This window comes from Oncorhynchus masou, chromosome 18, assembly GCF_036934945.1.
Source record: "Oncorhynchus masou masou isolate Uvic2021 chromosome 18, UVic_Omas_1.1, whole genome shotgun sequence".
Taxonomy (NCBI): domain Eukaryota; kingdom Metazoa; phylum Chordata; class Actinopteri; order Salmoniformes; family Salmonidae; genus Oncorhynchus; species Oncorhynchus masou.
The window spans coordinates 45,051,549-45,123,637 of NC_088229.1; the positions used below are offsets into that span (position 1 = coordinate 45,051,549).

Below are 72,089 nucleotides of genomic sequence, written 5' to 3' on the forward strand. Positions count from 1 at the left end.
CTCACTCGAGACATGCTATCGGAGTCTGTACAGCCACCTGGTTTCTTCACGCATCGCGCAGACAGAAACAAGCATCTCTCTGGTAAGAAGAAGGGTAGGGGTGTATGCCTTATGATTAACGAGACGTGGTGTGATCATAACAACATACAGGAACTCAAGTCCTTTTGTTCACCTGACTTAGAATTCCTCACAATCAAATGCCGATGCATTATCTACCAAGAGAATTCTCTTCGATCATTATCACAGTCGTATATATTCCCCCCCAAGCAGACACATCGACAGCCCTGAAAGAACTTCATTGAACTCTATGCAAACTGGAAACCACATATCCTGAGGCTACATTTATTGCCGGGGATTTTAACAAGGCTAATCTGAAAAAAAAGCTACCCAAATTCTATCAGCATATCGATTGTGCTACCAGGGCTGGCAAAACCCTAGACAACTGTTATTCTATCTTCCGCGGCGCATATAAGGCCCTCCCCCGCCATCCCTTCGGAAAAGCTGACCACGACTCCATTTTGTTGCTCCCAGCCTATAGACAAGAACTAAAACAGGAAGCACACGCACTCAGGTCTGTTCAACGCTGGTCCGACCAATCGGGTTCCACGCTTCAAGATTGCTTCGATCACGTGGACTGGGATATGTTCTGCATTGCTGCGAACAACAACATTGACGAATACGCTGATTCGGTGTGCTAGTTTTTTAACAAGTGCATCGGTGATGTTGTACCCACAGCGTCTATTAAAACTGTGCATTGATGGTAGCATTTGCGCAAAACTGAACACACAAACCACTGCTTTTAATCAGGGCAAGGTGACCGGAAGCATGACGGGATACAAACAGTGCAGCTATTCCCTCCGCAAGGCAATCAAACAAGCTAAGCGTCAGTACAGAGACAAAGTGGAGTCGCAGTTTAACGGCTCAGACACAAGAGGTACTGTATGTGGCAGGGTCTACAGTCAATCACGGACTACAAAAGAAAAACCAGTCCCGTTGAGGATCACGATGCCTTGCTCCCAGACAGCCTAAACAACGTTTTTGCTTGCTTTGAGGAAAATACAGTGTCACTGACACGGCCCGCTACTAAAACATGTGGGCTCTCCTTCACTGTCGCCAACGTGAGTAAAACATTTAAACGTGTTAACCCTGGCAAGGCTGCAGGCCCAGACGGCATCCCCGACCGCGTCCTCAGAGCATGCAGAGACCAGCTGGCTGGTGTGTTTACAGACATATTCAATCAATCCTTATCCCAGTCTGCTTTCCCCACATGCTTCAAGAGGGCCACCATTGTTCCTGTTCCCAAGAAAGCTAAGGTAACTAGCACTCAATTCCGTCATCATGAAGTGCTTTGTGAGACTAGTCAAGGACCATATCACCTCCACCCAACCTGACACCCTAGACCCACTCCAATTTGCTTACCGCCCCAATAGGTCCACAGACGACGCAATCACCATCACACTGCACACTGCCCAAACCCATCTGGACAAGAGGAATACCTATGTAAGAATGCTGTTCATTTATTACAGCTCAGCATTTAACACCATAGTACCCTCCAAACTCATCATTAAGCTCGAGACCCTGGGTCTCGACCCCGCCCTGTGCAACTGGATCCTGGACTTCCTGACAGGCCGCCCCCAGGTGGTGAGGGTAGATAACAACATTTCCACACCGCTGATCCTCAACACGGGGGTCACACAAGGGTGCGTTCTCAGCCCTCTCCTGTACTCCCTGTTCACCCACGACTGCGTGGCCATGCACGCCTCCAACTCAATCATCAAGTTTGCAGATGACACAACAGTGGTAGTGTTGATTATCAACAATGACGAGACGTCCTACAGGGAGGAGGAGAGGGCCCTCGGAGTGTGGTTTCAGGAAAATAACTTCACACTCAATGTCAACAAAACAAAGCAGACAATCGTGGACTTCAGGAAACAGCAGAGGGAGCAGCCCCCTATCTACACTGACGGGACAGTAGTGGAGAGGGTGGAGAGTTTTAAGTTCCTCGGCGTACACATCACAGACAAACTGAAATGGTCCACCTACACAGACAGCGTGGTGAAGAAGGCGCAGCAGAGCCTCTTCAACCTCAGGAGGCTGAAGAAATTTGTCTTGTCACCAAAAACACTCACAAACCTTTACAGATGCACAATCGAGAGCATCCTGTCGGGCTATATCACCGCCTGGTACAGCAGCTGCTCCGCCCATAACCGGAAGGCTCTCCAGAGGGTAGTGAGGTCTGCATAACGCATCACCGGGGGCAAACTACCTGCCCTCCAAGACACCTACACCACCCGATGTCACAGGAAGGCCAAAAAGATCATCAAGGACACCAACCACCCGAGCCACTGCCTGTTCACCCCGCTATCATCCAGAAGGCGAGGTCAGTATAGGTGCATCAAAGCAGGGACCAAGAGACTGAAAAACAGCTTCAATCGCAAGGCCATCAGACTGTTAAACAGCCATCACTAACATCGAGTGGCTGCTGCCAACATACTGACTCAACTCCAGCCACTTTAATAATGGAAAAATGTATGTAATCAATTTATCACTAGTCACTTTATATTATATAATGTTTACTTACCCTACATTACTCATCTCATATGTCCATACCGTACGCTATACCATCTATTGCATCTTGCCATCTTGATGTAATGTATCACTAGCAACTTTAAACAATGCCACTTCATATAATGTTTTCATACCCTACATTACTCATCTCATATGTATGCGCTGATCAAGGACATCAACCACCCAAGCCATTGCCTGTTCACCCCGTTATCATCCAGAAGGCAAGGTCAGTACAGGTGCATCAAAGCAAGAACCGAGAGACTGAAAAACAGCTTCTATCTCAAGGCCATCAGACAGTTAAACAGCCACCACTAACATTGAGTGGCTGCTGCCAACACACTGACTCAACTCCAGCCACTTTAATAATGGGAATTGATGGAAATTGATGTAAAATATATCACTAGCCACTTAAAACAATGCCACTTAATATAATGTTTACATACCCTACATTACTCATCTCATATGTATATGTATATACTGTACTCTATTATTATCTACTGCATCTTGCGTATGCCTTACGGCCATCACTCATTTATATATTTTTATGTATATATTCGTATTCTTCCTTTACACTTGTATGTATAAGGTAGTTGTTATGAAATGGTTAGATTACTTGTTAGATGTTACTGCCTGGTCGGAACTAGAAGCACAAGCATTTCGCTACACATGCATTAACACCTGCTAACCATGGGTATGTGACAAATAAATTTGATTTGATTTAACATTGTATATCTATCGGGAACACTGATTACACCCGAGAGGAAGAGCGGCCACTAGAGTATCTGGTCAATATAATAGATCACCTGTGATTACACCTAAAGGGTTATGCCTCATTACATGTTCATAACATCTTGTATATTTGTTTTCAAAAAGCATAAGAGTGGGAAAATTCCACTTGAATACCCAGCCAATTACCTGTGGGAAACTTGTCTATCATCTCTGAGCACAGACTTTTTTTTTTACCTTTATTTAACTAGGCAAGTCAGAACAAACTCTTATTTTCAATGACGGCCTAGGAACAGTGGGTTAAACTGCCTGTTCAGTGGCAGAACGACAGATTTGTACCTTGTCAGCTCGGGGGTTTGAACTTGCAACCTTGCGGTTACTAGTCCAATGCTCTAACCACTAGGCTACCCTGCTGCTTCTCCTACATGCTCCAGCTGAACTGAAGTCACATTCTAAGGAAATTAACTTGATATCAACATTTTCTGCAGGTAAATAAAACAACAAAATATTATTTATAAACAATCTATTAATATGGCTTTTGAAAACTATAATGTGTTTATGAGCATGATAGTTTTAGTTAATGGTAAATGCAGCTTGTTTTCCATTAGCCAATCGTCCTTCTCAACGAGTTCAAATCATGTGAATGCACACAACTTGTTTCTACCAGTTTACAAGTAGTATTTTCAGAGTTCCCCACTTGTTATGAACACAGAATTATAGCCAGCTGTTAAATAATATTTTATGCAAATAGTGGAACTGACTCCAGAGGAATAGGCCTAAATAAACTAAACTTCCAAAAATGTTCCTTCGTCCAATAGGGAAACATTAGTGAATAGAATTAAGGTAGTTCCTAAGTGATAGAGTGCTTTCTTTGTTATCAAACTGATCTTGTGTTCTTTGTATCATCCTGTGAACCATGTTCATTGCTGCTCAAAGCTATATTTTCAATTGTTTTCCCATTATAAATGTATAAACATAAATATTTATCACTTTCCCTTTTAATGACACTGATAATGTCTAATGGGCATACTTGTGACGTAGACCCAGTGGCAAGAGAGGTGACACTGAGAAGACACTGTCAGTCCTTTTGAGTTTTGAAACAGATTATTTACCCCACAAAGTCATGTTATTATTTGTCAGTTATCCTGCGAAAGCTTTTGTGCCCGAACCCACTAAGGTGTTTTAGATTTCAAGCCTATGGTCATGTTGCAACAGTGTGTAGGACGGAGATTCCGAGATGTGAGAAGTGTGTAGGTGGGCATGGGACAAAGGAATGTGTAGTATAGGTGAAAAAAATATATACAGTGGAGAGAACAAGTATTTGATACACTGCCGATTTTGCAGGTTTTCCAACTTACAAAGCATGTAGAGGTCTGTAATTTTTTATCATAGGTACACTTTAACTGTGAGAGACGGAATCTAAAACAAAAAAAGTAAGTAAGTAATTAATATGCATTTTATTGCATGACATAAGTATTTGATCACCTACCAAATCAAATCAAATTTTATTTGTCACATACACATGGTTAGCAGATGTTAATGCAAGTATAGCGAAATGCTTGTGCTTCTAGTTCCGACAATGCATTAATAACCAACAAGTAATCTAACTAACAATTCCAAAACTACTGTCGTATACACACAAGTGTAAGGGGATAAAGAATATGTACATAAAGATATATGAATGAGTGATGGTACAGAGCAGCATAGGCAAGATACAGTAGATGGTATCGAGTACAGTATATACATATGAGATGAGTATGTAAACAAAGTGGCATAGTTAAAGTGGCTAGTGATACATGTATTACATAAAGATGCGGAAGATGATATAGAGTACAGTATATACGTATACATATGAGATGAATAATGTAGGGTATGTAAACATTATATTTGGTAGTATTGTTTAAAGTGGCTAGTGATATATTTTACATATTTTCCCATCAATTCCCATTATTAAAGTGGCTGGAGTTGAGTCAGTGTGTTGGCAGCAGCCACTCAATGTTAGTGGTGGCTGTTTAACAGTCTGATGGCCTTGAGATAGAAGCTGTTTTTCAGTCTCTCGGTCCAAGCTTTGATGCACCTGTACTGACCTCGCCTTCTGGATGATAGCGGGGAGAACAGGCAGTGGCTCGGGTGGTTGTTGTCCTTGATGATCTTTATGGCCTTCCTGTAACATCGGATGGTGTAGGTGTCCTGGAGGGCAGGTAGTTTGTAAGCAGTAAGAATTCCGGTTCTCACAGACCTGTTAGTTTTTCTTTAAGAAGCCCTCCTGTTCTCCACTCATTACCTGTATTAACTGCATCTGTTTGAACTCGTTACCTGTATAAAAGACCTGGGGATCAGAAATTGAGTGGAGGTTGAGGTTGCCAATGTCAGAGTAGAACAGAAGGTGATGCATGCTGAGGCAGTGAGGAGTAGAGGATGATTGGAAGGAATCAGTGGCTAACTGCAAGCATTGCAAAGCAATCACTAGCCTGCTATTCAGTGGAATGGCTGTGAGGTCCCAAGTCTGGGTTTAAGGGTCTCTTTTCCAAGCTTAAAATGATAAACATTCAACATTGGCCATGCTGTCAATCCAACATGATTTCTGACACGCTCAAAACAACTGTTAACTTGGAACTGGTAAATCTGACTTCTGTGAGTTCAAGACAATTGGGAACACAGGGAAAAACAAGCTCTGACTAGGAAAATACATTTTGAAAGGTCATCCTAGTCGGAATTGTAAGTCGGGCCTCTTTCTAGAGCTACGACCTGAAGATCAATGATTTTACCTTGTTTTTTTCTGAATTCCCAGTTGTCTTGAAAGCACCATAAATCCAGAGAAGGACAGACTTTGATGACAAAGTTTGATGACAAAATTTGCCCACGAAGGACCACCGAGCCACCTTTCTGTTCAAGTGAGCACAGCACAACAACGTGAGTCCAAAAATGTATTGTATGCTGCTACATAAATTATGTAATGTGCCAGGGAGGTAGGTATACTGTAGCTAAGAAAGTAATACTATGTGTATTTTTTATTGTTGATTTATTTCACCTTTATTTAACCAGGTAGGCAAGTTCTCATTTACAATTGCGACCTGGCCAAGATAAAGCAAAGCAGTTCGACACACAACGACACAGTTACACATGGAGTAAAACAAACATACAGTCAATAATACAGTAGAAACAAGTCTATGTACAATGTTAGCAAATGAGGTGAGATAAGGGCGGTAAAGGCAAAAAAAACGCCATGGTGGCAAAGTAAATACAATATAGCAAGTAAAAACTGGAATGGTAGATTTGCAGTGGAAGAATGTCTCCTGTCTCAGCCTCCAGTATTTATGCTGCAGTAGTTTATGTGTTGGGGGGCTAGGGTCAGTTTGTTATATCTGGTGTACTTCTCCTGTCCTATTTGGTGTCCTGTGTGAATTTAAGTGTGCTCTCTCTAATTCTCTCATTCTCTCTTTCATTCTCTCTCTCGGAGGACCTGAGCCCTAGGACCATGACTCAGGACTACCTGACATGATGACTCCTTGCTGTCCCCAGTCCACCTGGCCGTTCTGCTGCTCCAGTTTCAACTGTTCTGCCTTATTATTATTATTGGACCATGCTGGTCATTTATGAACATTTGAACATCTTGGCCATGTTCTGTTATAATCTCCACCCGACACAGCCAGAAGAGGACTGGCCACCCCACATAGCCTGGTTCCTCTCTAGGTTTCTTCCTAGGTTTTGGCCTTTCTAGGGAGTTTTTCCTAGCCACCGTGCTTCTACACCTGCATTGCTTGCTGTTTGAGGTTTTAGGCTGGGTTTCTGTACAGCCCTTTGAGATATCAGCTGATGTACGAAGGGCTATATAAATACATTTGATTTGATTTGAAGATTGTGCAAAGTAGAAATAATAATAATGGGGTGCAAAGGAGCTAAATAAATACAGTAGGGAAAGAGGTAGTTGTTTGGGCTAAATAATAGATGGGCTATGTACAGGTGCAGTAATCTGTGAGCTGCTCTGACAGCTGTTGCTTAAAGCTAGTGAGGGAGATAAGTGTTTTCAGTTTGTCGTGTAGTAAGCTGTTAGTAGCCCATGTGCCTCACCCTAATAATTTGGTATATTTTTCCCTCTTAATTTCGCCTACAGTTCTGACAGTCCTGTACAGGGAGAACACTAAGACCGGCCCATGTTCTGAATTCTATCGCTGTACATTTAAAAAGTGCTGATCAAATAGTTATATTGACTATGTTCGTCCTAGTTCACTCATTAATGTCTTAATCGGAATTATGGATTGCCACTTATCCGCTTGTCGTCCCCATAGGCCATAGTTTTTACATCTCAATTGTAATTAGAAAACACATTTGTTTAATTGTTTAAGCAAGTCAGTCATATCAGCTATGTTTTTTTTAAAGGCAGTAAATGAGGCTGAATGAACTGTTTCACTGCCAGACAAGGGTCCGCTGAAAGCCGGGTGTAACGGTGGTAAGGTGATTCTGTTGTAAGGGACTGCTTTTAGGACATCTTTGTGTAGGCCCTAACAGTTTGTGGTGCATCATTTGCTACTTTTATAGTGCAAATAATGTATTGTTTATTGTGTTGTGTAGTGTCTTTGCTGGCATGCATACCCAATTTTTTCGGTTTGTTTGCCCCACCAAGATTCACATGCTAAAATCGCAACTGGTGTTTTACATTTTTATGGAATAGTGGTGTGTGGGGTTAGTTGGTGATGCCATTTTTTTCTTTTTGCCGTCCTTTTAATACAACATGTAACCATCACACACTTCCGCACAGTAGGTGGCGGCATGCACAAATAAATGTGGGAACGCCATTATACCAAAGAAGAAGACGAAACTCCGCCCGTCTTCTCTTTCAGTTCTTAAAAACTGAAACACCCCTATCAGTTGCCATTTTACTTTGGAAAAGGCTTGACTAGATTTGTACCTGTCAAAGCAATATTTGATGAGGAGGCGTGAGTGCAGTTCCCTTTAGTGTTTTGTAAAGAAAGTGTATCCTTGTTCAAATTTGATCGGAGTTATCGGCGCAAGGGAGCAGCGGTTTACACAAGAAGGTAACGTTGCACAAACTATTATATGGGGGGATATGATAGCAAGCCGTGATAGCATAGGTGTTTTAAAAGCTAACGTTAGCTGGCTTTAACGAACGTTACCAGCCGGTTTGTCAATACGGCATTATGTTCTCTTGTCCTCGAGTCAGGAATGTAATGCTTTTGGGGGGGGTCTGGCCTCAAACGTAACGGCTTTCTAGCTAGCTAACTTTAGCTACGTCGACTCGTGTTTCAAATGCCCTGCCTCTTCTCTGGCCAGCCGAACAATGCTACTAACCGGCTATCCACTTTGTTTGTAGCTAATGTTGATGACTTTCTTCCGCTGTTGGGAGTACTGACTAGCTAACTACTCAAATAATCGAATGAGCACAGGAGCATCTACTGATCTAACTAATGTGACTCAATTCAAGTATGTTTTCTCAATATATCGCAAAAAAATGTTTATAGGCTAGTGCGTAGTGGCAAGGCCGGCTCTACACTTTTTTTGATGCCCCTAATGTAACTAGCCGAGGTGGAACAAAACACAAGCATGATTTTTAACTTGTCTCCCATTTTTATGAAATGGTTGGTTGTGTAAAAATATTTTAGTGAAAGTGGTTAAATTGATAGGTATTGTGACACACACACACAACCTAAACACAATGTGCAGAATAATTCCAGGACACAATCTTCTGATTTTGGTAGCAGGTTAGAGTAGCACTTCTCTAAACCTTTTAATAGCCTTAGTCTCCTAACATGCTACGTCCATTTTCATAACTTGCTGCGAAAAAGTCACTTAGTACTTAGTACTTGGGTAGTTATCAACGTGGCGTAAAGTGTTTCCCGAATAATGCCTAGCTGGCGGGGGGATGGGACAACTCGTGTAGCCTAGGCAGTCTATAGTGGCCGCTAGATCTGCACTATTGTCTTGGCTTGAAGTGCATTCCCGGTAATACACGTGTGTCATGGGCGGCTCATACAGAAAGCATTCCCGTCCAGGCTGCAAAGGCCTGGCGTTTATGGGGAGCCGCTAGGGAGGACTGAATTTATGTACTGTCATAGTACTACAAATTCAGTGTATTTTCTCTTCAATAAAACACTATTTTCCACCAGAATTTTCAGACAATGTAGGAAGGTGCCTTAGACCACTGCACCTGAGTGCTTGAAGCATCACTACAGACACCCTGGTTTGAAACCAGGCTGTATCACAACCAGCCATGATTAGGAGTCCCATAGGGCGGCGCCCAGTGTTGTCCGGGTTTGGCCAGTGTAGGCCGTCATTATAAATAATAATTTGTTCTTAACTGGCTCCCCTAGGTAAATGAAAATCAGGCACAGGTGTGGGACAGCCTAAGTTGTCTAATGGTGATGGATTTTTTAAAATTAGGACCTGCAAATTAAAGGTGAACATCACCACAAGACACTGTTTCTTCCTGTCTCCCTACATAAGAGATGAGGGTGTTTCAGACATTATGCACTGTAGCTGTATTTTTGCTCTTTTGTGACAAGAGTAAAACCAATGATGCCATCTTTAATTGAGCTTGCGATCTGATCAAAAAAATTTATTGAGTCATGTTTTGTAGTAATTGTGGCCTTTGTGTTTCGCCGATGGCACGATCACGCAAGTTGATGTCATTCAGTAGAGCTATGGGACTTGTCTCAACAGGGTTCCTATCTGCCAGGACATTGCAGGATATCTAGGTTGATGCATTTTGTCGGGCTTTGTAAAGCCTTCACCACCAACATCCCTGGATGTTCACGGCTGAACTGCCGACGTTGTCTACCTGAGGGAGTTAACCGTCTGGTTCCTCCGTCGCGACGTTGCCTGTGCGCCCATCTGCGGCCTGCTAGCCATTAGCTGTCTTATCGGCTGCTATCTGAATAGATAATCCAACAATATTATTTATTTTTATTATTGTTATTTTTTTCTTCTTCTGGGCCTCTAGCTATATCTATAGTTTTTATTTTTGTTGTTGTGTGATTTGGATTGGTCCCCTCTACCACACGGAACCCCATTAATCTACTAACGGAGCGCAAGAGGTGGCTAATAACAGACGTCCATCCTATGCTAGCTTGCTATCGATGGCCTGGCTAGCTGTCTGGATCGCCGTGACCCCCAACCAACCTCTTCACTCTGGACCCTTTTGATCACTCGACTAAGCATGCCTCTCCTTAATGTCAATATGCCTTGTCCATTGCTGTTCTGGTCAGTCTTTATTGGCTTATTTCACTGTAGAGCCTCTAGTCCTGCTCACCATACCTTATCCAACCTATTAGTTCCACCACCCACACATGCAATGACATTTCCTGGTTTCAATGATGTTTCTAGAGAAAATATCTCTCTTCATCACTCAATACCTAGGTTTACCTCCACTGTATTCACATCCTACCATACCTTTGTCTGTACATTATACCTTGATGCTATTTTATCACCCCCAGAAACCTTCTTTTACTCTCTGTTCCAGACGTTCTAGACAACCAATTCTTATTGCTTTCAGCCGCACCCTTATTCTACTCCTCCTCTGTTCCTCTGGCGATGTAGAGGTGAATCCAGGCCCTACAGTGCCTTGCTCCACTCCATTCCCCAGGCGCTCTCTTTTGACGACTTCTGTAACCGTAATAGCCTTGGTTTCATGCATGTTAACATTAGAAGCCTCCTCCCTAAGTTTGTTCTATTCACTGCTTTAGCACACTCTGCCAACCCGGATGTTCTAGCTGTGTCTGAATCCTGGCTTAGGAAGACTACCAAAAATTCTGAAATGTTAATTCCAAACTACAACCTTTTCAGACAAGATAGAACTACCAAAGGGGGCGGTGTTGCAATCTACTGCAAAGATAGCTTGCAGAGTTCTGTCCTACTATCCAGGTCTGCACCCAAACAATTTGAACTTCTACTTTTAAAAATCCACCTCTCTAAAAACAAGTCTCTCACCGTTGCAGTCTGCTATAGACCACCCTCTGCCCCCAGTTGTGCTCTGGACACCATATGTGAACTGATTGCCCCCCATCTATCTTCAGAGCTCGTGCTGCTCCGCGACCTAAACTGGAACATGCTTAACACCCCAGCCATCCTACAATCTAAACTTGATGCCCCCAATCTCACACAAATTATCAATGAACCTACCAGGTACCTCCCCAAAGCCTTAAACATGGGCACCCTCATAGATATCATCCTAACCAACTTGCCCTCTAAATACACCTCTGCTGTCTTCAACCAAGATCTCAGCGATCACTGCCTCATTGCCTGCATCTGTAATGGGTCAGCGGTCAAACGACCCCCACTCATCACTGTAAAACGCTCCCTGAAACACTTCAGCGAGCAGGCCTTCCTAATCGACCTGGCCGGGGTAGAGGATGCCTGGATATGTTTTTTAGATGCCTTCCTAACCATCTTAAATAAACATGCCCCATTCAAGAAATTTAGAACCAGGAACAGATATAGCCATTGGTTCTCCCCAGACCTGACTGCCCTTAACCAACACATGCGTTCTGCATTAGCATCGAACAGCCCCCGTGATATGCAGCTGTTCGGGAAGCTAGAAACCATTATACATAGGCAGTTAGAAAAGCCAAGGCTAGCTCTTTCAAGCAGAAATTTGCTTCCTGCAACACTAACTCAAAAGTTCTGGGACACTGTAAAGTCCATGGAGAATAAGAACACCTCCTCCCAGCTGCCCACTGCACTGAAGATAGGAAACACTGTCACCACTGATAAATCCACCATAATTGAGAATGTCAATAAGCATTTTTCTACGGCTGGCCATGCTTTCCACCTGGCTACTCCTACCCCGGTCAACAGCACTGCACTCCCCACAGCAACTCGCCCAAGCCTTCCCCATTTCTCCTTCTCCCAAATCCTTTCAGCTGGTGTTCTGAAAGAGCTGCAAAATCTGGACCCCTACAAATCAGCCGGGCTAGACAATCTGGACCCTTTCTAAAATTATCTGCCGAAATTGTTGCCACCCCTATGACTAGCCTGTTCAATCTCTCTCTTTCGTGTCGTCTGAGATCCCCAAAGATTGGAAAGCAGCTGCGGTCATCCCCCTCTTCAAAGGGGGGGACACTTTTGACCCAAACTGCTACAGACTTATCTATCCTACCATGCCTTTCTAAGGTCTTCGAAAGCCAAGTCAACAAACAGATTACCGACCATTTCGAATCTCACCATACCTTCTCTGCTATGCAATCTGGTTTCAGAGCTGGTCATGGGTGCACCTCAGCCACACTCAAGGTCCTAAACGATATCTTAACCGCCATCGATAAGAAACATTACTGTGCAGCCGTGTTCATTGATCTGGCCAAGGCTTTCGACTCTGTCAATCACCACATCCTCATCGGCAGACTCGACAGCCTTGGTTTCTCAAATGATTGCCTCGCCTGGTTCACCAACTACTTCTCTGATAGAGTTCAGTGTGTCAAATCGGAGGGTCTGCTGTCCGGACCTCTGGCAGTCTCTATTGGGGTGCCACAGGGTTCAATTCTTGGACTGACTCTCTTCTCTGTATACATCAATGAGGTCGCTCTTGCTGCTGGTGAGTCTCTGATCCACCTCTACGCAGACAACACCATTCTGTATACTTCTGGCCCTTCTTTGGCCACTGTTAACAACCCTCCAGGCAAGCTTCAATGCCATACAACTCTCCTTCAGTGGCCTCCAATTGCTCTTAAATACAAGTACAACTAAATGCATGCTCTTCAACCGATCGCTACCTGCTCCTACCCGCCTGTCCAACATCACTACTCTGGACTGCTCTGATTTAGAATACGTGGACAACTACAAATACTTAGGTGTCTGGTTAGACTGTAAACTCTCCTTCCAGTCCCATGTCAAATATCTCCAATCCAAAGTTACATCTAGAATTGGCTTACTATTTCGAAACAAAGCATCCTTCTCTCATGCTGCCAAACATACCCTTGTAAAACTGACCATCCTACCAATCCTCGACTTTGGCGACGTCATTTACAAAATAGCCTCCAATACCCTACTCAACCAATTGGATGCAGTCTATCACAGTGCAATCCGTTTTGTCACCAAAGCCCCATATACTACCCACCATTGCGACCTGTATGCTCTCGTTGGCTGGCCCTCGCTTCAAACTCGTCGCCAAATCCACTGGCTCCATGTCATCTACAAGACCCTGCTAGGTAAAGTCCCCCCTCATCTCAGCTCGCTGGTCACCATAGCATCTCCCACCTGTAGCACACGCTCCAGCAGGTATATCTCTCTAGTCACCCCCAAAACCAATTATTTCTTTGGCCGCCTCTCCTTCCAGTTCTCTGCTGCCAATGACTGGAACGAACTACAAAAAGCACTAAAACTGGAAACACTTATCTCCCTCACTAGCTTTAAGCACCAACTGTCAGAGCAGCTCACAGATTACTGCACCTGTACATAGCCCACCTATATTTTAGCCCAAACTACCTCTTTCCCTACTGTATTTAATTTATTTATTTTGCTCCTTTGCACCCCATTATTTTTATTTCTACTTTGCACATTCTTCCATTGCAAATCTACCATTCCAGTGTTTTACTTGCTATATTGTATTTACTTTGCCACCATGGCCTTTTTTTGCCTTTACCTCACTTATCTCACCTCATTTGCTCACATCGTATATAGACTTGTTTATACTGTATTATTGACTCTATGTTTGTTTTGCTCCATGTGTAACTCTGTGTCGTTGTATGTGTTGAACTGCTTTGCTTTCTTGGCCAGGTCGCAATTGTAAATGAGAACTTGTTCTCAACTTGCCTACCTGGTTAAATAAAGTTGAGAGAAAATAAGTAAATAAAATGTTAACCTTTCTGGAGCCGGCATTCCACTAGCGACCCACCTCGACAACAGCTGGTGAAATTGCAGAGTGCCAAATTCAAAATAGAGAAATAGTCATAATATACATTCATAAAAAATACAAGTGTTATACATCGGCTTAAAGATGAGCTAGTTAATCCAGCCACTTTGTCAGATTTCAAAAGGGCTTTACGGCGAAAGCATACCATGCGATTAATTGAGGACCGCACCCCGCATAAAAAAGCATACAAACATTTTACAGCCAAGTATAGGAATTCCAAATGTCAGAAATGGCAATAAAATGAATTGCTTACCTTTGAAGGTCTTCATATGATTGCATTCACAAGAGTCCCAGCTCCACAATTCTTGTTCGATAAAGTCCCTCTTTTTATCCCGAAAACTCAGTTTTGTTGGCGCGTTTTGTTCGTAATCCACTGGCTCAAAAGCGGTCAAAACATGCAGATAAATGCATCCTAATAGTACCTGTAAAATTCGTCTCAACATGTCAAATGATGATTATAATTAATCCTCAAGTTATCAATTGAATCCTACAGATGAAGAACCATATGTGACAATTTTTCCATTTTAAGGTAATCAGTTATTTTTATATTATCAATTGTGTGTACCACATTAGGTGTTTTATAGTTGACAAATAATTCACCTACCCATATCTTCCAACAACTGATATGTTCTTGTTATTTAAAAAAATACTTTTTTTATTGCTGTTTTAGAATGTGGAAGAACAGTATCTCCAGTGATTTCAGTTTGTGGAAGAACAGTATATGTGACATTTTGCATGACTCTTGTAAGATGTCCTTTTTTAACACCTGATATGATGTTTTAAGTACTTTCAAGTACAGATGCCCTTCATGTAAATAACTTAAATGCAATATGTAGTTAATTTGTATGGAGGTTCATTTAAAGGTGGTCTATCAACTTTAGCACGGACTTTTCTCAAAAGTTAAGTCATGGAATCTTAGTCTCATTTAAAATGAAGTCCTCAATGTGAACATACCATAGAATAACTACAAAAATGGAAAACAATTAAATTAATTCAATCAAAACAAGCACAACTTGTAAATATGAAATGAATCAATGTGATGTGCCAATATGCAAGTCCCTATGGTCAATATTACGAAACGTTCAGAAAACCACTTCAATATGCAGCTTGCCACCTCAATGGACCCTCGGTGTGCAATCACCCTCATGCCAAACACACGTGTGCGGGATCTTTTCCAAGTTCCTGGATGCAAAAGTTAAAATTTGACAGCTGCCGCTGGTAGACATTGGAGTGGGTCAGATTAGGGGTGTACATCACCCCCTGTCGATCCACAGAAATGACATGGCTTTAGCCCACTGTGTCACTTTGAAGCTGTGTGTAGACCTTTTCGGCTTTTCGATGGTGCAACTCACTTTCAACTGCAATCTTCCTCTTCAGATGTTGCTGCTGACATCTTAGTGAAGAATGCGTCACATTTGCCACTGGTGTCACTCCTGGGTTGGCCGAAATTGATACTCTGCTGTTTGAAAATGACCCTATAAACCCATAATTTTGCAGATTATGTGGTATTCTTCTCTTTGTAGAGTCTGTACGTTCGCAACAAATTCAGATCAGGGCTGAGGTATTCTGTGTACATCCCCCTTCATCCGAGAGTAGTGTTTCTGGGTTCTTGGGAAAGATAGAATGTGCTCCTTGATGCCCTCTTTCACTGTAGCATGTATCCGATGTGGCCTGTAAGGAGACAACAAGGTGTTAAACTTGTATTCTCTCAATGGTCTAGGGACCTGCCTTAAAGTGCAACTGAGTCGCTATAACCGGGGTACAAATCCCGGTCACACCATTGTAGTTTGTGGCCGGGGGTCCTGTAGGGCAGCGGGAATTAGGCCAGTGCTGGCCGGTGGGAGTGGGAAGGTAATCGACACTCAGTCCTCAATGCTCACAGTTGGACAGCTTAGTTACCATTTTGTTTAAAAGTAATAAACATTTTTATATTTTTGTTTCAGAATTTGCTATTCATCCATTTGATACTCTATGTTAATGTTTAAAAGATTGTTTAGTGCACTGCTATAGTGAAAGCATCCAGGCTGGAATCCATAGCGCATGACCTATTGCTATGCTTCCATCTTCTAAAGGAGACCTAGACTCAGTAACCTGATCTGGAGACCCTGCAACCTCACCTGCCTCAGCTAACCTTTCCTGAATAACCTGACCAAAACAATTACATTTCAATTAGCAGGTTAATAAAAACTAGTACAGAGAATACAATATGTTTGTAATTGATATTCATATAGACATTAATTCATATTTTCACTTGCCTGAAGACTGCTGTTGGTTAGCTGGAACACAGACATGAAAGTGACCTTGCACACATTCAATCTCTAGCCTGCTTGCTGTACATGGTATTTGAAGGTTTGTTCGTTGTTTGTTCTCCTTTGTATCCTCAGGTTTACGTCTCTGTTTCACCTCATGCTGCAATAAAATTTGACAATGATGAATTTAGAATTTAATATACTGTAGCACATTCAGGATATTACTTGATCAGGACCTCCATCTTTCACACACTCCCAATCTATACACAGAATGAGTTTGTATTGCACCATTGTGTAACACAGCACTTTTGGAGTTAACGTTAATGTACGTATCATTACTGTCAAAGTTAAACTATGCAAGTGTTCAATATAGCTATTATAATAATAGGCGTTTTGTCTATTTCTAACCTGTTCTAAGCCGGAGAGAATCAACGCTTGTTGTTTCTCGTATGGGACAGCGTAGAAACTGTTGAACAGATGCAGCTTGCACTCATCAGTCAACTTTCCACAATCCTTTCTGCACGTCATGGAACACGCTCTTCCCTGCAGGATACAGTGTAACTAGCTAGTTACTGTAGCCATGTCGAATCGTCCGGTGGATGGAGAAAAAGTAGCTAGCTATGTTTCTTCTATAATCTAGCAATAACATTTGTAACGATAATGTATGAGTTAGTAGCCAACCAACATTAGCTTATCTTTTCTCTATAGTTACAAATTAGACAACCCAGAACATACATGTTAGTTACTGTACTCTATAGCTAGATAGCTTGATTGTTTGATATACGGTTCTTCCACATACCTCTTTTGGACAGCTTTTCCCATTTTCTTTCTTGACGCTTACGATTTGTATAGGGTTTTCCCACATCCCGTAAGAGGCAAAGGAAGATGTCTTTCCATTCTTTTAGTTTTGTTTTACGTTTCTTTCCCACATTTCTGCGATTTTCATCAGCAACAGAAAGGTTGTGCGCTTGTCCGTCCATTCTGAGTGGTGCACATATACGGTTATTCCACGGGAGCTTCTCTTTAAATTTGAAATGATTGTTAATTAGCGCGTGGAAAGCTTGATTCTACAGTCCAATGACAAAGGTCTCATTCTTTTTTCAGAACTAGACATTGTTTCAGGCTTAACTTCTTGAAACTCCCCATACCGGATCCGGGTTTATGACTAAAGCCTCAGGCTCATTAGCATAACGCAACGTTAACGATTTCTGAAAATCGCAAATTAAATGAAAATAATGCATCTGCTCTCAAGCTTAGCCTTTTCTTAACAACACTGTCATCTCAGATTTTCAAAATATGCTTTTGAACCATAGAAATTGACTAATTTGTGTAAGAGTATGCAAAGCTAGCATAGCATTTTGAGTAGCATGTAGCACGCAACATTTTCACAAAAACCAGAACCAAATAAATAAAATCATTTACCTTTGAAGAGCTTCTGATGTTTTCAATGAGGAGACTCTCAGTTACATACCAAATGCGCATTTTTTCCTGAAAGCGTCTGTGTGTAGGAGAAATCGTTCCGTTTTCTACATTGCGTCTGGCTACCGAAACGAACCGAAAATTCAGTCACCTACAACGTAAAACTTTTTCCAGATTAACTACATAATATCGACCGAAACATGGCAAACGTTGTTTGGAATCAATCCTCAAGGTGTTTTTTCACATATCTCTTCATTGATATGCAGTTCGTGGAAGCTTGCTGTCCTCTCTGTATCGCATGGAAAAATACTGGCAGGTGACTTTTGCGCACCAATTTCGGCGCAGGACACCGGGCGGACACCTGGTAAATATGGTCTCTTATGGTCAATCTTCCAATGATCTGCCCACAAATACGTCACAATGCTGCAGACACCTTGGGGAAACGACAAAGGGTTGACTCACTCCTCTCGCATTCACAGCCATATAAGGAGATAATGGAAAACAGAGCCTCAAAAATCCTGTTCATTTCCTGGATGCCGTCTCATCTTGGTTTTGCCTGAAGCTCACGTTCTAGGGCACGCACAGAAAATATCTTTGTATTTCTGGAGACGTCAGAGTGTTTTCTTTCGACTGGTAGCAATTATATGCATAGTCGAGCATCTTTTTGTGACAAAATATCTTGTTTAAAACGGGAACGTTTTTCATCCAAAAATGAAATAGCGCCCCCATAGATGTAAGAGGTTAAGTCTGATGTCTAATGGAAGCCATAGGACCTGCAATATGGGTCCTAACCCATTAGATACTCTATAGGCATTCAATTGAAACTATCCACATAACAAATCCCACTTCCTGGATGGATTTTACTCATGTTTTTGCCTGCCATTTCAGTTCTGTTATACTCAGACATTATTTTAAGTTTTGGAAACTTTTGAGTTTTCTATCCACATCTACCAATTATATGCATATGCAGCTTCTAGGCCTGAGTAACCGGCAGTGTACTTTGGGCACGCTCCTCATCCAGACGTCGAAATAGTGCCCTCAAGCCATAAGATGTTAAGTGTGACGCATCTGCTTGGCTTTCCCATTCACTACAAAATATGATGGTGAGGTGCCATCTTCTCCCACTGGGCTTCAAGATTTATTTTGGCTGATGTTCTGCAAATTTGTTGATCAATGAAACATTTGATCTCAATACAGTTTTCTGTTCTGAAAACTACTGTCTTTTATGAACAGGAGACTAAGTTTTGTCACTACTTGCCAAGGTTTCCAAAATGCAATTGTTTAGGAGTGCATGGGTGAATTGCTTCATTGCACACTTCAGAGTCGGGGGTCCCTAACAGAATGTGAGAAAGCGCAAACAGGATCTCGCTAGCTCTTGCTTGGCTCCGCTCCCTCCTTGCTTGTTCTGCCCACTATGACTAATTGTTTCCCTTTGGAAACAACAGGCAGTGGTTTACCTTGGGTTAGTTATAAACAGCTTTGACGTGAGCCATACTTCCCTGTTCCCGTCCTCTTAAGACATTATTTTCAAAATGGGGATTGACTAAGTTTGCAGGTTCACGGGAGCTATGTTACTGTCCAGTCTATTCGCAACTGCTAAATAATTAGCTACACTGGGTGTGTCGGATTCCTCTTTCCAAGAAGAACTGAACAACAATATATTATTTTACATAGGGACCTACAGCCCTATTTATTTGAGCCGGAATATACTGGTGAGGAAAAAGAATTGCGAGACCAGTAAGCAGCAGCGACAGCCTGGACCAGGAACTCCACATGGAGGGTGTGATGCAATTGCGGAGCCTCCAGATGCATGCGGAGGCCAAATCGAGCTCCGTACCGCTTCGCCGTGCGCCTCAGAGGGCTCTGTATATTTCAGCATAGACATAATTGGTTGATGGTAGGTGGGGGCGATACATCCTGTAGGAGACACTCACTTGACAACGGCTCTGCACTGCTCCATCAAGCGCAAGAAGTATTTTTTTTTTTATACCTTTATTTAACTAGGCAAGTCAGTTAACCTCTTGAAACTCTAGGGGCGCAATTTCATTTTTGGATGAAAAACGTTCCCGTTTTAAACAAGATATTTTTTTCACAAAAAGATGCTCGACTATGCATATAATTGACAGCTTTGGAAAGAAAACACAGAATTTTCCAGAACTGCAAAGATATTGTCTGTGGGTGCCCTAGAACGGGAGCTACAGGCAAAGCCAAGATGAAACGAGGAAACCAGCAGGATTGAAAGAGGAAACCAGCAGGATTTGAGGCTCCATTTTCCATTGTCTCCTTATATGGCTGTGAATGCGAGAGGAATGAGCCTGCCCTTTCTGTCGTTTCCCCAAGGTGTCTGCAGCATTGTGACGTATTTGTAGGCATATCATTGGAAGATTGACCATAAGAGACTACATTTTCCAGGTGTACGCCCGGTGTCCTCCGTCGAAATTGGTGCGTCTTTTTCAGCTGCTGGTATTTTTCCATGTGATTCTGAGGGGAAAGCAGGCTTCCACGAACTGCATATCAATGAAGAGATATGTGAAAAAACACCTTGAGGATTGATTCTAAACAACGTTTGCCATGTTTCGGTCGATATTATGGAGTTAATTCGGAAAAAGTTTGACGTTTTGGTGACTGAATTTTCGGTTCGTTTCGGTAGCCAAATGTGATGTACAAAACGGAGCGATTTCTCCTACACAAAGATTCTTTCAGGAAAAACTGAACATTTGCTATGTAACTGAGTCTCCTCTTTGAAAACATCCGAAGCTCTTCAAAGGTAAATTATTTTATTTATTTGGTTATCTGGTTTTTGTGAAAATGTTGCGTGCTAAATGCTACTCAAAATGCTAAGCTAGCTTGCAATACTCTTACACAAATTAGTGATTTGCTATGGTTCAAAAGCATATTTTACATTACATATACATTTAAGTCATTTAGCAGACGCTCTTATCCAGAGCGACTTACAAATTGGTGAATTCACCTTCTGACATCCAGTGGAACAGCCACTTTACAATAGTGCATCTAAATCATTTAAGGGGGGGTGAGAAGGATTACTTTATCCTATCCTAGGTATTCCTTGAGGTGGGGTTTCAGGTGTCTCCGGAAGGTGGTGATTGACTCCGCTGTCCTGGCGTCGTGAGGGAGTTTGTTCCACCATTGGGGGGCCAGAGCAGCGAACAGTTTTGACTGGGCTGAGCGGGAACTGTACTTCCTCAATGGTAGGGAGGCGAGCAGGCCAGAGGTGGATGAACGCAGTGCCCTTGTTTGGGTGTAGGGCCTGATCAGAGCCTGGAGGTACTGCGGTGCCGCTCCGTAGGCAAGCACCATGGTCTTGTAGCGGATGCGAGCTTCAACTGGAAGCCAGTGGAGAGAGCGGAGGAGCGGGGTGACGTGAGAGAACTTGGGAAGGTTGAACACCATGAACACCACCTGGATGAGTTGTAGGGGTTTAATGGCACAGGCATTGAAAATCTGAGATGAGTGTAAAAATGATATATATAAATAAAATTACTACAACAATACTGAATGGTTATTAACTTAAAATAATACATCAATTGTCAATTTGGCCTTAAATAATGAAACATATTCAATTTTGGTTTAAATAATGCAAAAGCAGTGTTGGAGAAGAAAGTAAAAGTGCAATATGTGCCATGTAGGAAAGCTAACAGTAAGTTCCTTGCTCAGAACATTAGAACATATGAAAGCTGGTGGTTCCTTTTAACATGAGTCTTCCAATATTCCCTTGTTGGAATTATTATAGGACGATTTCTCTCTACCATTTGTATTTCATATACCTTTGACTATTGGATGTTCAGTGTAACAGTATGGCTTCCGCCCCTCTCCTCACCGCTACCTGGGCTCGAACCAGGGACACATCTACAACAGCCACCATCGAAGCAGCATTACCCATGCAGATTAAGGGGAATAACTACAAGTCTCAGAGCAGCGAGTGACGTTTGAAACTCGATTAGCACGAACCCCACTAACTAGCTAGCCATTTCACATCAGTTACACCAGCCTGATCTCGGGAGTTGATGGGCTTGAAGTCATAAACAGCGCAATGCTTGTAGCACAGCAAAGGGCTGCTGGCAAAACGCACGAAAGTGCTGTTTGAATGAATGCTTACGAGCCTGCTGGTGTCTACTGTTAAGTTTTGTTTTAGGTATCCCAATATTTCTGTTATTACGGGGCTATCACTCAGTCGAGTGCGCATGCGCAGGAAGTCTGGTTGATGGACCTAGCCTGTAGTGTAATGGTGACTTTTTGAGGGTGTTCATACGGTATAGTAAACTTTGTGGAAATGATACAACGACAGGGTTTGAGTTAACATCTACCACCACTCAGTCAGACTGCTCTATCAAGTCAGACTTAGTTATAACATAACACACAAATACGAGCATTGGGTCATTAATATGGCCGAATCCGGAAACATCTCAAACAAGACGTTTATTCTTTCTGTGAAATAAGGAACCGTTCCGTATTTTATCTAACAGGTGGCATCAATGAATCTAAATATTCCTGTTACATTGCACAACCTTCAGTGATATGTCATAATTACGTAAAATTCTGTTGCATATACCCTGACTCTGCGTGCAATGAACGCAATAGGAGTGACACAATTTGACCTGGTTAATATTGCCTGCTAACCTGGATTTCTTTTAGCTAAATATGCAGGTTTACAAATATATACTTCTGTGTATTGATTTTAAGAAAGGCATTGAGGTTTATGGTTAGGTACACATTGGAGCAAGGACAGTGCTTTTTCGTGAATGCGCACCTCATGGATTATATGCAAAGCAGGACACGCTAGAAAACTACACATGGTTTATATTACTAGTTTAACTAGTGATTATGATTGTTTTTTTATAAGATATGTTTAATGCTAGTTAGCCACTTACCTTGGCTTACTGCATTCGTGTAACAAGCAGGCTCCTCGTGGAGTGCAATGAGAGGCGGGTGGTTAGAGCATTGGACTAGTTAACGAAGTTTGCAAGATTGAATCCCTGACCTGTTAAGGTAAAAATCTGTCGTTCTGCCCCTGAACAAGGCAGTTAACCCACCGTTCCTAGGATGTCATTGAAAATAAGAATGTGTTAACTGACTTACCTAGTTAAATGTTTGTGTAAAAAATAAAGCATTGACAAATCGCTGTCCAAAAATACCGATTTCCGATTATGAAAACTTGAAATCGGCCCTAATTAATCGTCCGACCTCTACGTTAAACAGATCCATATATTTTGTTTTTCTACTGTTGAATTTGTCATGCGCTGGGGGTCGCAGGACTGTCACGTAAATAGCAGCCATACATTGTCACTGATCAGGGTTTCTGTTAGGAAAATGTGGCATCAGACAACGTGACCGGGAAGATTTAAATTTACTTTCCATTTGAGAACTTTCAGACACATATGCTTTGGGGAATAACACATTTGGGCATCCACCGACACTGCGCAGAATGACAAATCGCCTTTAAATTATGGTAATGCATCTTAACTCCTTAAGGCTAAAATCCTGCTAACGGGATTGATATGACAACAGCCAGTGAAAGTGCAGGGCGCCAAATTCAAACAGCAATCTCATAATTTATAATTCCTCAAACATACAAGTATTTTACACCATAAAACCTCTCTGGGCAACCCGACGCGCTAGCGTCCCACCTTGCCAACAATAAATGCAAATGCGCTACGCCAAATGCTAATAGCACTCGTTAAAACTCAAACGTTCATTAAAACACACATGCAGGGTACTCAATTCAAGCTACACTCGTTGTGAATCTAGCCAACAAGTCAGATTTTTAAAATGCTCTTTGGCGAAAGCATGAGAAGCTATTATCTGATACCATGCAACACCCCGAAATACCTGAAGGGGACGTAAACAAAAGAATTAGCGTAGCCGGCGCTACACAACGCAGAAATAAAATATAAAACATTCATTACCTTTGAGCTTCTTTGTTGGCACTCCTATATGTCCCATAAACATCACAATTGGGTGTTTTTTTCCCGATTTAAATCGGTCCTCGTATACCCAAAATGTCCATTTATGATGACTGTGTGATCCAGGAAAAACACTGTTTATAAACGCAACGTTATTTTTTTAAATTAAAAAAGTTGCCTATAAACTGACAACACTTCAAACGACTTCTGTAATCCAACTTTAGGTATTAGTAAACGTTAAACGATCAAATTGATCACGGAGCTATCTGTATTCAATAGCAATAAGTTTGGAAAACGTAGTCCACTTTCGCCCTTCCATTTCTTCCTGCTGTTTACCCGACGAAAGGCTGTGCCTATTACTCATATGACCAAGGATTTAGCTGCATAGAAATCACAACACTGGCGACATCGCGTGGAAGCTGTAGGAACTTTAAGCCCATCGTTATCTATTATACCTTGCAATAGACAATACAGAGACTGGCGGATTGATTTTTTTCTTCGTCGATTTTGTGATCAGGTTTCCTTGCGATTTTGACCACAACTCGTTCTGTTATAGTCACAGACATCATTTTAACCAGTTTTAGAAACTTCGGAGTGTTTTCTATCCACACATACTAATCATATGCATATAACTATATTCCTGGCATGACTAGCAGGACGTTGAAATGTTGCGCGATTTTTAACAAAAAGCTGCGAAAATTCACATTCCGTTATGCGAACACATTCCGTTATAGAACAACCCTCTGTATAAAACCATCTTTCTGACCAACTGATGTCTAACATGTCATCCCCTCTACGTGACAAATATCCCAATAACAATGCCTCCATTAGGGCTGTGCGATTGATTTTTTTTTTTTTTTTTTTTTTTGATTTAAAAAAATATATATGTATATTAAAAAAAAAAAAAAATCCATACCATCCTTCTCGCCTCCTGGGATTTACGGTCTTCCAGTGTTTAATTGCTATATTTTCATTACTTTGCCACCATGGCCTATTTATTTCCTTAACCTACCTCATTTGCACTCACTGTATAGACTTTTTGTTTTCTTTTGTTCTACTGTATTATTGACTGTTTTGTTTATTCCATGTGTAACTCTGTTATGTGTCAAATTGCTACGCTTTATCTTGACCAGGTCGCAAATGAGAACTAGTTCTCAACTAGCCTACCTGGTTAAATAAAGGTGAAGTAAATAAATAAAAATGTAATGGTATTACCGGCTTAGTGCTCAAGGGGGTGCTAAAAACAGCCAAATACCATTGAGCCTCTTATCAGAATGCTAATAAAATTAGCACAATGTTGAATTTCCATGGAGGCTGTTAGCATATTTAGCTAGCGAACACAAAGACATGCTATCCAGCTGTTATTTGTGTGTTGTGGGAGCTACTGTATTGTTGAGCTTGTACATTTTACAAGCGAATGTGAAGGAGATTTAAAAATGAAAGTTTATGCATGCTTGTCTGAAGGAAGAACAGTTCTGGCTCTGAAGCTGCATGTGTACACGGTGTCTGGAGTCGCAACGGCCCTGCCTGCTCTGCTTGGTGCAGAACTCAAGAATATCAAATGTGGCAGGTGTACAGAACTCATCGAAAGGGCTTTGACTTCTCAAACACGGCAGAACAGTTACAAAATATGATTCCCAGTCTCCTTATTAATTTAAAAAGTCCGATAATGCGACCACTAACTCGCTAGTTGAAGCATAATTTTTTTTTATGCATGAAAAAAGAGCGCATCAGGAACCCAAAGCTGTATTGAGATTGAATTAAAAGAATGTCAGCCAAGTTTAATTAAATCATTATCTCCCACTTCTTGCCACTGGACTTCCGCTCATCACATTTGGTGGTGAGTGGAAGTTCTAAACGGATGATTCAGATTTGTACTCCCTGTGACGTGTCTGGGTTTCCCCTTTTTGTCTGTGGTACTTTGAATCAAGTGTTAGCCTACATAATCAGCAACCTGAAATGTCCCATATTAAAGTTTTTGAATGTCAATGATTTACAGAAGTTTTAGTACGAAGTCACTGCACATTTTCTAATTGATTGTTTTTTACTTTTCTTTCCCACAGAGCTCATTTCAGACGTGAGTATTGCCAATGCTAACAGATGGTATATGCCATGAATTGTAAGGAAGCTGCAGAGAAGGTTGTCTTGTCATGGTCGCGATTCACCTCAGCTGGCCAAACTACTCTACTGGAGACCCTGAAGGCATTCAGTCCTATGTCAGATGACCTTTTTGACAGTGAAAAGGAACTGGCCACTTTTATTGAGGGACTCAAAGATGAAGGTCACAAGCCTACTGTACTTAAAAGTAAGGATGTCTATGGTTACAGGTCTTGTACTTCAGTACTCAGGCCTTTAGTAAAGACGCAGAGTACTCTGGACATTGCTACCTCAAAAGTTAAAAAGACTGGCAAAAAGAAGAGTCGAAAACCTCTGGACAAGAACACTGAAATCAACTATGCTTTGTTAAGTGCAGCAGCGAAAGTCGTCCTGAAGAATCAACCCAAGATTCTTTTGACAAATCTGTCAAAGGAGTCTCTCAAACAGACGGTCCTCTCAAAACCGCCGGACTTGGCTGTTGGCCCTGTCCAGATGCAGTCATACATAAGACTGACAAACATAATTGGACCCTCTACAGGCCACACAGCAAGACTGCAGTTCCACACAGGTGTGGTCAGAAGAGGTAACGGTACCCAACTCTCATCGGCCACCATCTCTAACAGGGATACAAGCACTGCATTTGGAAGGTACCGGAAACTCCGAAAAATCAGTCACTTTGAGGAGAGTGAACTTTGTGCCTTGCCCAGTCAATATCATTGGAGTCCCTGTTCCTGCCATGCTGCACAACGACCGGTTTTTGAAGGAATGCAACAGAGTGCCTTGCTGGAGGGACCAGAAAATGAGAAGGACTGATGAGGCTGAGGACAAACTCTGAAGAGGCCCAGAAATGGGGTCTGGCTGGTCAAAGAGCAGGAAGAACTCTGACTGAGCCAGAGCAACCGGAGGTTCGAGGTGAAGGTTGACTCAATCATAGACAAGGTGAGGTAAGCCCAGAAGATCCTTCGAGGTCACCGGTCAGAGATTCGACCACTTATTGCCTACCCAATGTGAACGGCCGTCAAGAGTCTTAGTCCTTTTGTCCTCCATGTACATGTTTAAACAGTTTCAGTCACATCTCAAATCGAGACGGTGCTTTGTCTTGGCTGTGCTCAGTTTGGGAGGATTGGTATTGTTTGGGATACTTTTCTGAGATTGGGGAAAAAAATATTTATGTTTAATATATGTTTACATAAGAGGATGCTGGTGTACTACCTAAACATCCAAAAATCTGGTTTGTTTTGTCTAACACTGCACATAGTATAGGCCACCCCTTGACTGATAAGGGAAGGAATGGATAAGTGGTGAGTTGAACCTACAGTGTGTATATATATTTTTTCTTTTGAACCATTATGAAATGTAATTTTCTTCTGTTTTATAAATGATACACACATCTTTGACAATGAAGTCATGTATAACTATGCAGCATTCACTTGCTAGAATATTACAGCTATTTTATATACATTTCTAGTCATGTCATTACTGTATTTTGGATAATATGGTCCATTCAAATGGTGTGATTTTTATTTTCATGTGTTATGAAGGTAGTTTTCTTTTTGGATGTACTAAGTTAAGAGCTCCTATACATCTGTTAAAGGATGCATATGGAACAGTGCAAACAACCAGTGTAGCCTATTCACAACCAATACTGCCCTATCAAGCAAAAAAGGCAGTAACTGGTCAAATGAGCTATGTTTTATTTATTTTTTCTTCATGAAATACATGTGGACAAGTATCCTGCCTCTTGTGTTTTGGAGAAAGTGAGGGTCATGTTAGCAGTTACTGTGAAACAAGGTAAATAAAAGCCATCTTTCTCAGTTCTACACTATGAGCAGTTAGTGCCTTTCTTGCTTTGTAGGGCAGAATAGTAATCTTATTTCTCCTAATAAAAAAAGCTTTTTTTTTTTTTTTTTTTTTTAAATGTGCATTTGCATAGACATTAAAAAACATTTGGTTTCCTGCCAATTACGCGTGCCAGCACTTGGGGAACCACTCGATAAACTTGTGGCGTAGGACTCGATGCGTAGCACTGCAAACAGTGCAGCATTTTAGAGCTATCCTATGGAGAGGAAAAAAAATGCAACAATGTTCTGACACTAGCGCAGTAATCAAATTACATGTCACAATGTTTTGGTTAATTTACAGATGTCGATAGTAATGACAGGGTGATTTGCATAATATAGACTTTGCTGAAATGTGTTGCTCATAACAGCTGTAATATAACAGTAATTTTGTAATAAAATATGAGACGCTGGGATGAATTGATCAGGGGTATGTTCATTAAAACAAATAACCCGATTGTTGTCCAAATCAATGCCCATACGTCCAAAAGGCTACTGACTGGGAGTGTAGTCATAAGGTCTGAATGCTAACTGCCACAATCTCATATTAGAAAACATGCCATGGTCTCTGCATATAACTCCTAACGAGCCTATTATTCAAGCCATTATTGAGGGTACAGAACAGCACACGAATAAGGCAGCAAGAGAGGGGGAAGTTAGCAGCCCATGGGACCACCAGGTGAATAGGCGCATGCATTTTCCACCTCTCAAAACCCTGCTAACAACAAATGTTCCCACAACTTCAGAGGAAGTTCCCTTAAGAGTCTACCGTTTTCATAGGAATGTTCCAGTGAAGTGCAAGGACTGTTTCCAAGAGACCATTCCGTTAATGTCAAACACAACTTACCCAGAACGTGGTTACCGTGTTCACTGAATATTCAATGTTCTAGATACGTTTTGTAAGGGTTGGGAGAATATTCCAATGTCCCACCAAACATACACAGAACATGGCAAACTCTAAAATATGAATGTTCTAGACACGTTTTATTGTAACATTGCCAGAACATTTGTGTCAGTTGTCCGGAAGTCGCCTGATCCCAAAGAAACATTCTCCAAAACATTTGTTTCATCATTACACGTCACCCCATGTTACTGTGGCCGAGCCCATCAAGATTCTGATATTTGAACCACCAACTCCAAACCTCTTGGTTCACGGCATTCCTATCGTCCTGCTACACCACCATGTCTGTCAGTTGTGTTAATCTGACTGTTCTCTGATTTGATTACTTATTTTAGGGATTTTTGTGTAGTTGTCTAATGTTGGTGGGGCATATGACCCTGTTTTTAATGTTTTTCTTGAGTAATTTTAACAGAGCTGAGATTTACTTAAGTGCATTCACCCTATTATTTACACCTAGACTGTTTCACATGTACACAAGTGCCGAGGGTTTGGGTTTGCTTGTGGACAGGGCCTTACTATACTGGCCCAATAAGCACATGTCCTAGGGATATCCCTTATTGGAGAGTGGTTAGTGTGTTTGTCATTGGTGCTGGTGGCATGGGTTAGAGACCCACACTACTCTCTCATTCTTAGGAATATATGTTAATGTAATTATTTGACCTTACTGATCTAATTAAAATCAGTTTCTCATTGAAAGATGTGAATCTGTAGGATTACCTCTTGAGCACATATTATCAGTATTTATTAATTCTTTATAGCTGAGCATCTCTCCAATGTTTTCTTGAAATGCACTTTGAAGTAAATTTCAGCTCGAACTCAGGAATGGCTAACCCAGGAGATCCCTTCAATCTCCATAGAGTTAGGTAAATCTGCTTTTAGTTTTTTTTGCACCTCGTGATCTCAAAGTTTTCATAAATTTGGATTTGGTGCCTCCAGCGCACCGCTGTCACTCAATCCAAGTGTCTGGGTTTTCGCTCCTTCCTTGTACTTGATGTATTAAGGTCTCTAATTAGTAAGGAACTAATTAGAGACCCACACCTGGTTGTCTAGTGCTTAATTGCAAGGAAAAACCTGCAGACACTAAAGCCTCCATGGATTAAAATATGCCTATTAGCAAACGTTTTAATCCAAAGCGATTTAGTCTTGCGTGAATGTATTTTGCATACAGGTGGTCCTGGGAATCAAACCCTCAATCCTGGCATTGCAAGTGCAATGGTGTACCAATTGAGCTACAGAGGACTATGAGTTTGACACCCCTGCTCTAGGGCAATTCAGGTGGATGTTAGAGGGACTTTTTACTGAATGTTTGTTTTATATGGATGTGCTTTGCTTTTCGTGTTTTATTTGTGTGTGTGTACAGTGTATTCAGACCCTTTAACTTTTTCCACATTTTGTTAATTTTCAGACTTATTCTAAAATGGATTAGTGTTTTTCCTCAATCTACACGGTACCCCATAATGACAGCCAAAAATATATTTTTTTTTGTGTGCACATTTTATTAAAAATATGACATTTACATAAGTACCCAGTTCTTACCTTTTTGGAAGTTGTTACATCCTCAAGTCGTCTTGGGTATGACGCTGCAAGCTTGGTACACCTCAATTTGGTGAGTTTTCCCATTTTTCTTATCAGATCCTCAAGCTCTGTCAGGTTGGAAGGGAAGCGTCGCTACACAGCTATTTTCAGGTCTCCAGATATATAAGATTGGTTTCAAGTCCGGGCTCTGGCTGGACCACTTGAGGACATTGAGACTTGTCCCAAAGCCAATCCTGCGTTGTCTTGGCTGTGTGCTTAGGGTCGTTGTCCTGTTGGAAGGTGAACTTTCGCCCCAGTCTGAGGTCTTGAGCACTCTGGCGCAGGTTATCTCTGTATTCTCTATTAATCTTTCCCTCAATCTCCCAGTCCCTGCCACTTAAAAACATCCCCACAGCATGATGCTGCCACCACCATGCTTCACCATAGGGATGGTGCCATGTTTCCTTCAGAAGTGACGCTTTAGCATTCAGGCCAAAGAGTTTCATCAGACCAGAAAATATTGTTTCTAGTGGTCCGAGAGTCCTTTTACGTGCCTTTTGCAAACTCCAAGTGGGCTTTCATGTGCTTTTTACTGAGTGGCTGACCACTCTACCATAAAGGCCTGATTGGTGGAGTGCTGCAGAGATTGTTGTCCTTCTGGAAGGTTCTATCTCCACAGAGGTGTTCTGTCAGAGTGACCATTGGGATCTTAGTCACCTCCCTGACCAAGGCCCTTGTCCCAGATTGCTCAGTTTGGCCGGGCAGCCAGTACTAGGAGGAATCTTGGTGGTTCCAAACTTATTCCATATGAGAATGATGGAGGCCATGGTTCTTGGAGACCTTCAATGCTGCAGAAATGTTTTGGTACCCTTCCTCAGATCTGTGCCTCGACACAATCCTGTCTCGGAGCTCTATGGACAATTCCTTTGATCTCATGGCTTGGTTTTTGCTCTGACATGCACTCAACTGTGGGACCTTACAGAGACAGGTGTGCCTTTCCAAATCATATCCAATCAATTGAATTTACCACAAGGGCTTCCTGAGTGACACAGTGGTCTACGGCACTGCATCGCAGTGCTAGAGGCTTCACTAGAGATCTGCGTTCGATCCCGGGCTGTGCTGCAGCCGGCTGCAACCAGGAAACCCATGATGCGGCACACAATTGGCTCAGCTTCGTCTAGGTTTGGGGAGGGTTTGGTCCGCTGGGATATCCTTGTCCCATCGCACTCTAGCGACTTCTTGTGGCGGCCGGGCGCATGCACGCTGACTTCGGTCACCGGCTGTACGGTGTTTCTTCCGACACATTGGTGCAGCTGGCTTCTGGGTTAAGCGAGCATGTGTCGAGAAGCAGTGTGGCTTGGCGCAGTTGTTTCGGACGCATGGCTCTCGACCTTCGCCTCTCCCGAGTCCCATCGCTTCTGTACGGACAAGACTGTAACTATCAATTTGGATATCACGAAATTGGGGAGAAAAGGGGTGAAGTACCAACAGTCAAAAGAAATTATATATAAATGCATTTACCAACAGGGATTCCAATCAAGTTGTTGAAACATCTCGAGGATGATCAATGGAAACATGATGCACCTGAGCTCAATTTCAAATCTCATAGCAAATGGTCTGAATAGTTATGTAAATGAGGTATTTCTGTTTTTAATTTTTAATACATTAGCAAGCATTTCTAAAAAACAGTTTTTTTGCTTTGTTATTATGGGGTATTGTGTTGATTGAGGGGGATAAAAAAAACCTGTTTCTAGAATAAAGCTGTAACAAAATGTGGGAAAATTCAAGGGGTCTGAGTACTTTCCGAATGCGCTGTACATCTATGTCTATAGTATAATTGTTTATTGATATTTGACAGGTCATTGTAAATAAGAATTTGTTCTTAATTGTTTTACCTGTATAAATAAAGGTGAAATAAATGTAAACTCAAACTTTTTATGATAGTGATTCAAGATTAACATTAAAACAGGCTGAAATACCCCACCAACATTAGACCACTATACAGAAAGCCCTAAAATTGCGTCATCAGCGAGAGTGCAGAGCAAGCTTCAAACAGGATGCACACCCCACGGAGCACACGGTAAGATCAGTGAAATATATTTTTTTGATGTTAAGGTTATAAAATTGTCAGAAATAATGCATTGTGACGTAAATGTGCATACTATGTACTGGTGCATAAAAATAAAGTTTCCCATATTAGGTTTAAATTTTGTAATTGTCTTTTTTTTATCTCACTTTACCAACCATAGCTAGCTGAAATAAGACAGCATGGAGTAGCTAAAGTGGGGCTGTCTTTTTTTCATTTAACCTTTTAAGGCTAGTCAATTAAAGAACAATTTCTTATTTACAATGACAGGCTACCCTGGCCAAACCCTAACAACGCTGGGCCAATGGTGCGCCACCCTTTGGGAATCAAATCACGGCCGGTTGTGATGCAGTCCAGGATCGAACCAGGGTCTGTAGCGACGCCTCTAGCACTGAGATGCAGTGCTTTGGACCGCTGCGCCACAAAACTGATGCTTGTCCAACTTTGGGGCAAGACAGACTGGGTTGGCTTAGATTTTTGACAACATGTAAACTTTTGTCTCCAATGTTTATTGAAAACATTTGCACAATGAGAACTTGTCTCTTAAATACATCATTAACCTCTTGAAACTCCCCATCCCGGATCCGGGATTGTGACTAAGCCTCAGGCTCATTAGCATAACGCAACGTTAACGATTTCTGAAAATCGCAAATAAAATTAAAATAATGCGTTTGCTCTCAAGCTTAGCCTTTTCTTAACAACACTGTCATCTCAGATTTTCAAAATATGCTTTTGAACCATAGAAATTGACTAATTTGTGTAAGAGTATGCAAAGCTAGCATAGCATTTTGTGTAGCATGTAGCACGCAACATTTTCACAAAAGCCAGATAACCAAATAAATAAAATCATTTACCTTTGAAGAGCTTCTGATGTTTTCAATGAGGAGACTCCCAGCCACATACCAAATGCGCAGTGTTTCCTGAAAGCGTCTGTGTGTAGGAGAAATCGTTCCGTTTTCTACATTGCGCCTGGCTACCGAAACGAACCGAAAATGCAGTCACCTACAACGTGAAACTTTTTCCGGATTAACTACATAATATCGACCGAAACATGGCAAACGTTGTTTGGAATCAATCCTCAAGGTGTTTTTTCACATATCTCTTCATTGACATGCAGTTCATGGAAGCTTGCTTCTCTCTCTGTGCCCCATGGAAAAATATTGGCAGGTGACTTTTGCGCACCAATTTCGGCGCAGGACACCGGGCGGACACGTGGTAAATGTGGTCTCTTATGGTCAATCTTCCAACGATCTGCCTACAAATACGTCACAATGCTGCAGACACCTTGGGGAAACGACAGAAAGGGCAGACTCATTCCTCTTGCGTTCACAGCCATATAAGGAGATCATGAAAGACAGAGCCTCAAAAATCCTTGTCATTTCCTGGATGCCAAGTCATCTTGGTTTTGCCTGAAGCTCACGTTAAAGGGCACGCACAGAGAAGATATTTGTATTTCTGGACACGTCAGAGTGTTTTCTTTCGAACAGTAGCAATTATATGCATAGTCGAGCATCTTTTTGTGACAAAATATCTTGTTTAAAACGGGAACGTTTTTCTTCCAAAAATGAAATAGCGCCACCATAAGTGTAAGAGGTTAAAGTTGTTGGTTAGCTTGCTAGTGAATTTGAGCCATATTTGCATTTACATGCAATAAGTCAAAATGACATGGTATCGAAAACAAGATGAAATGAGTCACGATTCCCTACATGGTATTTTCTTTGTCATTGTTGCTAGCTATCTGGCCATCCAGAATCACAGCAACTCTGAGTCCTGCCCCATTGCAGCGTACACTTAGTTTTCGTGAAGTTGTCAGCTAAACCCATCTATATAAATATATATAGTAGGGTGATTTCAGAAAAAGTGGGACACTGCATTTCCGTCTTCTGTAACCGCTATCTAACATTAACACACATTGCTGAAATCCTCAAGATAATATAATAAAGTGTGAATTGAATTGTCATTGGTGTACAATTAGGACTATAATTGAGAATCACACTACATATCGTATCTTGAGGTACCTGGCATGGCGGTTCCAGTTAACCAAACGCTAACTGAAAATATGGTTTTGGCGCAGTGTACACAAGTGGATGTGTCATGCCTGCTATTAACATTTTTCCTCTTTGTGTGATTAGGAAACATTGAGGATTTCAGAAATATATCATGTTGGTCTAATATGTTGGATAGTCAAAATCAAATTTTATTCACTAAGGTGTAGACTTTACAGTGAAATGCTTGCTTACAAGCCCTTAACCAACAATGCAGTTTTAAGAGAAATACCAAAAAAATGAAATAAAAGTAAAAGAAATTAAAGAGAAGCAGTAAATAGCTAGGGGGTACAAGTACAGAGTCAATGTGCTGGGGCACCGGTTAGTCGAGGTAATATGTACAGTCGTAGCCATAAGTTTTGAGAATGAGACAAATTAATTTACACAAAGTTTGATGCTTCAGTGTCTAGATATTTTTGTCAGATGATACTATGGAATACTGAAGTATAGCATTAAGTGTCAATGGCTTTTATTGACAATTACATGAAGTTGATGCAAAGAGTCAATATTTGTAGTGTTGACCCTTTTTTTTCTAGACCTCTGCAATCCATCCTGTCATGCAGTCCAGAAATCAATACATTTCTGGACTGCATCCTGAATGATGGCAGCCCATTTTTGCATAATCAATGCTTGGAGTTTGTCAGAATTTGTGGGTGTTCTTTGTCCACCCGCCTCTTGAGGATTGACTACAAGTTCTCAATGGGATTAGGGTCTGGAGAGTTTCCTGGCCATGGACCCAAAATATCAATGTTTTGTTCCCCGAGCCACTTAGTTATCAATTTTTCCTTATGGCAAGGTGCTCCATCATGCTGGAAAAGGCATTGTTCGTCACCAAACTGTTCCTGGATGGTTGAGAGAAGTTGCTCTCGGAGGATGTGTTGGTACCATTCTTTATTCATGGCTGTGTTCTTAGGCAAAATTGGGAGTGAGCCCACTCCCTTGGCTGAGAAGCAACCCCACACATGAATGGTCTCAGGATGCTTACTGTTGGCATGACACAGGACTGATGGTAGCGCTCACCTTGACTTCACCCGGAAGAGCTTTTTTCTGCGTGCTCCAAACAATTCGAAAGGGGTTTCATCAGAGAAAATAACTCTACCCCAGTCCTCAGCAGTTCAATCCCTGTACCTTTTGCAGAATATCAGTCTGTCCCTGATGTTTTTCCTGGAGAGAAGTGGCTTCTTTGCTGCCCTTCTTGACACTAGGCCATCCTCCAAAAGTCTTCGCTTCAGATGCACTCACACCTGCCTGCTGCCATTCCTGAGCAAGCTCTGTACTGCTAGTGCCCTGATCCCGCAGCTCAATCAACTTTAGGAGATGGTTATGGCGCTTGCTGGACTTTCTTTGGCGCCCTGAAGCCTTCTTCACAACAATTGAACCCCTCTCCTTGAAGTTCTTGATGATCCGATAAATGCTTGATTTAGGTGCAATCTTACTGGCAGCAATATCCTTGCATGTAAAGCCCTTTTTGTGCAAAGCATTGTTGACGGCACGTGTTTCCTTGCAGTTAACCATGGTTGACAGAGGAAGGACAATGATTCTAAGCACCAGCCTCTGTTTCAAGCTTCCAGTCTGTTATTGCAACTCAATCAGCATGACAGAGTGATCTCCAGCCTTGTCCTCATCAACACTCACACCTGTGTTAACAAGAGAATCACTGACATGATGTCAGCTGGTCCTTTTGTGGCAGGGCTGAAATGCAGTGGAATGTTTTTGGGGGATTCAGTTCATTTGCATGGCAAAGATGGACTTTGCAATTAATCACATAACATTCTGGAGTATATGCAAATTGCCATCATACAAACTGAGGCAGCAGACTTTGTGAAAATTAATATTTGTGTCATTCTCAAAACTTTTGGCAACTCTACCTACTGTACTGTAGGTAGAGTTATCAAAGTGACTGTTCATAGATAATAACAGAGAGTAGCAGCAACATAAAAGATGGGGGAGCAATGCATATAGTCTGGTTAGCCATTTGATTAGATGTTCAGAAGTCTTATGGCTTGAGGGTAGAAGCTGTTTAGAAGCCTAGACTTGGCACTCCGGTACTGTTTTCTGTGCAGTAGCAGAGAGAACAGTCTATGACTAGGGTGGCTGGAGTCTTTGACAATTTTTAGGGCCTTCCTCTGATACCGGCTGTATAGAGGTCCTGGATGGCAAGAAGCTTGACCCCAGTGATGTACTGGGCCGTACGCATTACCCTCTAGTACCGGTTAGAGGTCGAGCAGTTGCCATACCAAGCAGTGATGCAACCTGTCAGGATGCTTTCGATGGTGCAGCTGCCGAACCTTTTGAGGATCTGAGGCCCCACGCAAAGTCTTTTCAGTCTCTTGAGGTGGAATAGGTTTTGTCGTGCCCTCTTCACGACTGTCTTGGTGTGTTTGGACCATTCTAGTTTGTAGGTGATGTGGACGCAAAGGAACTTGAGTCTCTCAAACTGCTCCACCACGGCCCCGTCGATGAAAATGGGGCATGATCGGTCCTCGTTTTTCTGTAGTCCACAATCATCTCCTATGTCTTGATCATATTGAGGGAGAGTTGTCCTTGCACCACACGATCAGATCTCTGACCTCCCTATAGGCTGTCTCGTCGTTGTCGATGATCAGGCCTACCACTGTTGTGTCATCGGCAAACTTAATGATTGTGTTGGAGGCGAGCCTGGCCATGCAGTCATGAGTGAACAGGGAGTACAGGAGGGGACTGAGCACGCCCCAATGAGCGGCCCCCGTGTTGAGGATCAGTGTGGCGGATGTGTTGTTACCTACCCTTACCACCTGGGGGTGACCCGTCAGGAAGTCCAGGGTCCAGTTGCAGAGGGAGGTGTTTAGTCCCAGGGTCCTTAGCTTGGTGATGAGCTTTGAGGGCACTATGGTGTTGAACGCTGAGCTGTAGTCAATGAATAGCATTCTCACATAGGTGTTCCTTTTGTCCAGGTGTGAAAAGGCAGTGTGGAGTGCAATAGAGATTGCATCATCTTTGGATCTGTTGGGGCGGAATGCATATTAGAGTTTGTCTACGGTTGATGTGAGCCATTACCAGCCTTTCTAAGCACTTCTTGGCTACAGACGTCAGTGCTACGGGTTGACAGTCATTTAGGCATGTTACCTTAGTGTTCTTGTGCACATTGACTATGGTGGTCTGCTTGAAACATGTTGCTATTATAGATTCAGACAGGGACAGGTTGAAAATGTCAGTGAAGCCACTTGCCAGTTGGTCAGCGCATGCTCGGAGTACACGTTCTGGTAATCCGTCTGGCCCTGCTGCCTTGTGAATGTTGACCTGTGTCTTACATCGGCTACAGAGAACGTGATCACACAGTCATCCGGAACAGCTGATGCTTTCAAGCATGTTTCAGTGTCACTTGCCTCGATGCAAGCATAGCAGTAATTTAGCTCGTCTGGTAGGCTCGTGTCACTGGGCAGCTCTCGGCTGTGCTTCCCTTGCAGCTTGCAGCTCTACCCTTTAGCTCAGTGCAGATGTTGCCTGTAATCCATGGCTTCTGTTTGGAGTATGTATGTACAGTCACTGTGGGGATGACATCATAGATGCACTTATTGATGAAGCCAGTGACTGGTGTGGTGTACTCCTCAATGCCATCGGAACATATTCCAGTCTTTGCTAGCAAAACAGTTCTGTAGCTTAGCATCTGCTTCATCTGACCACTTTTTTATTGACCGAGTCACTGGTGCTTCCTGCATTAAATTGTGCTTGTAAACAGGAATCAGGAAGATAGAATTATGGTCAGATTTGCCAAATGGAGGGTGAGGGAGAGCTTTGTACGCGTCTCTGTGTGTGGAGTAAAGGTGGTCTAGAGTTTTTTTCCCCTCTGGTTGCACATTTGACTTGCTGGTAGATTTTAAGTCAAACGGATTGAAGTTTCCTTGCATTAAAGTCACCGGCCACTAGGAGCGCTGCCTCTGGATGTGTGTTTTCTTGTTTACTAATGGCTATATACAGCTCTTTGAGAATGGTCTTCGTGCCAGCATCGGTTTGTGGTGGTTAATAGACAGCTACAAAGAATATAGATGAAAACTCTCTTGGTAGATAGTGTGGTCTACAACTTATCGTGAGATACTCTACCTCAGGCGAGCAAAACCTCGAGACTTCCTTAGATATTGTGCACCAGCTGTTGTTTAGAAATATTCATAGACCACCACCCCTTGTCTTACCAGAGGCTGCTGCTCTATCCTGCCGATACAGTGTATAACCTACCAGTTATTCATGTCGTCATTCAGCCACGACTCTGTGAAACATAAGAGAGTTTTTAATTTCCCCTTAGTAGGTTATACGTGCTTGTATGTAGGAAGGAGTGGAGGAAGAAGAAGAGAGGAGAGAGGGGTGAGGAGGAGAGAAGGACAAGAGGAGAGGAAAGAGGGAGAGGAAGCATCTCATCTCATGTCACGATTTTCAAGCATGGTGGTGGCTACATCATGTTATGGGCATGCTTGTCATCGGCAAGGACTAGTGAGTTTTTTTCTCCAGCAGACACTGGGAGACCAATTCACCTTTCAGCATGACAATAACCTAAAACACAAGGCCAAATATACGCTGGAGTTCTCAAGATGACATTGAATGTTCCTGTGTGGCCTAGTTACAGTTTTGAGTTAAATCAGCTTGAAAATCTAAAGCAGTACTTGAAAATGGCTGTCTAGCAATGATCAAACAACAACTTGACAGAACTTGAAGAATTTAAAGAAGAATAATGTGCAAATATTGTACAATCCATGTGTGCTAAGCGCTTAGAGACTTACAGCTGTAATCGCTGACAAAGGTGATTCTAACATGTATTGAATCAGTGGTGTGAAGTCTTATGTAAATGAGATATTTCCGTATTTCATTTTCAATAAATTTGCTAACATTTCTAATGTTTTCACTTAACCTATTTTGAATTCAGGTTGTAACACAACACACTGTGGAATAAGTAAAGGGGTATGAATTCTTTCTGAAGGCACTGTAACCCTGTTTTAATGTTACTCCTGAATCACTATGGTCAATAAAATACTTTCTTGAGTGTACTCTTAACAGAGCTGAGATTTATTTAAAAGTGCATTTCAAGAAGACAATGGAGAGATGTTCAGCTATATAGAATGAATTAATACCGATCATTTTTGAGAGGTAGTGGTCATAATTTGTGCTCAAGGGGTAATCCTACAGATTTCTAACTTTCAATGAGAAACTGATTTTAATTAGATCAGTTAGGGGTGTTGTAAATGTTGCCAAATAATGACAAAGATATTGCTAAGAATGTGAGAGTCGTGTGATTCCCCTCGCTGGTTTTCAACTCAGGCCACCAGCACCAATTATGAATGCCCTAACCACTGTCCCAACAAGGGATACCCTTGGGGCATGGCTTATAGACGGGTTGGCTGACAACATCACGAAAATGATGCACTGGCACATCAATGTGGCCGGATGGCATGCACTGTTATGATTATGAACAGTCAGATAGCTAGCAACAATGACAAGAAGCTGCCATGTGGGGAATCGTAGGTGTCTTGTTTCAGCTTGTTATATCTTGTTATTGTCATCTGTACATAGCCCATCCAATCTACCTCATCCCCATATTGTATTTAGTTATTTATCTTGCTCCTTTGCACCCCAGTATCTCTACTTGCACATTCGTCTTCTGCACATTCTTCCATTCCAGTGTTTAATTGCTATATTGTAATTACTTCACCACCATGGCCTATTTATTGCCTTTACCTCCCTTATCCTACCTCATTTGCACATGCTGTATATAGATTTGTGTACTGTATTATAGATTGTATGTTTGTTTATTCCATGTGTAACACTGTTGTTGTTGGATGTGTCAAACTGCTTTGCTTAATCTTGGCCAGGTCGCAGTTGTAAAGTAATACTTGTTCACAACTAGCCTACCTGGTTAAATCAAGGTTAAATAAAAATAATTGATACCATGTCTTGTTTTCAGGTGTTTTGACTGATGTCATGTCTATGCTAATATATCATATTCGCTAGCTAGCTAACCAACAACTGTAACAATGTATTTGAGAGACAACAAGGGCTCATTGTGCAAATATTTTTATGTTTTCAATAAACATTTGGAAACAAAACATTGTTTACATATTGTCAACAGTCTATGCCAACCCCTGCTATAATAATATACTGCAGTTGATTGACTGGTTCCCCGAGTGACGTCAAAGTCCATTGTTTCAGAACACCAAACATCCAGAACGTTCAACCTACTTTGAAAACTGTTGGTTTAAACTTCTTGTAGTTTATTTTTGGGGATCAAATATTAATAGGGTTAAAAATAATACTATGGTACCTGGTGAAGTGTTTCTCCATGATCCCTTGTTTCATATACAGCTTTTAACATTTTATTACATTTATTTCCATTTTACAAAGTTCTATCGCGACAAGAAACGTCAGTTGGCCGGAGCGATGTGGATGGGTAGCCAGGCAGGAATCTGATTAGATTTATCTGTATAACGTTTTTTTAACAAACTTAAATGTCCTTATTTAAGAGGTTTCCGTGTTGTTTTGAAAGCTCTAGCCTATGTTGCATTATCTGACATTTAGAACTATTCGTAAAATATTTTCTAACTTTGAAATTTATATTTACACTATATGTATACAAACGTATGTCGACACCCCTTCAAATTAGTGGATTTGGCTATTTCAGTTACACCTGTTACTGACAGGTGTATAAAATCGAGCACACAGCCATGCAATCTCAATAGATAAACATTGACAGTAGAATGGCCTTACTGAAGAACTCAGTGACTTTCAACGTGGCACCGTCATAGGATGCCCCCTTTCCAACAAGTCAGTTCTTCAAATTTCTGACCTGCAAGAGCTGCCCCGGTCAACTGTAAGTGCTGTTATTGTGAAGTAGAAACATCTAGGAGCAACAACGGCTCAGCCGCAAAGTAGTAGGCCACACAAGCTCACAGAACGGAACCGCAGAGTGCTGAGGCGCGTAGCGTGTACAAATCATCTGTCCTCAGTTGCAACACTCACTACCGAGTACCAAACTGCCTCTGGGATTAACGTCAGCACAAAATTGTTCGTCGGGAGCTTTTTGAAATGAGTTTCCATGGTCAAGCAGCAGCACATATGCTAAAGATCGGCTGGAGGGGTGTACAACTGCCACCATTGGACTCTGGAGCAGTGGAAACGCATTCTCTGAAGTGATGAATCATGCTTCACCATCTGGCAGTATGACGGACGAATCTGAGTTTGGCGGATTCCAGGAGAATTCTACCTGCCGCAATGCATAGTGCCAACTGTAAAGTTTGGTGGATAAGGAATAACTGTCTTGGTTCCAGTGAAGGGAAATCTTTTTTATTTTTTAATTGAATATTTAAAACATACAATCTATTTCCAGTAAAGCCGCTCAACATCTACATCACATTAGTCATCTAACAGGGCACGTCAACCAATGTCCCACAAGGTCAAGAACGGGTACCCCAACCAGCGATTCATCAGCCACCAGCCCAAGCTCCCAACCGCGAGGCCTCCAGCCCTCCACAGTTCTCCAAGAGCTGCCCTCAACCATCCGAGACCCCCCCCCCCCGAGAAAAATTCAATAATTCCATTCCCAACCCCCAAGAGCCCTGTCCCCCAAGCCCCCGTCCCCAATGCACCAACAACCAACCACATTAACAAAAGACAAAGACAAAGGAAAGCAGAAAACAACAATGCAGAAAACAAGACATCAAGGACAACAAAAATCATAACAGCAAGGCCATCTGAATATGTTTGAGTGCATGTAGGTCACTATTTACATGTGTGTGTGTCAGTGTATGTGCATGTGTGTGCATTTGAATGAGAGTGTGTGTATATGCGTGTGTATAAATACCTGCACGGCATCAGCATCAGGCAGACCGGCATTAGCTGTAACAACACTGCCCCCTCAGTGTCATTCAAACATACTTTTTGTTCTGTTCTACTTTAATCTTTGACCGTCAATCTATCCCCCGCACAGCAACTCCACCCCCACTTGTCTCCAATTCCACATCCCAACGTAATATTGTACACTTATCATAATAAGGTTTTAGTCCAGAGAGTACAGAAAAGTTATCTTCAATGAGATATTGCAGGTATCTAGTCATCGGCATACATGGACACCTTTTCTTTTAAGCGTTGGTTTTCTAATCCTCTAATGTTGTTATTTGATTTGATGCTACAGCATGACATTCTAGACAATTTTGTGCTTCCCTTCAGTGCGTCATATGATTAAGTGTAGTCTGGCCCAGGAGTGTGAAGGTGAACGGAAAGGTTCTGGAGCAACGAACCGCCCTTGCTGTCTCTGCCTAGCCGGTTCCCCTCTTTCCACTGGGATTCTCTGCCTCTAACCCTATTACAGGGGCTGAGTCACTGGCTTACTGGTGTTCTTTCATGCCGTCCCTAGGAGGGGTGCATCACCTGAGTGGGTGAGTCACTGCTCACTGAGTGAGTCACTGCTGTGATTTTCCTGTCTGGGTTGGCGCCCCCCCTTGGGTTGTGCCGTGGCGGAGATCTTTGTGGGCTATACTCAACCTTGCATCAGGATGGTAAGTTGGTGGTTGAAGATATCCCTCTAGTGGTGTGGGGACTGTGCTTTGGCAAAGTGGGTGGGGTTATATCCTTCCTGTTTGGCCCTGTCCGGGGGTATCATCGGATGGGCCACAGTGTCTCCTGACCACTCCTGTCTCAGCCTCCAGTATTTATGCTGCAGTAGTTTATGTGTCGGAGGCCTAGGGTCAGTTTGTTATATCTGGAGTACTTCTCCTGTCTTATCCGGTGTCCTGTGTGAATTTAAGTATGCTCTCTCTAATTCTCTCCTTCTCTCTTTCTCTCTCTCTCGGAGGACCTGAGCCCTAGGATCATGCCTCAGGACTACCTGGCATGATGACTCCTTGCTGTCCCCAGTCCACCTGGCCGTGCTGCTGCTCCAGTTTCAACTGTTCTGCCTGCGGCTATGGAATCCTGATCTGTTCACAGGACATGCTACCTGTCCCAGACCTATTATTTGACCATGCTGGTCATTTATGAACATTTGAACATCTTGGCCATGTTCTGTTATAATCTCCACCTGGCACTGCCAGAAGAGGACTGGCCAACCCTCATAGCCTGGTTCCTCTCTAGGTTTCTTCCTAGGTTTTGGCCTTTCTAGGGAGTTTTTCCTAGCCACCGTGCTTCTACACCTGCATTGCTTGTTGTTTTGGGTTTTAGGCTGGGTTTCTGTACAGCACTTTGAGATATCAGCTGATGTACGAAGGGCTATATAAATACATTTGATTTGATTTGATTCTAACTTTGTTGCAACAGTTTGAGGAAGACCCATTCTGTTTCAGCATGACAATGCCCCGGTGCACAAAGTGAGGGCCATTCAGAAATATTTTGTCGAGATCGGTGTGGAAGAACTTGACTGGCCTGCACAGAGACCTGACCTCAACCCCATCGAACACCTTTGAGCCAGGCCTAATTGCCCAACATCAGTGTCCAACCTCACTAATGCTATTGTTGGCTGTGTGGTAGCAGTTGTCTAATGCACTGCATCTCAGTGCTAGAGGTGTCATTACAGCCCCTAGTTCGATCCCGGGCTGCATCATAACCGTTCGGTATCGAGAGTCCCATAGGGCGGTTTGGCCGGGGTTATCCGTCATTGTAAAATAAGAATTTGTTCTTAACTGACATGCCTGGTTAAATATAAATAAATAAAAAATAGCAGCAAAGGGGGGACCAACTCCATATTAATGCCCATGATTTTGGAATGAGATGTTCGACGAGCAGGTGTCCACATACTTTTGGTAATGTAGTGTATTTAGGCCTTGATGTTTGTTTTTGTAATTGGAAGAAGTATGCCAGTTGATTTATTTTATTCAAGTATCCAACCACCACCCCCCAAAATTTAAAGTATACTCTCATTAGGATCACCATTTTTATCTGTGCTTATCTTTTTATTTTCAATCAAGCACAGAATAAAGTTATTTCTGAATTAAGTTATATTTGCTTGCTTTGATTTTCATGTACCCAATATATTTCTGGTGCTTCTCAGTCACATTCTTTTAATTTGCAACCTTTTTCCAACTGAAAAGGTTATGTGTTATCCGTTACATATTCTAAATCACAATCTTCTCTGAACAAAATGTCTCTGAGGCACTTTTAGGTATGTGAAGAGGCAGAAATTGACATCCTGTCACATACATGTCATTTTCAATGTAGCTTAATTTATATCTCTTTTTTATTACTTTTTTTAATCATTTATATTTGTAAAAAAAAAGAGAATTATGTTAACATGTGATGGTCATTGTGTGTTTGAAATTACCTTTCAAAATGGGAAAATAAAGCATTTTGACCCTTCCAGATAACTGTCTTTTACTTTAAATAATAGATCATTATACTCATAAGTCATAACATGGAAAAAAGTATTACAGAAGTGGTTTGGTGAACCATGTTTGCGTGATGACTAGTAACTTTGCCTGGAGAGGCTTACATAATCTTGTGACACACAGGAGACATGGGTTCAAATACAGTTGGACACACTAGCAGCAATAACTAATAATGATATATATACCTATGTTACGTTCCCCAGTTTCTGTGTTGTGGTTTGTGTATTTGCATGTATGTATTTCAGGAAATGGCTTCCTGAAATTCTCCCCAAGCAGCTGATTGGTCGGCCCCATCAACGATGAGAGCTGACCCCGCCCCCTCGTCAAGTTACACCTGTATCCAATTAGACTCCTTCTGAAGCTATATAAAAGCCTGTGTTCCGTTATTCAAAAGAAAGAGGATAGCTGAGAGAACAGGTTGATGGCTGAGGGTTATAGCATTATAGCATGTGATGGCTGAGGGTTATAGCATGTTGATGGCTGAGGGTTATAGCATATTGATGGCTGAGGGTTATAGCATGTTGGTGGCTGAGGGTTATAGCATGTTGGTTGTTGCTAACAGAGTTGGTATGTACGGTGTTAGATGATTGCTGAGAGAGAGGAGGCTGATGGCTATATACAGTGCCTTGCGAAAGTATTCGGCCCCCTTGAACTTTGCGACCTTTTGCCACATTTCAGGCTTCAAACATAAAGATATAAAACTGTATTTTTTTGGGAAGAATCAACAACAAGTTGGACACAATCATGAAGTGGAATGACATTTATTGGATATTTCAAACTTTTTTAACAAATCAAAACTGAAAAATTGGGCGTGCAAAATTATTGTAAATCGTCAAATCTCTGCCTTTTGTCATCCTTACTCGCACCTACAGCCCCATACCTCTTTTGCTTCACTGGGAGTTGCGTTGTAGCAGGGTACTGCGTTCCCTCTTCATAGAGGAGTGCGTAACAACCTTGTTACGACTTCTGCCGAAGTCGATGCCTCTCCATGTTCGGCGGTCGACGTCACCGGTCTTCTGGCCATCGCCTAGCCATTTTTCATTTTCCATTTGTTTTGTCTCCTTTTCCCACACCTGGTTGTCATTATGTGTTGTGTATTTAACCCTCTACCCCCCCCCCCCCCATGTCTTTGTGGTATTGTTTATTGTAAGTGCTTGTGAACATTATGTTTGACTGGTGCGTGTCGGGTTATTGTGCCCATACTTTTTCTAATGCTGTTGGTTATACTATTGAACTGCTCTGGCTATTATCAAGTTCTGCTCTCCAGCGTCTGACTTCCCTGCCACCAGATGCGCACCCCTAACACTAGTGTGGTTCATGAGCTGTCACTAGAAGGATATGTATTGTGACTTAAGATATTTGGAAGTTTCTTTCTCATACAGTTGAAGTCGGAAGTTTTACATACACCTTCGCCAAATACACTTTAACTCAGTTTTTCAGAATTCCTGACATTTTAATCCTAGTAAAATGTTCCTGTCTTAGGTTCAACCACTTTATTTTAAGAATGTGAAATGTCACAATAATAGTGGCGAGAATAATATATTTCAGCTTTTATTTCTTTAATCACATTCGAGATTTACAAACATTTAATTCGTTTTTGGTAGCATTGCCTTTAAATTGTTTAACTTGGGTCAAACGTTTCAGGTAGCCTTCCACAAGCTTCCCACAATAATTTGGGTGAATTTTGGCACATTCCTCCTGACAGAGCTGGTGTAACTGAGTCAGGTTTGTAGGCCTCCTTGCTCGCACATGCCTTTTCAGTTCTGCCCACAATTGTTCTATGGGATTGAGATCAGGGCTTTGTGATGGCCACTCCAATACCTTGACTTTGTTGTCCGTAAGCCAGTTTGCCACAACTTTGGAAGTATGCTTGGAGACCCATTTTGTGACGAAGCTTTAACTTCCTAACTGATGTCTTGAGATATTTCTTCAATATATGCAAAAAATAAATCTTCCTCGTGATGTCATCTATTTTGTGAAGTGCACCAGTCCTTTCTGCAGCAAAGCAACCCCACAACATGATGCTGCCACCCTCGTGCTTCACGGTTGAGATGGTGTTCTTTGGCTTGCAAGCCTCCCCCTTTTACCTCCTTGCTGAGTGGCCTTTCAGGTTATGTCGATATAGGACTCGTTTTACTGTGGATATAGATACTTTTGTACCCATTTCCTCCAGCACCTTCACAAGGTTCTTTGCTTTTCTGGGATTGATTTGCACTTTTTGCACCAAAGTACGTTCAAAGTAGATGTCCTAACTGACTTCCAAAACTGTAGTTTGTTCACAAGAAATTTGTGGAATGGTTGAAAAAATAGTTTTTTAATGATGCCAACCTAAGTGTATGTAAACTTCAGACTGTAGCTGTTTAGGCATACTGTTGTAATTTAGGTTACATTTTTACATCAAATCAAATCAAATGTATTTATATAGCCCTTCGTACATCAGCTGATATCTCAAAGTGCTGTACAGAAACCCAGCCTAAAACCACAAACAGCAAGCAATGCAGGTGTAGAAGCACGGTGACTAGGAAAAACTCCCTAGAAAGGCCAAAACCTAGGAAGAAACCTAGAGAGGAACCAGGCTATGTGGGGTGGCCAGTCCTCTTCTGGCTGTGCCGGGTGGAGATTATAACAGAACATGGCCAAGATGTTCAAATGTTCATAAATGACCAGCATTGTGCAATAATAATAAGGCTGAACAGTTGAAACTGGAGCAGCAGCACGGCCAGGTGGACTGGGGACAGCAAGGAGTCATCATGTTAGGTAGTCCTGAGGCATGGTCCTAGGGCTCAGGTCCTCCGAGAGAGAGAAAGAAAGAGAGAATTAGAGACACTTAAATTCACACAGGACACAGAATAGGACAGGAGAAGTACTCCATAACAAACTGACCCTAGCCCCCCGACACATAAACTACTGCAGCATAAATACTGGAGGCTGAGACAGGAGTGGTCAGGAGACACTGTGGCCCCATCTGAGGACACCCCCGGACAGGGCCAAACAGGAAGGATATAACCCATGGTGGTTAGTTATTACTTACGGCACTATATAGAGGTTGGGTCACCGCATCACAAAAGTTGTGCTTCCATCGATGGGGTGGAAGCCATTCTTATAATTCTGAACAGTCAGATAGCTAGCAACAATGACAAGAAGCAATGACATGTGAGGAATCGTAGTTGGCTCATTTGGGCTGGTTTTATCTTGTTATTGATACCATGTCTTGTTTTGACTGATTTCATGGCAATGCTAATATGGCAAAGATTCGCTAACCAACAACTGTAATTATTATGTATTTGAAAGACTAAGTGCTCAGAGTTACATTTGCACAATGTTTTAAATACACATTTGGAGATGAAATAGTTTACATGTTAACAATCTAAGGCAACCCTGTCTGTTTTTCCCCAGAGTTGTGCACATGTCAGTTTTGTTGCTAAACAACCAACCTGTTGATAAAATGTGTATATAAACCCTGGATTGCTGATGCTATGTATCGGCCAATTGGAGTCACCGGCTGCCATATTGGTGCTCTTCAGAAGGAGCAGTCCTCCATAAGAATTAATGGAATTCTACAGTATTTAAATCAAATATTTAAAGGAAAAAATTAAGTGTATTTTTGTATTTGTGGAATTTGTCACAAAAAAAAACAATTCACATATAATTTGAAAGTATGCAATGTCTCTGTAAGAGAATATACTCAAAAGCGGAAGTAGACATTATTAAATGCGTTTCCAAATACACTATATTTTTTACAGTGAAGGGAGTACCAAAATGGCTCCAATACAGTTCTCCCTGTCAGTCGTCCAGGGTTTAGATAGGTCATTGAGACTATATAAACTGTTTCACTGCATTATTTTTTGCAAATCCCTCTCTGAGGTGTTGATGTTGCCTCTTCATCTGATGAACCTTGGCAGAGAACCGAGGAGGCCAAGTCTTACCCAATTAGAATTCAGGACCTTCCGTCTTCTGGGATAAAGCAAAAAGCGGGCTATTGGGGTCTATTTAAAAAAAAAATACATTGACTCTTTGTTATCAAATCAATCATTTGTATTCGTATTTATTATGGAAACCCATTAGCTGCTGCCAAAGCAGCAGCTTCTCTTCCTGGGGTCCAGCCAAATTAAGGCACTTTACACCATTTTTATACATTACAATACATTCACATATTTCACAACACGCCCCTACTCAACCACCACAAATCTACATTACAAAATGTATCTGTATGTATAGTGCATATGTTATCGTGTGTGTCTGTGCCAATGGTTGTGTTGCTTCACAGTCCCCACTGTTCCATAAGGTGTTTTTTATCTGTTTTTTAAATCTAATTTGACCTGCTTGCGTCAGTTACTTGATGTGGATTAGAGTTCCATGTAGTCATGGCTCTATGTAGTACTGTGTGCCTCCCATAGTCTGTTCTGAACTTGGGGACCGTGAAGAGACCTTGTGGCATGTCTTGTGAGGTATGCATTGGCGTCTGAGCTGTGTGCCAGTAGTTTAGACAGCTCGGTGCATTCAACACCTCTCATAAATAAAAATAGTGATGAAGTCAATCTCTCCTCCACTTTCAGCCAGGAGAGATTGACATGCATATTATTAATATTTGCTCTCTGTGTACATCCAAGGGCCAGCCGTGCTGCCCTGTTCTGAGCCAATTGCAATTTTCCTAAGTCCTTTTTTGTGGCACCTGACCACACGACTGAACAGTAGTCAAGGTGTGACAAAACTTCAGCCTGTAGGACCTGCCTTGTTGATAGTGTTGTTAAGAAGGCAGAGCATCGCTTTATTATAGATAGACTTTTCCCATCTTAGCTACTACTGCAGCAATATGTTTTGACCATGATAGTTTACAATATGGTGTTACTCCAAGCAGTTTAGTCATCTCAACTCGCTCAATTTCCACTTTATTTATTACAAGATTTAGTTGAGGTTTAAGGTTTACTGAGTGTTTTGTTCAAAATAAAATGTTTTAGTTTTAGAAATATTTAGGGCTAACTTATTCCTTGCCACCCACTCTGAAACTAACTGCAGCTCTTTGTTGAGTGTTGTAGTCATTTCAGTCGCAGTGGATAGCTGACGTGTTAAGTCATCCGCATACATAGAAAATCTGGCTTTACTCAAAGTCAGTGTCATGTCGTTAGTAAAAATTGGGGGGAAAAGCAAGTGGCCTGAACAGCTACCCTGGGGAATTCCTGATTCTAACTGGATTATATTTGATAGGCTTCCATTAAAGAACACCCTCTGTGTTCTGTTAGACAGGTAACACTTCATTCACATTATAGCAGGGGGTGTAAAGCAATAACGCATACATTTTTCCAGCATTAGACTATGATCAATAATGTAAAAAACTTCACTGAAGTCTAGCAAGACAGCCCCCACAATAATTTTAGCATCAATTTCCCTCAGCCAATCATCAGTCATTTGTGTAAATGCTGTGCTTGTTGAGTGTCCTTCCTTATATGCATGCTGAAATTATGTTAGCAACAATAGCAACAACCTGTAATTTTCATCAGTATCTCCTATTTGAAATAACAATTTTTGGTAACACTTGACACCCAGCGTCATAACACATTATGATACGGTCATAACCATGTCATATATCTTAACTGATGAGAACTTGTCACAACCTGTCATAATATGGTCATAACACTGTCATGACACATATTTAAACCTGTTGTGACATCTATTGTGTTATTTTATGGCTGGTTATGACACCTACATTGTAATTAAAGTGTTAACCAATTTTCTTTTTTTCTTTTACAATCCCTCCTTGGTCTAAACAAGGTATTTTTGAGTGATATTTTCAACCTGCAAGGGCTATGTTATTTTCAAGAGTCATATTCTCTCCCTCTTTTTTTCTGGTTCTTTTATCTCAGGTCCTGCACAGCGTTGAAAACCAACAGGATGGGCCTCCCAAGTGGCGCAGTGGTTTAAGGCAGCTGTGCCACTAGAGATTCTGGGTTCGAGTCCAAGCTCTGTTGCTGCCGGCCGTGACCGGGAGACCCATGGGGCGGCGCACAATTGGCCCATCAACGATGAGACAAGACTCTAACTACCAATTGGATACCACGAAATTGGGGAGAAAAAGGGGTAAAAGAGAGAACCAACAGATTACCATGGGACACCAAACTCGTCTACCACTCTTATTTTCAAATAATTTTCCTGTTCAGGGAATGATGGATTGGTATCTCCATTATATGATAGGTTAGTGACTCACAATATTAATGGTCTACCTGTTATGGATAGGGCGTTGGGCCACGCCGCGAGAACAGTTTCAATGTGCCTTAGCATAGATTCTAAGTGTCTAGAACTCCATCATTTGGTGTTTACTCCCATGGTGTTGGAAAACTCTGTCTCTGGTGCGCACTCCAGAATCTCCCAGCATTCCACCAACCAAAAATTATATCCACCCTATGGCAAAATGTGCAGAATTACAGGAAGTGTGCTGTTAACTACAACATGAAAGTTATGTAAAGCAAACATTTTTTTTTACCTTTTATTAAGAAAATACATTTTCTGCTAACAGATACGTATTAAATTATAGTTTTTTATAGTTAATGTGTAGCGGCTAATTGTATAGCTAATAGAGCTATGTGTTTGTAGATCGACTGAGGTGAATGAAGCTACAGCAACCAATGTGTCCACTGGGGTAATTTTTGCCTGCAGTAAATGAGCTTCAACTTTCTTTCTTAAACGTTCCCACCAAAATTGCAGTGGACTTGAGGCAAACATTTCTGAATGGTTCAAAAGACTGATATTTAATGTATGAACAAAAACTTGTTTATTTCCGCACTCTTCATTTTACTGAGATAGGATGAAAAATTGTGACAAGCCAAATATGACAACGTGGTTTTTGTCTAATTAAAAGTTACATTATTCCGTGGCTGCATCGCAGTGTAGTTTGAATAATTTAACGTTTTATTCTAATACATTTACGGAAAATGGCTTGTTATATCAATTTAAATTATAGGCTAACAGATTTAAATGTGTGCAAATTGTAGGTATACTTTATGTACATTTATCAGCCGTTATTACTTAAAATGTTAATGAATGCAATTGATACAATATCCATATGTGCTATTGGAAATATAAAACAACAGAGGAAAAATGGTGTAAAGAGTATTGTGCATATAGTTATGTCGTTTAAGATAACTCCTTTGGCCTACCTAAGAGGACACCAAGACGACCTAAGAGACTCATTCAATTGTAACTTACAAAACAACCACATTTCTCATATTACATGGATCTGCTCTATATATCGTAACATACTGGTACACATTTCTCATATTACGTGGATCTGCTCTATATATCGTAACATATTGGTACACATTTCTCATATTACGTGGATCTGCTCTATATATCGTAACATACTGGTACACATTTCTCCTATTACGTGGATCTGCTCTATATATCGTAACATACTGGTACACATTTCTCATATTACGTGGATCTGCTCTATACTGTATATTGTAACATACTGGTACACATTTCTCATATTACGTGGATCTGCTCTATATATCGTAACATACTGGTACACATTTCTCATATTACGTGGATCTGCTCTATATATCGTAACATACTGGTACACATTTCTCATATTACGTGGATCTGCTCTATATATCGTAACATACTGGTACACATTTCTCATATTACATGCCACTGATGCGCTATTATCTATTGACCTGTGTATTACATTAGTTAGCCCTTGCCACAAGGAAACCACTCACTGTAGTATTTTGGTCCTCTATATCCCACTGGTTCAGTGGTACGGTCCAATGGGCAGGGCCCTAAGGCAGCCAAAGCTGTTGGGATGCTTGGCCAGCATTAGAGGGTTGCTGTCCAGTCTCACCTCCTCCATGTTGGCTCTGATGTATTGAGTATTGTTGCCTTGGAAGACAGATGTTGGCATGTAATGACTTTTTTGTTTTGTTTTATATAATTATGCATTTGCCTGCACATGTATGTATACTCTAAAATGTGTTGTTCGGTGAAAGATACATATTTGTCAAAATGTTATTGCTGTGGGAGGGATAGTTGTAAACAGACATTTAGGTGCACAATGTGGAGACTCTCTGGAAGTGGTGTCGTCTCCAGCTTGTTATTGCCAAGGTAGAGGTACGCCATTTTAGTGAGTTTCAGAGAAAATATGTTTGATGTATGTTTACATGCTGCAGGGTATTTGAGGTAAGATTCATGTTTGCCATGGAAATTGTTGTTCAAATTATATTGACATTCAAGGCAACCATTACTCAGACTGTACATTTTTACTGTATGTCAGAAGAATGTTTGCTCCAGGATCTTGGACAGACTTCCTGGCTTACCTTAAAAGCAGTTGATTTGACACCCTTGGTTGTAAGTTGGTTGTAATTGTCATTGAAGGACACGAGTTTGGTAGGTAACATGGGTATTTTGGCCAGCTCTGAGATATTGAGCTCTTCAAGGAGTGCAAGCTTTGAGAAAGCTCCATCGTCTATCTCAGAGATTAGGTTCCCAGTCAGATCGATTCTTCTCAAGGTTGCTGTAAAATGTTAAAGACCATCAACTTTAGAGATGGTCACTGAAAAAGGAAGTGAGAAGTGAATAACATCTTAATTTGGTCAAAGAAATGTCCACAGTGTTACAAAGCTACTCTAATAGATAAGGGGATAGTGTTCCACTAACCAATGTCTGCATAGTCTTTGATGGTGGTTTTGGTCATTTTGTTTTAGCGTGCGGAGATAGGCAGTTTCCTTGGGCAGGGATAAAACTGCTGTCATCTCAGGGGAGACCTCCTCACAGTACACCGACCCAGTTAGACATACACACAGCAGGCACGTGGGCAGCTCTGAAACAAATAGCCATGTCCCTGAAATGCATTCTCCTTAAGAAAGGACTTCCAAGTTTTCCTATCAATCAACCAAATAATCCCTCCCTGTATCCATCTCTCTTCATTCTTATAGAAACCTAACATATGATTGTACCATGGTAGTCATCAGGACACAAGATGTAACATTCCTGCTGTAATGTGTTTTTTTTACTGCATTCACAAATTGAATGAAAAAGGAATGGCTCATCAAATCAAATCAAATGTAGTTATATACAGTGGGGAGAACAAGTATTTGATACACTGCCGATTTTGCAGGTTTTCCTACTTACAAAGCATGTACAGGTCTGTCATAGGTACACTTCAACCTTGAGAGACAGAATCTGAAACAAAAATCCAGAAAATCACATTGTATGATTTTTAAGTAATTAATTTGCATTTTAATACATGATATAAGTATTTGATACATCAGAAAAGCAGAACTTAATATTTGGTACAGAAACCTTTGTTTGCAATTACAGAGATCATACGTTTCCTGTAGTTCTTGACCATGTTTGCACACACTGCAGTAGGGATTTTGGCCCACTCCTCCATACAGACCTTCTCCAGATCCTTCAGGTTCCGGGGCTGTCGCTGGGCAATACGGACTTTCAGCTCCCTCCAAAGATTTTCTCTTGGGTTCTTCTGGGGCTTCACCATGTTTCATTGAAATGTACAGCTGTGTGTCATCCGCATAGCAGTGAAAGTTAACATTATGTTTTCGAATTACATCCCCAAGAGGTGAAATATATAGTGAAAACAATAGTGGTCCTAAAACGGAACCTTGAGGAACACTGAAATTTACAGTTGATTTGTCAGAGGACAAACCATTTACAAAGACAAACTGATATCTTTCCGACAGATAAGATCTAAACCAGGCCAGAACTTGTCCGTGTAGACCAATTTGGGTTTCCAATCTTTCCAAAAGAACATGGTGATTGATGGTATCAAAAGCAGCACTAAGGTCTAGGATCACGAGGACAGATGCAGAACCTCGGTCTGACGCCATTAAAGGTCATTTACCACCTTCACAAGTGCAGTCTCAGTGCTATGATGGGGTCTAAAACCAGACTGAAACATTTCGTATACATTGTTTATCTTCAGGAAGGCAATGAGTTGCTGTGCAATAGCCTTTTCTAAACATTTTGGGAGGAATGGAAGATTCGATATAGGCCGATATTTTTTTATATTTTCTGGGTCAAGGTTTGGCTTTTTTAAGAGAGGCTTTATTACTGCCACTTTTAGTGAGTTTGGTACACATCCGGTGGATAGAGAGCCGTTTATTATGTTCAACATAGGAGGGCCAAGCACAGGAAGCAGCTCTTTCAGTAGTTTAATTGAAATAGGGTCCAGTATGCAGCTTGAAGGTTTAGAGGCCATGATTATTTTCATCATTGTGTCAAGAGATATAGTACTAAAACACTTAAGTGTCTCTCTTGATCCTAGGTCCTGGCAGAGCTTTGCAAACTCACGACAACTGAGCTTTCGATGAATAAGCAGATTTAAAGAGGAGTCCGTAACTTTTAATGATCATGATCTTTTCCTCAAAGAAGTTCATGAATTTATTACTGCTAAAGTGAAAGCCATCCTCTCATGGGGAATGATGCTTTTTAGTTAGCTTTGCGACAGTATCAAAAATAAATTTCGATACTGCACGGTACTGTCTTTCCAAGCTAGTCGGAAGACTAGTGTGTGTTTGGCGCCATTTCCGTTCCAATTTTCTGGAAGCTTGCTTCAGAGCTTGGGTATTTTCTGTATTCCAGGGAGCTGGTTTCTTATGACAAATGTCAGAAGTCATATGTCAGACGTAGCATATGTCAGACCTAGCATATGGTATTAATAAATAAGTGGTTGTGAATAGCTTGAATTTGAGTAAATAAACTCACCACCCTCTTCTTTAGGAGCTGCTGCTGGGCTTGTATCTGAGTCTCCAGTAGTGTCCTAGTCTGGGATGGTCACAACCTCTTTCTGTGGAATTGTTTAGAAAAAATGTCTCCAGATCACCTCACAAGAAAGACATAAGCTGGGTAATTTAATTCACACCAATTAAGTTTTACAAACAGTTTGATCATCTGCTGAGCAAGTGTTTTTTGTATTCTCAGACTCCCAAGGTATAGTCTTCACAAACTAAATGTACTCTATGTCGAGTCATCATTTATGCAGGGATAGGGTTTGGCACCTTGTACATGGGACTTTCAAATGCAAAGCTTAAGCTTCAAAATTGTAGAACAAATTCTGCTAAGAAAGTTTAGTGGTATGGGATCCTGCCCCCCAAAACATGTTCATAAACCCTAAACAAAATAAAATAATCAAACAATTGGTACAAACATATACAAAAGATATATTCACCTTGCTTCCATGTTTCCATTTCTTGCTGCAGAAGAGAGCATCTACGGCACCAGGATGATGGTGAAAAAGAAAGTCCTCAGGTTCATCATTGTGTCTTAATAGTTAGGAATAGGTGGGACGCAAATTGCCAGGGATAATGCAGTGCGCCAGATTCAAACAAAATACTATAAAATTCTAACTTTCATTAAATCACACATGTAAGATATTCAATTAAAGTTACACTCGATGTGAATCCAGCCAACATGTCAGATTTTTAAAATGCTTTTCGGCGAAAGCATAAGATGCTATTATCTGATAGCCTGCACCATCTGCACCAGCAGTAAACAAAGGAGTTAGCATTTTTCAACCCTGCAGGCGCTACACAAAACGCTGAAATAAAATATAAAACATGCATTACCTTTGACGAGCTTCTTTTGTTGGCACTCCAATATGTCCCACAAACATCATAATTGGTCCTGTTGTTCAATTAATTCCATTCATATACAGTGGGGCAAAAAAGTATTTAGTATTTACTATGACAGACAAAATGAGAAAAAAAAATCCAGAAAATCACATTGTAGGATTTTTTATGAATTTATTTGCAAATGATGGTGGAAAATAAGTATTTGGTCAATAACAAAAGTTTATCTGAATACTTTGTTATGGACCCTTTGTTGGCAATGACAGAGGCCAAAATTTTCTGTAAGTCTTCACAAGGTTTTCACACACTGTTGCTGGTATTTTGGCCCATTCCTCCATGCAGATCTCCTCTAGAGCAGTGATGTTTTGGGGCTGTTGCTGGGCAACACGGACTTTCAACTCCCTCCAAAGATGTTCTATGGGGTTGAGATCTGCAGACTGGCTAGGCCACTCCAGGACCTTGAAATGCTTCTTACGAAGCCACTCCTTCATTGCCCAGGCGGTGTGTTTGGGATCATTGTCATGCTGAAAGACCCAGCCACGTTTCATCTTCAATGCGCTTGCTGATGGAAAGAGGTTTTCACTCAAAATCTCACGATACATGGCCCCATTCATTCTGTCTTTTACACGGATCAGTCGTCCTGGTCCCTTTGCAGAAAAACAGCCGCAAAGCAAGATGTTTCTACCCCCATGCTTCACAGTAGGTATGGTGTTCTTTGGATGCAACTCAGCATTCTTTGTCCTCCAAACACAACGAGTTGAGTTTTTACCAAAAAGTTATATTTTGGTTTCATCTGACCATATGACATTCTTCCAATCTTCTTCTGGATCATCCAAATGCTCTCTAGCAAACTTCAGACGGGCCTGAACATGCAAGGGCACACGTCTGGCACTGCAGGATTTGAGTCCCTGGCGGCGTAGTGTGTTACTGATGGTAGGTTTTGTTACTTTGGTCCCAGCTCTCTGCAGGTCATTCACTAGGTCCCCTCGTGTGGTTCTGGGATATTTGCTCACCGTTCTTGTGATCATTTGAACCCCATGGGGTGAGATCTTGCGTGGAGCCCCAGATCGAGGGAGATTATCAGTGGTCTTGTATGTCTTCCATTTCCTAATAATTGCTCCCACAGTTGATTTCTTCAAACCAAGCTGCTTTCCTATTGCAGATTCAGTCTTCCCAGCCTGGTGCAGGTCTACAATTTTGTTTCTGGTGTCCTTTGACAGCTCTTTGGTCTTGGCCATAGTGGAGTTTGGAGTGTGACGGTTTGAGGTTGTGGACAGGTGCCTTTTATACTGATAACAAGTTCAAACAGGTGCCATTAATACAGGTAACGAGTGGAGGACAAAGGAGCCTCTTAAAGAAGAAGTTACAGGTGTGTGAGAGCCAGAAATCTTGCTTGTTTGTAGTTGACCAAATACTTATTTTCCACCATAATTTGCAAATAAATTCATTAAAAATCCTACAATGTGATTTTCTGGATTTTTTTCCTAATTTTGTCTGTCATAGTTGAAGTGTACCTATGATGAAAATTACAGGCCTCTCTCATCTTTTTAAGTGGGATAACTTGCACAATTGGTGGCTGACTAAATACTTTTTTGCCCCACTGTATATCCAAAATCCAGAAAATCCAGAAAAAAACAGCTTACAAAGAACACAAGGTCCCTACAAAATATTTCAAAAGTTGCCTATAAACTTTGCCAAAATATTGCAAACTACTTTTGTAATATAACTTTAGGTATTTTTAAATGTTAATAATCGATCAAATTGCAGACTGGGCAATCTGTGTTCAATACAGGAATGAAAACAAACAGCGCCACTTTTCACGTCTTGCGCAACTCACAAAAGTGTACCCAGTTCCTAGTTGGCCTACTTCTTCATTGCACAAAGGAATAACCTCAACCAAATTCAAAAGACTGGTGACATCCAGTGGAAGTGGTAGGAACTGAAAACAGGCTCCTAAAAAATATCCCTTGGCAATAACAAGTCAGGGAACAGTTAGTCCTTGGGGTTTTGCCTGCTACATAAGTTATGTTATACTCACAAACATGATTCAACCAGTTTTAGAAATGTCAGAGTGTTTTCTATCCAAATCTATGAATACTATGCGTATCTTATATTCTTGGCATGAGTAGCAGGAAGTTGAAATTGGATACGCTATTTATCCAAAAGTGAAAATTCTGCCCCCTAGCCCCAAGAGGTTCAGCTGGGAGGGGAGCAGAGCAGTACTGAGGAGAGCGGGCTAGGGTTCTGAGTACAGGGCTGAGATCTGAGTGAGAAGAAGGATCATTTTCCATCCACTCTTACAGAGAAGCTGCCAGTGTAGTACTGAGCAAGACTAAGAATCAACCTTAACCCGATTCTTGCTGTCAAAGTCTCATCTCTTCTGTTTTGACAGCTTTGTTGTATACAGTTGTGAAAGCTGACAGTAGGCCAGGGATGCATGTCATTTAAACTAAACCATACTGGTTCATAACATTTGAAAACAAAATATTTAACTGTAATGGTTTTATTGTAAAATACCGTTGAAATTATAAAATGTCATGGAGTAGAACATTTTAGAGTGTGATGAAAAGATGAACATGTGTAAAATGCATATCACACCCACTTGTTTGCCTTTTTTATGCTGTAGCATGCCCAACCTGTTGGCACAGACACCTGCATCCCCATGAAATCAACCATTATGTTGGAAAGGTTCACTTTGAACGAAAAATGAGACCTGTGTCCATATTGGATGGACTGACAAACCCGCTGTGCTATGTCGGAAAAAAGTTAATGGAAAAAGGCTGGCTTTTAAAAATAAGAACTGTTTATCTGGAAAATACTGAATGGTGTGGACAGGGTGGAAAGAAATGGAACCTAAAAGTAAAGAGCAATGGGATATGATTACTGGAATTTTGGACAGAACCTTTTTGCATGAAGTGATTAAACATCTAATGCCAAAGCAAGAAATGAAAAGGGAATGTAATTCTTCTTACTAACACCTCCCTTTCTGACTTTAAAAAAAAAAAAAAACAATCAAAAGGGTTTCCCCTGGTCTCTTGTGGTTTCATTTGCACATGTTTTGTGTAGAAGTATTTGTTACAAGTCAGCATCTACTGTCTGCCCCTCCTATAATGTTTTCAGACTCTGCAGGTGTCCACATCCAGAGATGCTCATACTTTGTTAATGTGATGAAAACAGTTTACTTGAGAGCTTGTCCAACTAAGGGAGAAGCCAATATTAAGACAAATGCATACCTAAAAGTATATGTAAGGCTTGTTTATTAAACTGTTGTGCTCAAACTAGGCTGTACACATAATGATTCAACTATCTCCATTTGCTTTAACACAAATTAAAAACATTCCTCATCCTGAGTACCTTGACAGTTTTCCTCCATTTTCCTTGAAAATATATACAGTCAAGGTTCTCCTCTGGCATGGTTTATGTGGCATGGTTTATATCCTTATTTGTTCCAATGTTTTTCCATGCCTCATTATTCCAATTGTCATGGTGTAGGTGAGATATCAAAAATAATTTGAATGCAATAACAAGATGGTGTAATTTCATTCATTTATAATATCCATCATACTGTCAGCATACTTTTGCAAAACTCACTTGTACATATTCGAAGGTGATGAGATGAGGTCTTTGGTAAATGTTTTATACAACCGATGTGTGGTCCTAGAAGTGAGTTCCCAGAGACAATTTTCACTCACCGGACAGTTTATTAGGTACACGGGTCGAGTACCGGGTTTATTAGGTACACGGGTCGAGTATCGGGTCGGATCCTCCTTTGCCTCCAGAACAGCCTGAATCCTTCGGGGCATTCTACAAGGTGTCGGAAACATTTCACAGGGATGTTGGTCCATGCTGACACGATGGCATCACACAGTGCTTGCAGATTGGATGACAGTACATTCATGCTGCGAGTAGCCCGTTCCATCTCATCCCGAAGATGCTCTATTGGGTTGAGGTCTGGGGACTGCGCAGGCCACTCAAGTAAACTGAACTCGCTGTCATGTTCCAGGCAATGTTTTTCCACTCCTCAATTGTCCAGTATTGGTGATCACGTGCCCACTGGAGTGGCTTCTTGTTTTTAGCTGATAGGAGTGGAAACCGGTGTGGTCATCTGCTGCAATAGCCCATCCGTGACAAGGATCGACGAGTTGTGTGTTCCTAGATGCTGTTCTGCACACTACAGTTGCACTGTGGCATTATTTGTCTGTTTGTGGCCCGCCTGTTAACTTGCACGATTCTTGCCATTCTCCTTCGACCTCTCTCGTCAACGAGCTGTTTTCACCCACAGGTGAAACATCCACTGACTGTGTGTTTTTTGTTTGTCGCACCATTCTCGGTAAAGTTGTGCGTGAAAAGCCCAGGAAGGTGGTCGTTTCTGAGATATTGGATCCTGTGCACCACAATCAAAGTCAATTAGGTCACTCGTTTTGCCCATTCTAATGTTCAACCAAACAGTAACTGAATGCCTCAATGCCTGCTTTATGTAGCAAGCCACAGCCACAGTGATTCACTCTCTGTAGGAGCGATCAATTTTGTGAACGGGGTGGTGTACCTTATACACTGTCCGGTGAGTGTATATAATGTTAATATCTGACATATAATAGATACAAACATGCTCCCAAAAAATGTATTGTTTTTGTGTAAGGTGTGACTGACATTTTCCATGTATTCCCCATTTATTTGCTACTCAGAATCTTGGCCTCCGTGTGTTTGAGGATATCGTTTGATAACTGCAACAGAGATGTGTTTCCAGTGAAGGCTGCTTTAGAAATTAAAAAAATATGTAGGGGAGTCTTTGTAGGACCTGCTACACAGGACTAGTTGTGCCTAGACACTGAAATGGTGCTGCTTGTATGAATGTGTCTGGCTTACTGAAAAAGGTAAGTATGTGGAAATGGTTCATTGCTGTAACAGATCAAATGAGTGATACACAATCAACTGGGTCGTGTTCAGTAAGCACTAAACAGGAGAAAATAAGAACATGCATTTTCATTTTCTGTGTCAATGTTTCCTGTTTTCATTCCTCCTGAACACAACCATTATCCTGCCCACCACAAGACCATTGTTGATAGAGAAACCATCACAAAACAATTGCGTATGAGGGATTTATTGCAAATACACAAGAACATGACCATTTGTAAAATAAATCTGTATAACTTTTGTTTCAGGACAGTGGATCATTTTACAGATCCTTTACAGATGAAATTCACAATTAACAATTTGGGTGTAGGCAGTAATACTAAAATCATAAATGTCAGAATTAATTACATCAAAAGGTTAGGCAGGAATGATACACAAGTGCTCAGGTAAAGCTCTGAACATAAAGAAATATTAGCCTGAGACTGTCATCACGTTGAACGACTTGGAGGGGCTTGACCTCTTGAATCTCATTTCTTCCTTGCAGCTGATCATGTCTGTTGTGTTAGCACAAGTTGGCACCGGTGGAGTCGACTCGTAGAGAACACAGATGGAGCCATCCTCTCCTATTCGAAAGGACACCTCAAATGGATCGACCCACATTGTCAGTTCACTGGGCAGCGGGGGGAGAAGAGTTGTTCTCCAGCGAGTTCAATGGTGCAAGCTGCCTTGCCAATCAATTGGGTCCATTTTGTGGTTGATCCAGAGACATCAAATCAAAATGTTGGTCGCTACACATGGTTGGCAGATGTTAATGAGAGTGTAGCGAAATGTTTGTGCTTCTAATTCCGACTATGCAGTTTAATATCTAACAAGTAATCTAACAAATTCACAACAACTACCTTATACACACAGATGTAAAGGGGTGAATGAGGATATGTACATATAAATACAGTATATCACAAAAGTGAGAACACCCCTCACATTTTTGTAAATATTTGAGTATATCTTTTCATGTGATAACACTGAAGAAATTACACTTTGCTACAATGTAAAGTAGTGAGTGTACAACAGCGTAAATTTGCTGTCCCCTCAAAATAACTCAACACACAGCCATTAATGTCTAAACCGCTGGCAACAAAAGTGAGTACACCCCTAAGTGAAAATGTCCAAATTGGGCCCAATGAGCCATTTTCCCTACCCGGTGTCATGTGACTTGTTAGTGTTACAAGGTCTTAGGTGTGACTGGGGAGCAGGTGTGTTAAATTTGGTGTCTTCGCTCTCACACTCCCTCATACTGACTGGTCACTGGAAGTTCAACATGGCACCTCATGGCAAAGAACTCTCTGAGGATCTGAAAAAAAAGAGTTGTTGCTCCACATAAAAATGGCCTGGGCTATAAAAGATTGCAAAGACCCTGAAACTGAGCTGCAGCACGGTGGCCACGGTTCCACTGTCCAGTTAAACAGGCCTCGTCATGTTTAACTGGAAGTTGAGTGCACATGCTCAGCGTCATATCCAGAGGTTGTCTTTGGGAAATAGACATATGAGTGCTGCCAGCATTGCTGCAGAGGTTGAAGGGGTGGGGGGTCAGCCTGTCAGTGCTCAGACCATACGCCGTACACGGCATCAAATTGGTCTGCATGGTTATCGTCCCAGAAGGAAGCCTCTTCTAAAGATGATGCACAAGAAAGCCCGCAAACAGTTTGCTGAAGACAAGCAGACTAAGGACATGGATTACTGGAACCATGTCCTGTGGTCTGATGAGACCAAGATAAACGTATTTGATTCAGATGGTGTCAAGCATGTTTGGGGGCAACCAGGTGAAGAGTGTGTAGACAAGTGTGTCTTGCCTACAGTCAAGCATGGTGGTGGGAGTGTCATGGTCTGGGGCTGCATGAGTGCTGCCAGCACTGGGGAGTTCATTGAGGGAACCATGAATGCCAAAATGTACAGAGACTGGGCCGCAGGGCAGTATTCCAACATGATAATGACTCCAAACACACCTCCAAGACGACCACTGCCTTGCTAAAGAAGCTGAGGGTAAAGGTGATGGACTGGCCAAGCATGTCTCCAGACCTAAAACCCTATTGAGCATCTGTGGAGCATCCTCAAACGGAAGGTGGAGGAGTGCAAGGTCTCTTACATCCACCAGCTCAGTGATGTCGTCATGGAGGAGTGGAAGAGGACTCCAGTGGCAACCTGTTTAGCTCTGGTGAACTCCATGCCCAATAGGGTTAAGGCAGTGCTGGAAAATGATGGTGACCACATAACTTATTGACACTTTAGACCCAATTTGGACATTTTCACTTAGGGGTGTACTCACTTTTGTTGCCAGCGATTTAGACATTAATGGTTGTGTGAGTTATTTTGAGGGGATAGCAAATTTACACTGTTATACAAGCTGTACACTGACTACTTTACATTGTAGCAAAGTGTCATTTCTTCAGTGTTGTCATATGAAAAGATAAACTCAAATATTTACAAAACTGTGAGGGGTGTACTCACTTTTTTGTGATATTCTGTATATGGAAGAGTGATGGCGTGCGGCGTAGGCAAGATGCAGTAGATGGTATAGAATACATTAAATACATATGAGATGAGTAATGTAGGATATGTAAACATTGTTAAAGTGGCGTTATTTAAAGTGACTAGTGATACCTTTATTAAGTCCATTTATTTAAGTGGCCAGAGATTTGAGTCAGTGTGTTGGCAGCAGCCTCTCTATGTTAGTGATTGCTGTTTAGCAGTCTGATGGCCTTGAGATAGAAGCTGTTTTTCAGTCTCTCGGTCCCAGCTTTGATGCACCTGTACTGACATCGCCTTCTGGATGAACCGGGGTGAACAGGTGGTTGTTGTTCTTGATTATCTTTTTGTGATACGTTGTGCAGACCGCACTACCCTCTGGAGAGCCTTGCGGTTGAGGGCGGTGCAATTGCCATACCAGGTGGTGATACAGCCCGACAGGATGCTCTCGGTTGTGCTTCTGGAAAAGTTTGTGAGTGTTTTAGATGACAAGCCAAATTTCTTCAGCCTCCTGAAGAAAGGAGTTGAGGCTCGCTGTTGAGCCTTCTTCACCACGGTGTCTGTGGGAGTGGACCATTTCAGTTTGTCTGTGATGTGTACGCCGAGGAACTTAAAACTTTCCAGGCCTACCACTCTAGTGTCATCTGCAAACTTAATGATTGAGTAGGAAGCGTGCATGGCCACGCAGTCATGGGTGAACAGGGAGTACAGGAGAGGGCTGAGAATGCACCCTTGTGGGGCCCCAGTGTTGAGGATCAGCGGGGTGGAGATGTTACCTACCCTCACCACCTGGGTGCGGCCTGACAGGAAATCCAATTGCACAGGGCGGGGTCGCGACCCAGGTCCCAGGGCTTGATGACGAGTTGAGGGTACTATGGTATTAAATGCTGAGCTGTAGTCAATGAACAGCATTCTCACATAGGTATCCCTCTTGTCCAGATGGGTTAGGGCAGTGTGCAGTGGGGTTGCGATTGCATCGTCTGTGGACCTATTTGGGCGGTAATTAAACTGGGGTGGGTCTAGTGTATCAGGTAGGGTGGAGGTGATATGATCCTTGACTGGTCTCTCAAAGCACTTCACGATGACAGAAATGAGTGCAATGGGGCGATAGTCATTTAGTTCAGTTACCTTAGCTTTCTTGGGAACAGTAACAATGGTGGCCATCTTGAAGCATGTGCTTGCAAGGGTTAACACGTTTACATGTTTTACTCATGTTGGCCACGGAGAAGGAGAGCCCACAGGCTTTGGTAGAGTTATATTTGTAATCCGTGATTGACTGTAGACCCTGCCACATACAATTCAACGCCGTGTTTGAGGTGTTGAATGGTGACTCTGCTTTGTCTCTATACTGACGCTTTGCTTGTTTGATTGCCTTGTGGAGGGAATAGCTGCACTGTTTGTATTCGGTCATGTTTCCGGTCGCCTTGCCATGATTAAAAGCAGTTGTTTGCGCTTTCAGTTTTACGGGAATGCTGCCATTAGTACACGGTTTCTGGTTAGGGAATGTTTTAATAGTCACAGCGGGTATGACATCTCCGATGCACATGAGTCGTTAATCATAAGGCATGCACCCCCGCCTTTCTTCTTACCAGAGAGATGTTTGTTTCTGTTGGCGCGATGCGTGGAGAAACTGGGTGGCTGTACCGACTCTGACAACGTATCCCGAGTGAGCCATGTTTCCATGAAACAGAGAATGTTACAATCTATGATTCCTCTCTGGAAGGCAACTTGTGCCCTAATTTCATCCACCTTGTGATCTAGAGATTGGACATTGGCGAGTAATATACTCGGAAGTGGTGGATGGTGTGCTCGCCTTCTGAGTCTGACCTGTAGGCCACTCAGTCTGCCTCTCCTGCGGCGACCACATTGTTTTGGGTCGGCCTCTGGGATAAGATCGCATGTCCAGGGTGGAGGTCCGAACAAAGGATCCGCTTCGGGAAAGACATATTCTTGGTCGTAATGATGGTAAGTTGACATCGCTTTTTATCCATAGTTCTTCCCGGCTGTATGTAATAACACTTGAGATTTTCTGGGCTGGCAATGTAAGAAATAGTAAATAAAAAAACAAATAACTGCATAGTTATCTAAGGACCTGAAGCGAGGCGACCATCTCTGTCAGCGCCATCTGTAGCCCATTGGGCTCCCGAGTGACGCAGTGGTCTAAGGCACTGCATCTCAGTGCAAGTGGCGTCAATCCCTGTCAGTCCCATATGGCGGCGCACAATTGGCCCAGCGTCATCCAGGTTTGTCCGGGGTAGGCCGACATTGTAAATAAGAATTTGTTTTTAACTGACTTTCCTGGGTAAATAAAATACAAATAAATACAAATCCTGAGCCTTTGCATGGAGCCTGGGGAAACCAGTGGAGTTGGTAGTGCTCTGTAAGAGAGGGCAATGGACGAAAAACAGACTGCTTAACAGTAACTAAGTAGCTAGTAGTCTACTGGGCTGTTTGATGTCAACAACACACATCTATTTTACCCAAGCTTGCTAGCTACATACCTCCTAAAGCTTCCTCCAAGGAATGGGTGAACTCTTTCAATTGGTCACCTGACAAGTATCCAGTTGTTTTCAGCAATCTGGCAACAAAGCTGGCCGCTGTTGAAACTTCCGTTTTCATTTTCGAAACAAGATACTATCTCATCAGCCAGACGTTGAATAACAAAGAGACCAAGTTGGCTTTATATCCCAAATATAAAGCCAAATGTTGACTTTTTCCCTGTTGAAACAAAGGCTAAACAACAAGGCCCAGCGATTGTAAACTAAAGCTACTGTAGCTAGCTAACGGTAGTTGTAAAACGGAAGCCGCAATAACTCACGGAATTCACTCGGACAATGAATATAACGTTAGGATTTACAATTTGGACCTAACAAAGACTAACATCCGAGAGTTTGATTGGATCGAGTGAAAATATATAATTAACTTTAGATATAGACAAATAATCACCTAATGGTGTGTAAATTACGTCACAAAGCTTCTTTCTCTATGGGGATGCAGCTCCTCAATCGAAGAACTCAATCCCAGCATCACCTGTGTGTTCCAAAAATGTACCACATTTTATAGCTGGCCAAAAATCTCTCTTTATGGCTACATTGTAGTATTTCTAAGATAAAGCAACCCATAAACATATTATGCTTCACTCTTTTCACACTACTGAAGCGACCTAGCCAAGCTGTACTGTGCTGGCCTGATCACACATACTTAGTGAGAGACATCAGCTAACAATAAATAGTCTTTCCTCTGTTTTAGTGCCTCCACCACAGTTGGAATGGACAATTTGAAAATAATATAAATAATATCATAATAATATAATAATATGACCTGCCGACTAACAGACTTGTGGACTTGGTTCAAACTCAGCACTCACATTGACATTGCACAGTGCCATAACCTGGAATATGTCTCTGCAAGAAGGAGGGAGTCAAAGGTGGATGGGTTAAAAGCATTTATAGTATGTGTGTATATATATATATATATACATACATACCGCCCCAACAGATCCACAGATGACGCAATCTCTGTTGCACTCCACACTGCCCTCACCCACATGGACAAAAGGAATAGAGTTAAAGTGGGAAGTTTACATACACCTTAGCCAAATACATTTAAACTCAGTTTTTCACAATTCCTGACATTTAATCCTAGTAAAAATTCCTTGTCTTAGGTCAGTTAGGATCATCACTTTATTTTAAGAATGTGAAATGCCAGAATAATAGTGGAGAGAATGATTTATTTCAGCTTTTATTTCTTTCATCACATTCCCAGTGGGTCAGAAGTTTACATACACTCAATTAGTATTTGGTAGCATTGCCTTGGGTCAAATGTTTCGGGTAGCCTTCCACAAGCTTCCCGCAATAAGTTGGGTGAATTTTGGCCCATTCCTCCTGACAGAGCTGGTATATCTGAGTCAGGTTTTTAGGACTCCTTCTTTCACACGCTTTTTCAGTTCTGCCCACACATTTTCTATAGGATTGAGGTCAGGGCTTTGTGATGGCCACTCCAATACCTGACTTTGTTGTCCTTAAGCTATTTTGCCACAACTTTGGAAGTATGCTTGTGGTCACTGTTCATATGGAAGACCCATTTGCAACCAAGCTTTGACTTCCTGACTGATGTCTTCAGATGTTTCTTCAATATATGCACAACCTTTTTCTCCCTCATGATGCCATCTATTTTGTGACATGCACCAGTCCCTCCTGCAGCAAAGCACCCCCACAACATGATGCTGCCACCACCGTGCTTCACGGTTGGGATGGTGTTCTTCGGCTTGCAAGCCTCCCCCTTTTTCCTCCAAACATAATGATGGTCATTATGGCCGAAGTTTTATTTTTGTTTCATCAGACCAGAGGACATTTCTGCAAAAAGTATGATCTTTGTCCCCATGTTCAGTTGCAAACCATAGTCTGGCTTTTTTATGGCAGTTTTAGAGCAGTGGCTTCTTCCTTGCTGAGCGGCCTTTCAGGTTATGTCGATATAGGACTCGTTTTACTGTGGATATAGATACATTTGTACCTGTTTCCTCCAGCATCTTCCCAAGGTCCTTTGCTGTTGTTCTGTGATTGATTTGCACTTTTTGCACCATAGTACGTTCATCTCTAGGAGACAGAACGCATCTCTTTCCTGAGCGGTATGACGACTGCATGGTCCCATGGTGTTATTACATGCGTACTGCTGTTTGTACAGATGAACATGGTACCTTCAGGTGTTTGGAAATTGCTCCCAAAGATTAACCAGACTTGTGGAGGTCTACAATTTGTTTCCCATGATGTCAAGTTCAAGGCACTGAAGGTAGGCTTAGAACTACATCCACAGGTACACCTCCAATTGACTCAAATTATGTCAATGAGCCTATCAGAAGCTTCTAAAGCCATGACGTCATTTTCTGGAATTTTCCAAGCTGAAGGCACAGTCAACTTCGTGTATGTAAACTTCTGACCTACTGGAATTGTGATACTGCGAGTTAAAAGTGAAATAATCTGTCTGTAAACAATTGTTGGAAGAATTACTTGTGTCATGAACAAAATAGATGTCCTAACTGACTTGCCAAAACTATAGTTTGTTAACAAGAAATTTATGGAGTGGTTGAAAAAAACGATTTTTAATGACTCCAACCTAAGTGTATGTAAACTTCCGACTTCAACTGTATCTCAGTGTGTCAAGTATAGTGTCTTCAGAAAGTATTCACATCCCTTTTCCACATTTTGTTGTGTTATAGCCTGAATTTAAAATGTATTAAATTGAGATTTTGTGTCACTGATCTACACACAATACCCCATAATGTCAACATAAAATGTTGTTAATTAATTAATGTACAATTAAAAGCTGAAATGTCTTGAGTCAATAAGTATTTAACCCCTTTGTTATGGCAAGGCTAAATAACTTCAGGAGTAAAACTGGGCTTAACAAATCACATAATAAGTTGCATGGACTCAGTCCGTGATCAATAATAGTGGTTAACATGTTTTTTGAATGACTAACCATCTCTGTACCCCACACATACAATTATCTATAAGGTCCCTCAATCAAGTCGAATTTCAATCACAGATTCAACCACAAAGACCAGGGAGGTTTTTCAAATGCCTCGCAAAGAAAGGCACTGATTGGTAGATGTGTAAAAATAAAGAAACATATCTCTTTGAGCATTGTGCAGTTATTAGTTAGGCTTTGGATGGTGCACCAATACACTCAGTCACTACAAAGATACATGCGTCCTTTCTAACTCAGTTGTCAGAGAGGAAGGGAGCTGCTCAGGGATTTCACCACGAGACCAATGGTGAGTTTAGTGATTGTGATATGAGAAAACTGAGGAAAGATCAACAACATTGTAGTTACTCCAAAATACTAACCTAAATGATAGAGTGAAAAGAAGGAAGCCTGTACAGAATAAAAATATTCCAAAATGTGCTTCCTGTTTGCATTAAGGCACAACAGTAAAATAAAAAAATAAAAACTTTGGCAAACAAATGAACTTCATGTCCTGAATATAAAAGGTTATGTTTGGGGCAAATCCAGCACAACACATCACTGAGTACCATTCTTCATATTTTCAAACATGGTGGCTGCATCATATTATGGGTATGCTTTTCATCAGCAAGGACTAGAGAGGTTGTTTTTTTATATGAAAAGGAATGGAATAGAGCAAAGCACAGGCAAAATCCTAGGGAAAAACATGGTGCTTTCCAACAGACAGTGGAGATTTTAGAATGTAAATCTTGGTGGGGCAAATAATAATAATAATAATTGGGATGCATGCCAGCAAAGCCAATACACAACACAACACTAAACAATACATGAATTGCACTATAACGGTCACAAACAGTGCCCACAAACTGTTAGGGCCTACATAAAGCTGTCCAAACAGCAGAGTCCCAACAGCAGTCCCAACACCTTACCACTGCTACAACTGGCAATCAGCGGAGCCTTGTCTGGCAGCCTCATTTACTACCTTTAAAGAAACATAGCTGACATGGCTGACTTGCTTGTACTGACATGGCTCCGCTGACATGGCTGAATTGAAATGTACAAACTATGGCCTAAAGGGACGGCAAGTGGATAAGAGGCAATCCGTAATTTCGATTAAGACAATCTCTTGGAACTCCCCATCCCGGATCCGGGATCGTGACTAAAGCCTCAGGCTCATTAGCATAACGCAACGTTAACGATTTCTGAAAATCGCAAATAAAATGAAAATAATGCGTCTGCTCTCAAGCTTACCCTTTTCTTAACAACACTGTCATCTCAGATTTTCAAAATATGCTTTTGAACCATAGAAATTGACTAATTTGTGTAAGAGTATGCAAAGCTAGCATAGCATTTTGAGTAGCATTTAGCACGCAACATTTTCACAAAAACCAGATAACCAAATAAATAACATCATTTACCTTTGAAGAGCTTCTGATGTTTTCAATGAGGAGACTCTCAGTTACATACCAAATGCGCAGTTTTTCCTGAAAGCGTCTGTGTGTAGGAGAAATCGTTCCGTTTTCTACATTGCGTCTGGCTACCGAAACGACCCGAAAATTCAGTCACCTACAACGTAAAACTTTTTCCGGATTATCTACATAATATCGACCGAAACATGGCAAACGTTGTTTGGAATCAATCCTCAAGGTGTTTTTTCACATATCTCTTCATTGATATGCAGTTCGTGGAAGCTTGCTTTCCTCTCTGTATCCCATGGAAAAATACTGGCAGCTGAGTTTTGCGCACCAATTTCGGCGCAGGACACCGGGCGGACACCTGGTAAATGTGGTCTCTTATGGTCAATCTTCCAATGATCTGCCTACAAATACGTCACAATGCTGCAGACACCTTGGGGAAACGACAGAAAGGGCAGGCTCATTCCTCTCGCATTCACAGCCATATAAGGAGACAACGGAAAACAGAGCCTCAAAAATCCTGCTCATTTCCTGGATGCCGTCTCATCTTGGTTTTGCCTGAAGCTCACGTTCTAGGGCACGCACAGAAAATATCTTGGTAGTTCTGGACACGTCAGAGTGTTTTCTTTCGAAAGCTATCAATTATATGCAAAGTCGAGCATCTTTTTGTGACAAAATATCTTGTTTAAAACGGGAACGTTTTTCATCCAAAAATGAAATAGCGCCCCCAGAGCATCAACAGGTTAATGAGCGAGCGACGACGGACATAGTCAATATAAGTATTTGTTCAGCACTTTTGAAATGTACATCAACAGAATTCAGAACATGGTTCGTTCTTACAGTGTACTCTATGTACACCAAGTCAGAACCGTAGGAAAAATAAAGGGGGCATATAAACAGACAATGAAAGCTCTTACAATATTCAATGATTACATTTCTCTAAAACAGGTTATAGACTACATTGTCACGATCGTCGTAAAGAGGAGACCAAGGCGCAGCGTGATATGAATACATGTTCTATATTTAATGAAGAAAGAACACTAAAACAAACTTACAAAACAACAAATGAACGTGACGCTATATATAACAGTGCAGACACAGGCAGCTAGACATAGACAATAACCCACGAAATACCCAAAGAAGATGGCTGCCTAAATATGGTTCCCAATTAAATCAAATCAAATTTATCTATATAGCCCTTCGTACATCAGCTGATATCTCAAAGTGCTGTACAGAAACCCAGCCTAAAACCCCAAACAGCAAGCAATGCAGGTGTAGAAGCACAAGACAACAAGAGACAACGATGGATTGAGAACCAATCCAGGCAACCACAGACATACATAAACACCTTGATGGTAAACAACCCCATAAACCTACAAAAAACCCTAGACAGTACAAAAACACATACATCACCCATGTCACACCCTGACCTAACCAAAATATATAAAGAAAACAAACAATACTCAGGTCAGGGCGTGACAGTACCTCCCCACAAAGGTGCGGACTCCGGCCGCAAAACCTAATCAGAAGGGAAGGGTCCAGGTGGGCCTTTTTCACGGCGACGGCTCGGGTGTGGGACGTGGACCCCGCTCTACCTCAGTCTTGGCCCACTTAGGTGACGCCTCTGGACCGGGGACCCTCGCATCGGGCCCCGGACTGAAGATCATCGTAGAGGGCGCCACTGGACGGAAAGGC

At 41.7% G+C, this 72,089-nt stretch overlaps 3 pseudogenes; 1 reads left to right on the forward strand and 2 right to left on the reverse strand.

The window, feature by feature from the left end:
* The first annotated feature begins 8,137 nt into the window (after positions 1-8,137).
* Positions 8,138-32,302, forward strand: LOC135504688 (uncharacterized; annotated as a pseudogene).
* A 20,005-nt stretch (positions 32,303-52,307) lies between these two features.
* On the reverse strand, positions 52,308-53,705 carry LOC135559369 (mimecan-like; annotated as a pseudogene).
* A 7,759-nt stretch (positions 53,706-61,464) lies between these two features.
* Positions 61,465-66,135, reverse strand: LOC135559370 (protein BTG1-like; annotated as a pseudogene).
* Between the last annotated feature and the right edge of the window lie 5,954 nt (positions 66,136-72,089).